The following is a 72,089-nucleotide window of genomic DNA, read 5'->3' on the forward strand; positions in this document are numbered from 1 at the left end:
AATATGTTTACATTGAAAGAACGCAAGTGTCTGGGAAATATGATTGAAGTGTTTAAAATTTTCAACGGGAGGGAGAGGATGGATCATGAGCTTTTAATACACCGACATTCGACTGCTTCAAGAAGGGGACATACTATCGTTTAGTAAGGGACAACTCTAGGTTGTGGTGTCGCAGGGAGTTTTGTTAATAGGGTTGTTAATAAAATGGAATAGCTACCGTAATAAGAACCGTAAATATATGGATTCCATCAAAACCATTTCATGTAAAATATGTGCCGTAGTCTCGAGATTCTTCACCCGTGAAAAGTTGTGATATCTGATGCATAACCATTCTAATACTGTTATTAACCCATTTGCATCATTCGAAAAAGTGGAAAATTGGCCCATATCACCAAAATTTTTTCATTGTATAAAGTTAGAAATATTTCAAAATGAAAAAAAGCGAAAAACAAAATGGCGTACACAAAGAATTTATAATGTTACTTAGTTCAATGAAGATATACATTGAAAACAATTTGAAAAATTTAATTTAATAGTTTTGTACAGCATGATAGTACTCTAGTGTTTTGTTCTTATGCGCGTATATATGCGCTTTGGTGATAATGGCCAGGAAAATTCCGCGCATATATGCGCTTACGATGCAAATGGGTTAACTGTGACACTTTGATTCACAAATCAACGCAAGGCTAAACGCCTTTAGTTGAAGAACATTTTGGGAGTTGGCATATTTACGCAGCACGAGAATATGTTGGCAGTTGGCTAAGTTTTATTATTCATGTTCATAGTAAGGTCTAATATGAATTGTCAAGTCCAAAAATGTTCTTTATTTAAAGGTGTGTAGCCTGGAAGAGAAGTGGGGGGGGGGCGTAATTTGTGAATCAAGGTGTCACACTTGATAACAGCATTAGATTATTTGATCATTTTTGTCGCACCACGGTCATTTTCTACACAATCTACACTTTCTGTCCCGTAGGCACGGGACCTACAATTTATTGCCGATTTCGAACGGCATCCTTTTTTTATACTCACCGAGAGTTTGGTGAGCTAACCCCTCGATGTGGGACTCCCCGCGGTTGCAATCTTTTATCTGTGGTCATGTCGCCATTTCGGCTGTACCCGTCTCAGGAAAGTTTCTGATAAGGAAGACCACACACACACACACAAAACCAAATTAGAAAGTTGTTGCCCTGTCTCTCCTGATGCGAACAAAAAATTACGTGTTTCTAAGTGCAATATTCACTGGGATATTCGAATTCAAAATCCGGGGGAAATTTGGGGAAAAAATAGTGTTATATGCGAGTAAAACAGGTTTCCCGCGTTTAGAACTGGTTTTTTCCCAACTTTCCTCCGTTTTTCGAATATCTCAGTGAATATTGAAATCACTTAGAAACATGGATTTTTTTTGTTGGCATCAGGAGAGACAGAGCAACAACTTTCTAATTGGGTTTTGGGGCACACACGAGAACAGTATAAAAAGTTAATTTCTTTTATATTAATAACTATACAACCCCTTGAAACATGAATGACATATCTGAGTACTTCACGTTATTTGGAAACGTTTTGTAATTAAAAGTATATCTCTAGGATCAACGGTCCGCCATTAAAATGTTTCATATATGTTTGCTATGCACCTGCATATAAAAATCCTTTTTTTCCTTCCTCAGCCAATTTTGAGCAATATCAACAATAATTGGTAATTTCGGCATTGTTTTTGGCGACAAGTTCTAACATCCGGAACTTTTCCGTATTTCCGATCCTGAAAGGAATTTTCCTTACTTTGTCTCCCAAACACTACCTTCATATCAAATTTCATGTTTCTAGCGCTGCTAGAAGTGCCTAGGATTTTTGGTGATCGGTGAGCGAGTCTGTGCCAAAGAACGAAAAACTTCGAATTTCTCACGAACTACAGATGATAGAAATGTGAAATTCAGTATTTTATTTTAATTTGTTGAATTCTCTGAACGTGCCGAGTTTCAGATACCTGAACAGCTCCAGTACGGAGATATGGGGGTCTCAAATGTACCTCAAGTTGCTTTCAGAAAAGGATGTTACGGCCGTGCTTGTTTAGCTCGACTTGGAGTGGGCAGATCATTTGCAAACATTAATAAATGTTAATATTTGACTCCGATATTTTTCATGTTCACCTTTGTTTTATGAAATAAATTTCAATTCTCACCGCAGATTTCGTGTTTAGTACGTTTACATTTAAAATTCAAATTAATGTAATGAAACACAAACACATTTTGATTTTTATTATTTTTATTCTTTCAATCAGCAATCAATAATACCGGGTGTTTCACGAAGGACCCCTAACTTTGAAAGTAAACAACTCGGAAACAGTGATAGATAGAAACATGAAACCAGTGGTATGTTTATTAAAAATAGAGCTGTTGCTGAAAGACAAAATCATGTAATTAAAATCATTTAGGCCTGCTGGAAGGACTTCATAGTCCCTCGGGGATACATAGTGTATGTATTATACTATATGTGTGTGTGTTTTGTGTCGTGTAACATATGTTTGTATTTGTATATTGTATTACATATTTGTATATTGTAATTTGCTGTTTGTTCGTTTTAGTTTAAAAACACACACACACAGTAAGAATCTGATACAGCAACCTCAAAATTTTAGTTACAAATTGCGTTGAAAGATGGCGCTGAAGGCATTACCATAATTAGGCTGTACATACCATACAAGCAGCCCTCGTTGCATTCACATCAAAAGCGATTCAAAATGTGCACCTTTCACACAACATTCATGTCGCAAACGAAGAATGAAATTGTCAGTGACTCTAGTGTGTCACCGGAAATCGACACATAAGCTTGACAAATAGTGTCTCCTCCAGCTTGTCGAATGGTGAAGGATTGTTGCGGTAAACAATGTCCTTCAGTATGTCCTACAGAAAGTAGTTGCAGTGGGGTGAGGTCGGGTAAATACGGAAGCCAGTCCATGTCTTTTCCCTTAACTTGCGTATAGTTCAACGCAATAACTCTGTCATCGAAGTATTCGTCCAGAAAGTGAAAAACGACTTCGTGTACAGTGCGGGCGAGCCCCATCTTGCATGAACCACGCCGTGCCACGCTGTGCCGTCCAACGCTTGTAGAGTGGCAACAAATTGTTTCAAAAGCACAATATACCGGTCAGTCGTCACCGTTTCTCGCAAGAAAAAGGGCCCAATGATGCATTTGCAAGAGATTGCAGCCCAAACGGTAAATTTTGGGGAATTTAGTGGTCGTGCAGAGACAAATGTGGGTTTTCGGTACCCCAAAATCGCCAATTGTGTCTATTAGTGCTGTAGTAGTGGGTTGGTAAGATACGGAGTTAGATATGGGTTCAAATCCACCCACCCACAGAAAATTACACTTTTTGACACCAGTATCGATTGGTAAGGGACAATGCAAGGTTATGGTGTCGCAGGGGGAATTTTTCTCTAATACGGTTGTTACTAAATGGAATAGCTTACCCTCGGAGGTAGTAAATTGTAACACAATTGACACGTTTAAAAAGAAATACGATAAACATGTTGGGGTAAATCGAGAAGCTATCCATACTTAGATTAAGACAACCATAATTATTCTTTATGGGCATTGTATAATATTTTATCATGTGTATATATTGTTTATAATTTGTGTTAATTGCATTTTGAATTGGATGGCTGTATTTTTGAAATATATGACATCCATATTTTTATGGGCATCTTTTTCTCAGCCACCTCGTTGGGCATTTTGCCTGTTGTGGCGTTGTATTTGTATATTAACGACACCATCCATGTGAAAATGTGCCTTGTCAGTAAACCATATTCGGGCGACATCGAAACCAGAACGATCAATCATGTCCCGTTAGCGAAATCCTTTCGTTGTCGTTCAGCTCGAACTGGTATGGCGTGCCGGCAATGAATCTTGTACGGAAACATGTGTAATGTCTTCCGCAGGATTCTGTACGTGCTGGATGGCGTGATTCCGGATTCAGCTGCAAGTCTGCGGACAGATTTATTCGCTCAATATGCTGGATGACGCTCAATATGCTCAATAACTGCAGTAAGTGTCGTTGCGTTTTCAGGTGTAACGACGGAGTGGGTGGGACCCACATTTCCGACTAACGCATCGGCCACGTTGCATTTGTGTTGAAATTTTTTGAATAGCTCACGAATTGTTTTCCTATCTGGACCTTTTGCGACTTGAAATCGCGTTTGAAAACTTATCCTTGTGGCTGTAGGGCTGTGATTTAATCAGCGTTACTCCAACACAATAAACACGTTCCTACATGGAATACATCACTTCCGGAATTTCTTTCACTATACGCTAATAGCGGTCACGTTTCAACGGCGAAATCTTCGACGACTGATCGTTCTCGGTGTCTGAGCTCTCTTTATAGGGATCTGTAATGTCGGCTGCTGCGCGCCATCTATCGGCGGAATATGTAACTAAAATTCTGAGGTTTCTGTATCAGATTCTTCCGGGTTTTTAATAAACATACCACTGGTTTCATGCTTCTATCTATCACCGTCCTTCCCACTAGGGTCCTTCGTGAAACACTGTATATTATTACTATTCCTTGAAAGTTTATTTTCAAGAAATTTCTCTTGCGTATCGTGATTGATCACTGACAAAAAATTCAATCAGTGACTAAAAACAAACTAAGCAAGTTACAGTAGTCATGTAATTAACTATGTGATTTATACAGGGTGACCCTGTAAATGCTAATGCGACCTTATCAACCACATTTGTCGTATATGTATAGTTCCAATTTAAAAAATGCTCAAAGAGCGTTCAAAAATTAGCCTCTACCAGAGTTGAGAGTGAAAATACTGCGTGTAACAAAATACAAAAATTGAAATTTTGTGTACGGTCGCCCCTGTCTTCTAACGTCCAATTAGAGAGTTTTTGCCTTGTCTCTCCTCTGCAGTGGGATGGTCACTAGAGAAAGTCAATTTCTTTACGTGTCATGGACCATTCCCCAGCTACTTCGAGAGGTTTAAAATTCTCCACATATGCATTTTTTTCGTTGTTGGATAAGTCTGCACAACACTCCACTATGCCACCAGCTTCCCTTACACAAAAGACTTCCATCTAATCCAAGGCAAGAGCTGGTGAAGGAGTGGTTTAGGAGGATGAGCCGGCTCGAGGATGAATCAAGAACACTGGAGAATCTCACGCGCTACCTTGAAAAAAGAGAGCATCGGGGAAACTGCACAGGAGAAGGATAGATATAGGCCAGCCTACGAGAAGATCCAGCAGACTGGCAGCACAGGCGGCAACACGGCACATAGAAAAACAGCGGAAGCGAGCACGTCACGGCCCCAGAGACCCCGGGACTAACTGTGACCTGGACTTTGAATGATGTGCACAAAAAACAGTCGGTTTACATAGCTGCATCGTATCTTATGTATATCATGGACATATTTTTTTTTGTAAATATTTATCATAGGCAATAAAAAACCCGCATTACCTCCCCCCCCCCCCGAAAGGGATTCGGCAGTAAATTGTTCCTACACGATTTGCCGAGGCTATTGTCGGCGAATTGATTGAATTGTCTCTCCTCTGAGACCAACAAAAAATTCCAACTCTCAAATTGCAATATTTACTGAGATATTCAAAAATCGGAGAAAAGTTGGGAAACAACAGCGTAAAAATGAAGGAGGGAAAATGGGGGATTTCATTAGTCATTGATGCTCTTTCATACCTTTTGTCCGATTTTTCAATTCAAATATCTTGGTGAATTTTGCATTTACTAACGAAATTTTTCTGTTAGCTCAGAAGATACCGGGCAACAACTTTCTAAGCTAAGGGGACCGTATAAAAATGTAAGTTTTTTATGTTGTGGCACACCGTATTTTCACTCTCAAAACTGGTACAGGGAAATTTAACGCCATTTGAACATTTTTTAAATTGAAATTATACCCTCTACGATGGATGGTTAATAACATAAAGGCCGCATTAGCACTCACAGGACAACTTGTATATGTGATTTAAAAAGAAGTTTTTCAGAATCTAAATTGTGTTTATATTTATACAGTATTCAAATGGAGTACTTATGTATTGTAAGAAAAAAAAATTAATAGCTCACAGAGGCTAGCAATAAAAATGCTTCTTAAAAATATTCGTGTTACAAAGTGTGTTTATAATTTAAGGAGAGTGGATGTTTGGATATCTCTCATACCAAGTACTACAAATTGAAATCAATATACCTCAGTGTTCTTATTTTGCGTGATAACCTAAAAAGAACAGTGTTTGGTGTTTTCCCAGTTGACTTGATATAGTACTTATAGGAGTAACAAAAATTTAGAATAAAAACGTATATTGTTGACACGAAGAGTGAAAAAGCACTTAACTTTGTCACGCTATTTCACAAACGCCTTCACTTTTTCTTTCGATAAAATGGCCATTTCTCACCTACAAAGAAAGGAATCGGAGTCTCATCTTCTTTTTATTTAGGATATTAAGTGTTTTCTTTGTCACGTTTCCTTTTTTCTATTGTTATAAATGCTGATGAAGGCTTAACAATATTATTATAAACTCTTCTAAACATGATACTTTTGATAATACTTCAAAATTAACACTTGAGATGGAACACACGCACTCATGTTCTCTTCATTCCCTGTTTCTCATGAATTCATCATAATACTTTTGATAGGGCAAACTGTAGCAGTATACTTACTTTATTGCTTCGGCCTTGCATGAACTCAATTTAGTTTCCCTGCTTCGGCAACAAACATTTATTTAGCTTGGGATTTGGTTGCACCATGATATACTGCAAAGTGGTTTGGATGACGTAAAATTTTTTTCGATCCCTTCTTACATCTACGTTAGAATGTAATCTCTCTGCTTTGACCCTCGGGCCATTTTGAAAGCGTCACAAATTACGTAATCTCTAAGGTTAATTTATTTGCTAGGTGCAATATTATCCTTTAATGTATTCCTAAGTCGATCAAATATAAGAACATAGGTACACATGGTGTCAAACGCTTTGAGCTTTGTGTGAATGCTCCTTCTTCGCTTGGTCGATTCATATCACTTTGAAAGGTGAGAATCTGTCACTTTGTTGCCTGGCAGCAAAGTTGTTAACGGAGGAACTTCCGGTTCCATAAACTTGGATTAGTATCCGGTCTTTGTGCAGCCATTTGGAATAGACATCAAACTATACGTCTTTGTCTAAATAATATCCATCTGAGTTCAAAGTAAACACGGTATTTCAAAAGATGAATATTTTGCCTTCAAATATACAGTTAAGATTTCGGGGCACCTGATAATGTTTACAATGATTTTTTACGCGAATACGTCTAATAAATCGGCATGGGTTTTTGTGCGTCACGAAAAAAGATCAGACTTTAAACCCAAATAACTTTCATACAGCACATGTGATGACATTGTTCAATATTTCGTTAGAAAGATGAAGATTCAAAGTTTTCAGTGATAAGAATTTCATCTAAGTATGACAAAATCGAATAACAAAAATAGTGTTGCAAGCATAAAGAACGAAAGTTGCCGTATTACACAGGGTTGCCACTGTGGTGGTCGAGTGGTCATAGTGACGGACTCGCATCACGAGGTACCCGGGTTCGAACCCCACCGGCGTCTCAGTGGTGGTCCGCTGAAGTTGGTTTTCTGTGGTTTCCAACTTCAAGGCACGAACGCGAGCCGATCTCCTCGTTAAAAAGTCTCGCCACAGAAAGCAACAGGCCAACATTGTAACAAATATTCAATCATTACACTTCACTCATAATTTGAAGTATAGATGGCAGCACTGAAATATCAAGCCCAACACTAGCTACACACTCAGACTTTTAGGTGCACTCACTTTGTTGCAGACTCTGCCACGAAGCTGGGCTGGTAGAGATCTCGGCAACGGGATAGGTCCGGTGGCAGAGCCCCTGGCGTTCATTCATTCGTACTACACAGGGTGGATACTATCGACCACTCAATAATTACACACCTGGATTCCTTGTGAAAAACTAATGCAGAAAAAAAGTTTTCCGTTTCACGATCAGACGAATATTAAGGTAGTTATAACGTTTTGAAACTTTGTGACGTGTTAGTTTTGCAAAGATCAGTTGCGTTCCATACACCTGACGAAAACAGATCCCCCCCACCCATGCAGCGGGTTGATCTTAATTGAAAATTACCTGAAATATTCAACCACGTTAGAAGTCAAGTCCAGTTATTTCATTTCACGATTGGCGCTCTTTCCTCTTCGTGCAGAGCATAGTTTCAAAGTTTTCCATCGCCCCTTCTGCAAAAATGTTTTCTTCTCATCTCCCCAACTCAAACCAACACATTGGCACCTTTCCATTTCTTCCAGGGGGGCGATATTTCCCACTTTGGGAAACACTATTGTAGAGTGATGTTAACCTTGTTATTACGCATTACCTTCATCCCACTGTATTGGAAAATTTATCACCAGATTGGTAAAGCGTTAACCAAACGAGATGTATTGGAAATTTTTTTTCCGCAATCAAGAGTTTTCCAAATTGTGGTAATTTATTTTCCTTCACTGTTCAGTGGAATTTTTTGAGAGAAAGGGCAAGGAAAAAATACTGGTTTGTACTGCTTTAGCTTTCTTGATTACGCTCAGGGTTATGGAATTGCTATCATCTAACAACGTCAATCTGTACGTTTGGTGTGCATTCGGTGAAATTGGCAGGATTAGAAAGTGACGTCATCGATTTTTAATGCGTTATAACTCCATAATTATTTGCCAAGTCAAAAAACTGAAAACAGTTTCCCATATCGGTTTTCCACAAGGAATCACGTGTGTAATTACTGGGCGGTCGATAGTATCCGCCCTGTATATCGAAAGTTGATATAGCTTGGGACCCCGGCCTGCTCTCGAGGTGTCGTTGGATTTGTCTTAGCAAGTTCTGCAAGATTGTAGTAAAATAAAAACCAATAAGCGCATTGGAAAAAAAAAATATGCTCCGAAAATTGCGAAATATTTCAATTTTTCTCAAAATAACACGAGATATGATTAATAAATTGTTTTTGAAACATCGAAAAGGATTTCAGAGGATAGAACAACTTTAGTGTAAGGATTCAAAAAAACGCAAAGTCGCTAATGCTTTACCAATCTACGCATTCACGTTAAAAATATGCTTGACAGAGCCTACTCTAATTTTTTCAAGCGAAACATGCATCAGGTTCATGCATAGTGAAAAGGATACTCTAATGTGAGAGTGTCTTCCCTTACTAAAAGTTTTTTTAAAATTTGATTTTAGAAGTGTTTTGAGTCTCTCTTAGTTTGAATGAAATCTATTCGTTAGTACTAAAGTAGATTTAAGAGGTCATTTCGACAAAAAATAAAAATGCTAAAACTTTCAGTCATACCATGACTTGTACCGAACAGAATAATGACACTTCCATTTAAACCATTTAAATTATATACATAATCTGGATTTACTGAATTATTATTTTTTTTTTTGCATTTTTATCTTAGGGGTAACCAGACCTTTTCTATTTGAATAGAGGTGGATCATGTCTAGATCATTTTTATGATAAACATAATGAGAAACATAAATCACATTGAATCTATTGAATGAATTAAATTTCTCACTTATATATCGGATAATTTTGTCACTGGTGCCCGAGTGATATTTTAACCTCCCACTCTAAATATGAGTTCTGTGTGAAGCTTGGGCATTTCGGAACTTTCTATGAGTCGACGTATATTTTAAATGCGTTTTTAGTCATTTGTAACTCATTTAGCGACACGTCATGACATTTTGCGGACGAAAGAAGATTTTTGAAATTCTTCACATCATGATTTTGTTAGCCACAGTATTTTTACTTACTCTTATGCAGTCACACTATTTTTATTATTTCTATTTGCTTCATGTATGGAGCTATCGATAATGCTGCACGGAAAGTTATCACAATATACTTGTATACTTGGATATAAAATGCCTTTGACAGTGTCGATCATGATATATATATATATATATATATATATATATATATATATATATATGATCGACACTGTCAAAGGTATATATATATATATATATATATATATATATATATATAAAATTCAGCAGATAAAAAGAAGTATCGTAGGAACCCCTTATACCGCATTAAATGAAGTTCAGGAGATTAACCGTTCAAAGAAAATATTCAAAGATCAATTGGCTATCAAAACAAAGGTATTGAGAGATTATTTACGGAATCGTTTTAAGACTATTATTTTCCAAAAATGTGTATTAATGACTTGGAAATTTAAATATAGGTGGCAATATGAATCGTTTGTTTCCGGTAAAGGTGGAAGGAACATGAGTGAAATGATTAAAGCAATTAATATTACAATTTATCCACTCTTAATTGGGTTGATACTCAAGATACCATTGACAATAAATACAAATACAAGGCCGCAACAATAATTTGAGACTAAAATCTTATCTGAAAATAATATCTGAAATATTTGGAACCCCAATGTTAAGATTTACTGTTTAAATAATATCATCTCAGACATAATGTGAGTATAACATTTATTCGAAGTCTTTATTTTTACTGGATACGGCCATGCGTGTTCTATGTTATTTGTGTATGAGATGGAAATTATCCGATTAATATTGGTTTTTATTGACTCTGCAACGATATCGTAAACCCCATGTATACTTTGTTTCCCCATGATAGAATATTGACGATCAGACAACCATATATGCTCAAAGTAATCATGATACTGTGCAAGTAACGACATCATTTATCAATCTCCAGGTATATTAGTGAAAGACCAAAACTAAAAAGGCAGCGTATAATAACACGTGCAGAGAAAGATATTTGAGAATCTTTAAATTTTATATAAAAATTGTTTCAAAATTCTAGAATTTAATTTACGAATTATACAAACCCAAATGTTCAAAAATTCGATCTTAAATAATGTTGACAAATTTTATTTTGAATAATTACATTTTGCATTAAAAAAACATGTATATCGAGCTTCCCTTTTCAAGTCATATAAGTGTTTACTAAAAATAAATTTTTGTATCAGAAGGATATTAAAGAAAACTAGGAAATTTTTTATCAAGCAATAAGTTTTATAGAGAATAATATTTTTAAAAACAGAAAGGTGAAATATCTGTTTGATTCGGGCAGTTGGTAATTAAAAAACTTCGCGTATTTGAAAAGTTATTTTCAAAGCAAATATTATGTTGAAGGAATTATTTCTGTTATAAATAAAATATCTTTATAAAGTAATAACCCAATTGAAATAGAATCTTATTATTTCCCTAAAAATATTTTATTGATGATTTATTTGACTGAAAATTTCTACGTGTAATACTTTCTTCTTGTGCTGAAGAACTTGCATCTCTGAAGGATTATTTAGATATCGTATAAAAATAAGCAAATGGCTCGAAATTTGTTTGGTTCTTTCTTGATTGCGAAACCAATTTCATCTTCTTGTAGAAACATTTAATTGAAGTTACACTTTAAATGCACATAAAAACCGTTGAAAAAATAGTAAAATGCTCGGAAAGCAGCATTCATTTTGTTGTTACGATGAAAAAGAAATGAAACAACCGCGAAAGCAAAAACATTAATTTCAAGAAAAAAAAATCACCGTGAAGCAAAAATACTTCTTTTGTCAAAAATATAGGATATTAATTTCAGTTTTTACTTTCATGAGAAGTCTGACGAAAAATTGTTAACAAAGACATTTCTAGAATTTTTCGTATGACTGTATTGGAATAATTTTCTATTCTTGCTGTACGTGTTTACATGAATTTTTTCACAACTAATAATGAAATAATAAGATGGTTTTTCATTGAAGAATTCTCTCAAAGAAGCTTTATTATCCATAAAATATAATTGAGACATGATGAAAAAGTAAAAAATTAAATTTCTAGGGTGGTTGAGCGATCGATGTAAAACATGAAGTTAAAAATAAGTACCAAATACAGTAGTTGCAATATGCTTGAAATTATAGCCTATTTTCTAAGCATTTCCTTTGTGTTGAAGAAAAAGATAATAATATAGCGATACACAAGTGTAATGTAGAATCCCAAGAGAGTAATTATAGTATATAATCAGGAAAATATAAATGCTTCATGTAATAATGAAGCATTTATATGAAGCATGTTTAATGAAGCTGCAAGTCTAAATCCATGTTTAGTCATCGGAAAAGTTCCTTTTTTGGTCATCATACCATTCGGAAAAGAGATAAGAAATGTTTCGGTGTTTTTTCTAATACATAGCCGAACAATGCATTTCCTAGAAAGTCCTTCTCACTAAAATATCATAAGAGAAACTTAACTTTATCGAAAAAAGTAAGTTTTTCTCGAATGGTGATCCGTAGGGACCTTAAGAAAACGACGGTTCATTGAACAGTAAAATGAAAAAGAAAATTGAATAATATTTATATTTATATCTCTACTCTGAAACTTACTCTTAAATGAAAATATTATCCATTGCTGGGTATTTTTGACTAAACTGTTGACTTAAACATCATTTCATAGTTGTTGAAATTTTTTGTAGATTATAGACACATTTTTTCTTTTGTTGGCTTATATTTGAAGTACGTACTTGAATTATCATGAGAAATTATATTTAATACGTTATAGTTATTAAATCGCCTGCTTTATAAATGGGGTAAACAAGGAAATATTTCAATTCTGTGTAGAAAAATACATTTAATGCTGTTGAGTTAATCAGATTTTTTATTGTATCCGAATGGTAATAGGAGATAATTTTTTTAGCATGATTTGTTTGAATTTAGTTACCCCGCAGTGACAACTTTTCTACTCATTTCCAAATTTCTAGTTATAAAATCATCATCGAATCTCTACCAATTCATCGTATGTTTATGCGTGCTGTTACCTATGCACATTGTAAACACACTGCACATATGAAAGAGATCCAGACTTGCCTATTACTTTATCATTGCATGTTTTGCATTGTGGTTTATCCATTACTGAGATTTATTTTCACAGATTTTTCGAAAGAAACGTAAAATCAAACAAACGTCCACATATTTTAGTTCTTAGTTTGTTTTTTTCCCACAGATGGCAACACTGACTTATCATTTCATCGAATCGTTTAGGGTTACTAGGACGCTTGCGCGCACCCTTACTAACGTCACTTTTCCCAATTTTGACAACAGATGGCGCCACTATACCGACCAATAATTAAAACAATAACAACAACAACAACCGGCCTCATAATAATAATTTTCCCAACAAAAACGAAACTGCTAAAAAGCAAAAAGAGAAAAAATTCTGGGAATTTCGATGGCTATCGGTCAATGCGTGTGGAAAAAAGAAAGACTCGTATCAATGAAATAGATGTTTCAGTAGAAGACAAAATTTTCTTCAGGAAAAAAAAAGGCAAATAATTCCGAAAACCGGAAAAGAAGGACCAAATTGTAGGAGGACGCTTGAAACGACATCAAAAAGGAGGGCGTCTTGCTAACCTACACTCTTTTCACTATTTTTTCTGTTTCTGATGATGACCCCCAGCCAAAATTGGCTGGCCACTCACGAATCGTCCACTCATCGGGCTTTAGGAGCACACACACACAACATATATAATACATTAAATATTAGGTATATATTCTATGTTTATCAATCTCGTCAAATAATATCATGACAAAGTAATTAGGTACCCTTGAATTTTTACAAATTAAATTTTTATAAAAAACAAACTAAATTATTGCAATTGAAACGTCTACTGTGTGATTGAGCAATGCTCGATGTTTATAGTGATTATAGAATATTCGATCAGTCTAGGGCAGCGTTTCTCAACCTATGGTCGACGACGATGGCATAGGTGGTCAGCAAGCAGACTTGATAAAATTATTCACCCGTTGTAACTGATATTGGTAATATCCATATGGGTTCAAATAAAATTACGCGTTTATACTTAGGTTCACTTTACATCATCGAAGAGAACGAAGGAAATTGCTATCCTAAACACGGGATATCACTAAATTTTGCCAAAAATTGTAATTTATTACTTTAAATGCAATTAACAAATTACTACTAAAATTGCTGAAGGTTGTGGAAACAAAGGCTGCTGCAAATCGCAACAAATAAAAATGTATATCACAAAAAATTATTGGATCTGATTACCATATTTCATAGAGCAAAATAAAATTTGGTAAATTTGGATCTTAAATAATAATCCATAAAATACGGGCCATCATCAATTATCATCAAAAGCGTTGTGATAAGAAAGCACAATCACCGATCGCAATTAAAATTCAAAAAAATAATTCAGGACAAAACATTAAATGTGTCAAATACGTGAGATGAATATTTATAATTTTTGTGCCATAATTGTAATGTAATTTATTATTATAATCATATTTATTTATTTAATCATATTATAATTTATATTATGAAAACGCTGTGTGTGTGTATGTATTTACGATTTTACTAAATATTACAAATTCATATAAGTATCGCTAAAAAAACGATACAAATGTATAAAAAAATCGGAACAATGAAAATTACAGGAATGTCCCGTAATACGGGACACAAATGGTCCTTTAAATTGTTTTAGACATTTTACTGGTCCTTGTTTTCAGAAAAGTTCAGGTACACTGGTCTGGTTCTTCCGTAGATTTCTATGAGATGACGACGTATGAGAACGTTCCAGACGTGGTATTCATGCTACTTCTACGTAACCACGTAGGCGCTACATGTAAGTGAAGTCGGGTATAAAAGGAATGTGGAATTTGTTCAGTTGGTGCATTTCTTAAAACCGAGAGGTAACAGCAGCACGTCTGTTGGCTTGAAATTTCTCTTGAATTCAATGGTAAGTTTCCACAACAATAAACATACATTCACTTTTCTAATTATTTTGTGTGAGGTAGACTTAATTTCCGTTTTTTTTCCCCTTGATTCATATACAATAAATTTGATCATGGCTTTCATCCCTCACTTTTCAGATAATAGTGAGATTTTAATAAGTTCTATAGTCCACCGATCACGAGAAGAACACTGGCTACGTCACGTTACGTCACGTCGGACGATTCTATTATTTACTTTTAGGTAAAGCAACTGCCCATCGAGAATAGCGCATTAGCAACGGCGCTTTCCCGTTTGGCGTCTTTAGCGCTATTTTGGCCTCCTAGAAATTTCACTAAAAGCGCCACGACAGTGCTCTCGATAACGTCGTCATCGCAGTGTTTTTCTTGCGTAAACACCGGCTGTTTGACAGTGTCGTCTTAAGGTATTGTCGCATTAGATTCACAAAAATAAGATCTGGTTGAAATTTTCCAGAATTTACGTGGTAGGGCCTCAGAACAATCACTTGGCCCGGGAAAGTTCGTGATGCTCTTAAGGCGGCCCGGCTGCTCGAGCACTTACGGCACATTATTTTAATACAAAAAATATATTTTTTATTCCGCAGAAGAGATCGAAAACTCCAGCCTTTATTTAATAATCAGTTCCATGCATCAAGCTGAAGCCGAACACTGCTCGTATAAAACATTTTCGACCATGGCCAACACCCACTAGAAAACAAATTCTCTAGTAGGTGTTGCCATGGCCCCCAGAATTATGGTTACTCCGCACACCAACTCCGGTCATATATCGCCATACGGTAATTTCCAACCAGTGGAGTTGGGTGGGAAATGAAGGCTCCATCCATCGGTGGTCGCCCTAGGCTCGGTAGGTGAAGAACTTGCTTCAAATGTTCTATGCCCGAGTGCGAACCCATGGACCTTGATGGTAACCTTCGTAGTGGCAGACGAGCTGAAGACGAAGGATGGGCTGACAAAGTCCAGCCTATAGAAGAATTCTTAAAATTTTCTCTTTTTTTTCCACACTGTAAATTCAGAATGGACGTCCGGTGAGAGATCCCAGCCAGGATCCCTGCTGCAGCATGAGAGGACCATTCTTCCGATGCCCTTAAGCATGGCTCCCACATCTTGCAGCCGGGCTCTCAGATTGGAATCTTCGACGGGTCACTCTAAAATGAATTTATAGTTGTAAAAAATGATTAGAATCATCCAGGGCTGGATCCCTGTCAACCCTGCCGTTGGGGGGGGGGGCATGCCCTTAAGGTGGCTATAGACGTAACTGCAAACTTGACAAGCAGGCATGGTCAATCTTTTTATTTGTCACCTAGGGGCCGTTCAAGTATTACGTAAGCACATTTTTAGCCATTTTTGACCCCCTCCCTCCCCCTTGTCAGCAAAAGTCAGCAAAACGCTGATCCCCCCCCCCCCTGTCAGCAAAATTTCGTCATCAGCTTTGCCCCTCTGAATCCTAACTCATATTTTCATAAAGGGTGGTTGATGACGTAAGCATTATCCAAACCCCCCCCCCCGTCATCAAAAGTCAGCAAATCGGAACCCCCCCCATCGATGATGACGTAATACTTGAACGGCCCCCTATTTAAAAAGCCCATACGAGTAGCTTCTGTCGAGAAAGTAAAAAAAGGAAAAAAGACGATGATATGGCTATAAGAGAAGGTAAACAGAAGAAGAATGGCTAATTGCTAGCAGGTAGCATTCTCTTACTGCGGTATAGAAATTAAACCGAAGAAAATGCCATATAATTTACAGTAGTAATAAATTATTATTGTATTAATAATACTCCTTTTGTATTAAATTATTAATTTAAAGTAATTTTACTCCCTTTATTACTAAATGATCACTATTCCCTTCGAATTTTTTTCTGTATCAAATATATTAGTTCAAAATATTAAAATTAATAAAAATTCAAATTTTTCAAATTAAAAAATTTAATTTACTTCCAAAACTTATAACAATTTTCGAGTACATCTTTTAACAAACGCCAACACAAAAAGCGCAGAAGACTGACGGAGTTCACTGAAGCTTAAAGAATACCCGCATACAGAGATTTGCGCCAAGACGGCCTTTACTGGCAACCCGGGATAATTTTTATCCTTTCCCCGCGCCGAAATGGACCCTCTCCTGAGAGGGGGGTTCGCGTAACTCTTCTCGTGATCTGAGGACTATATAGTTTCTCCCTCGTGTTACCTTATCATTTATGGGGTTTCTCAAATAACTTTTCATTAATTTCTAACATTGGTTTTCTGAATTTACAACAGCTTTATGATACAATCATTTTTGTTTCTTTTGTTATTGTTTCATACCTTGAAGTATTTTAATGTTGAAAATGATGAAAATAGTAGGACATTGATGTTGTCATACAGGGTGTCGTGTAAGTCCCAATCCGGCCTTTATATCATCAACCGTTCGTCGTGGAGGTATGGTTCTAGTTTAAAAAAAATGCTCAAAATGTGTTCCGTTTCAAGAGTGAAAACACAGTGTGTCGTAAAATAAACAAAATCTTAATTTTTATACGGTCCCCTTGTCCACTAACTTTTATTTAGAAAGTTGTTGTCCTGTCTCTCCTCGGGGCAACAAAAATACCCCATGTTTCCAATTCCATATTAGCTGAGGTAATTTAGATCAAAAATCGGAGACAAGTTGGGAAAGAACATCATAAATGATGGAAAGAAACGTTGTCCGTTAGTTTATGCTGTTGGCCTCACGCGAGACAGCGCAACAAGTTTTTAATTGAAAGTTGGACTATAAAAATGAAAAAGTGAAGATTTAGAGACTGTAGTTTATTTTATTACACACTGCATTTTCACTCTTGAAACTGGTACAGGATGATTTTAGCATACGAAGATGATTTTCAGAAAATTCTGAATTAGAACCATACCTCTACGACGAACGTTTGGTGAGATAAAGGCCGAATTATAGGATTTACAGAACACCCTGTACATCCCAACTTTAATATAATGAAGGATTGAACCCAACAAGATTCAAACGAGTTTAAACAGTCAAAAAATTTAAATTAATCAATTAATTAAAATGTGTACATTATGGATAAGCTCTTACCTAAACATAATCGGAAACGTTATTGAAGTTTCCGATGAAATTGAAAATAAGTTTTACGACAAACAATTCAAGAATTTTCTAAATTAAGTGTTCAATCACTCTTTTTACAATAATTAATATTTTAGCGCTATGTTTGTATAAATCGCCGATTCGGCTCGACTTGAAAAAAAAATATTGAAATTTTACTTTGAAATATTGCAATTTTTATAAAAAAAAGTTTACATCTTAACACTTAATTCAGATATATACTGAACAGATTTTTCATTTATTGAGTAATATTTTCCGTATTTATTTGAAGTATTTCCATGGAATATGATTGCATTAAGGAATTTAAATTTTGGAGTTTTTCATGCATATTTTATAAATTTGATTCAATTTCCTGAAATGATTTCATTTCATTACGAATTATATGCAATCAAGAAGTTTTTTTTGTTTTTTACCTTTTAACTTGCACACATTTTTTGAATTTTAAAACATTAAATTTTAGTTTTTATTCGTAATTTATCACACTGATTCGTATTTTAATAAAAAATTTTATAAAAATATATTTTTTTATTTGATGTTTAATAAAAAATGGTAAATTAAAACGGATTTCATGTAGATAATTCAGTATTTGCATTAAATCAATTTAAAATTTCTCTTCAGTATACAACCATATGAGAATTAATAATTATGAGGAATGACATATTGCGTTAGGATGAAATTTACGAAGGTTTTTTCACAGCTGGCTGAAGCGGAGATATAATTAGGAAAGCGAGAAAATTCAACTGCCCTTGCGAAGAATCGAACCCACGTCCTTTAGCTTGCCGAGTGAGTGCCCTAGACCCCTAGACTTCAAAGGCAACGAATATCTCAATCTTTCCTCAGAGCTCGTGTGCACTGAATGCGGTCCGACCGTCCGTTGCCACTGTGGTGGTGGAGTGGTTATAGTGACAGACTCGCGATGCGAGGATCCGGGTTCGAACCCCAGAGTGGAGGTCGGCTGAAGTTGGTTTTCTGTGGTTCCCAACTTCAAGGCGCAAATGCGAGCCGATCTCCCCGTTAAAAAGTCTCGCCACAGAGAGCAACAGTCCTACAACGATAAATCATTCAATCATAACACTTCACTCATAGTTAGAAAAACTGGTGGCAGATGGCAGCACTACACATAACAAGCATTACAGAGAAACAAAAAAAACTTCACGTCAGGTTTCACTACACGTACACGCACATTCCCGCAAGTACCGATTCGTTGGGGGTTCCGCGGGGGGGGGGTGTGGGCGGGGTACACGTGTGGTGTAGCAGTAGTAGATCGGGCCTCCAAAAAATGGCTCGGGGATCCATGATGTTCTTAAGTCAGCCACCTCGTTGGGCAGTTTGCCTGTTGTGGCGTTGTATTTGTATTTGTATATGCGGGGCCAAAACTCACAATTGCTGACACTGCCACCAGATGGTGACTTATCCGAAAATGATGTTACTCTCCGCTATCCATATGAAGGGTTTTTAACAGCTAGCCGATGCGAAGGTATTTTTAGGACAGAGAAAATTCAAACGCCCTTGAGGGGAATCGAACCCACGTCCTGGGGCGCGGTAGCCCACGTCGATAAAATACTCGCGTGAAGTACCAAAGGATGTTTAGAGGTGTCGCGAGTTCGATACCCAGTTCGTCCTTGTCAGAAAACTTTCCTGACACAGGGGTACAGCAAAAAAAAAACGGCGACATAACCACAGAAAAAACTGTTACCGCAGGGAATCCCACATCGAGGGGTTAGCGCACTAAGCCTCTCGATGAGTATAAAAACGAAGCCTGCCGTTTGGAATCGGAAATAAATTTTCTAATTAGCTCTCGTGTGCAGAAAATGACCGTGGTGCGACAAAAATGATCAAATGAACCCACGTCCCCGGATAAGACGCCACCTGGTGTGGTGGCAGTGTCAGCAATTATGAGCTCCAGCGTGAATTAAGTCCGTCTTCCGTGCACGGTCCCGTTCAGTGCAGACGAGCTCTAAGGAAACACTGTGATATTCGTTGCCTTTGTTCTAGTGCACTCACCCAGGCAAGTGAGAGGACGTGGGTTCGATTCCCTGCAAGTGCAGTTGAATTTTATCTGTTTTCTAAATATATATCTTCGCATCCGCCATCTCTTAAAAACCTTCGTATGGATAGCGGAGAGTGACATCATCCTCGGATAAGATGAAATTGGCATTTCTTTCTTATTTTCAGTTTTTGATTTACTTATTCATTGGAAAAGTGTTTAAAAGAAATGGATTTTAAATGTTTTAAATATTATGCGGTCAATAAACTTTTCCATTTTCCATGATTCCAAGAAAAGGTGAATATTTAGTTTTGCGTATTTCTAAAAATTGTGGTCCGTTATTAGTGGTTTTTAATGATGGCCAAGGTGTTAATTCTCACGAGAAATTTTCAGCATTTTCAACTATACTGTTCTGGTACAAATATTAAGAAAAAAAGTAAAAGAAAAAGGACATTAGTAAAAAAAATGTAGAAAATTAAATTATGCAGAATAATAATATAATTAAGAAATTGCTCTAAAAAAATTACGATTTTGAAAAACTTACTGCCACAATGATTCTTTCCAGGATGATAAATACGATAATTTCAAATTTATAAACGCATATATTGTCAAATTGTTCGATATTATATGAAAATTTATAATATGCTTTTGAAAATGTGTACAGAGTGATTACTTAATTCCCTCTTGCAGCATTTTACTGGCGAACCGTTGATTCTAGAGGCATACTTCTAATAACAAGGGGTATCTAAATAACGTGTAGAACTCCGATACGTCCTTCATGTTCCAAAGAGTTGTATATAGTTATCAAAATAAAAAAATAAACTTTTCATACGGACACCCTATCCTTAAGCATCCACTAAGAAAATTCTAACAATAAAAATTCCGCATTTGTAAGTGTAATATTCACTGAGATGTTTGAATCGAAAAATGGAGAAAAATTGGGTAAGAACAGCAAAAACTAACGGAAAACGCTTTTTTCCTCTTATTTCATCATCATCAACAACAACCATTTTCAATCCACTGCTGGATGAAGGTCTCTTCTAAATTTTTCTGTTTTGCTCTATCTGATGCGTTAGCTATCCAGTTGACTCCAGCCACTTTTCTGATCTCGTCGATCTATCTTGCGCGCGGACGCCTTCTCGGACGTTTAACACTACGGTGTACCGATCTAGAATACTTGTGGTCCATCTGTTGTCCTGTCTTCTTGCAATATCTCCAGCCCATTTCCATTTTAGACGTTTAATTCTTTCCATGATATCATACACAGTATACCTTTGTGTGGTTCTTTATCCAAGTGATTCGTTTTCTGTCTCTCCTTGTGATGCCTAGCATACATCTTTCCATGCTCCTTTGTGTTGTCTATAACCTTTGTATCGTCTTGCTTGTGAGTGTCCATGTTTCAGCTCCATAAGTCAGTGCTGGTAGCATACACTGGTTAAAAACTTTTCTTTTCAGACGTAATGGTATGTGGCTCTTCAAATTACACAGTTTTTGCCAAAAGTGCTCCATCCAATCCTGATCCTTCTGTTTATTTCATTAATGATTCCGTTTTTCATGGTAATTTCGTGACCCAGTTATACATAGCTTTCTACTTCTTCTATCCTATCTCTGTGCTGCTGAGCAAGATTGTCCTCTTCAAATAAATAAAAAAAATACAAAATACAAATACAACGCCACAACAGGCAAAATGCCCAACGAGGTGGCTGAGAAAAAGATGGCCATAAAAAAAGTGACCTAGAAAATAAGGAACTAGGTCAGTGTATGGCCAGAGTAATTACCTAGAGCGTGTACAAGCATGTCAGCGAGTAAAACAGTGTGCAGGTATGTGAATGACCTTTCTTTTGGTCAAACCGAGCTCATCTCAGGTCTATCGCCATGGGCAGTTTGCAACCTAGTGAGTTGTGCCGGAAGTGCAAGTGCATATCTAGTGTTGCGTCTGATTTTTCAGGACTGTCATCTATATTTCAGAAATGAAGTGCAATGATTGAACATTTGTATCATTTTTAGGCATGTTGCTCTATGCGGCGAGACTTTTTAATGGGGAGATTGGCTTGCATTCAGGCCTCGAAGTTGGGAAGCACAGAAAACCAATGTGAATGACCCAGAGAGCAAAGAGCCATGTAAATGAGTGACCAAAAGGGCAGCCAAGTGAGAGACAGACGAAAAAAGTAACACAGTGGGTGCGTAGTCATGTGAGCATCCAAGAGTGACATCGAAAACTTTTAAGCTAGGTAAGTTCTAGACCAGTGATTCCCGTGGGCATTAATGCCCCCTTGGGGGTGATGGAAAGTTCCAGGGGGCAGTAGAAGCTACGGGTATAACATAGAATCCTATGGGTTAGATTGCGTTGGGGGGGGGGGGTGATGGGAGAAGAAGTTTCTGAAGAAGGGGGCGACAGAACAAAAAAGGTTCTCAGCGCAAAGGGGTTGAACATAACTTTAGTCTTTTACAGATTTATTTTCAAGCCCACCTGAATACTTGCCTTTGCTAGTTCTTGTATCATTTCTTTTAGTTCGTCTGGATTACAGCTGGCTGATAACAACACTGTCGTTTGCAAAACGCAAATTCTCCATTTATTTTAATTCCTTTCTCATCCCAATCCAGTTTTCTGAATACTTCTTCTAATACAGTGGTAAAGAGTTTTGGGTGAGATAGTATCACCATGTCTGACTCCTTTTCCGAGTTTAATCTTTGCTTTTCCTTTATCCAAACGAATCGTTGCAGTTGCTTTGTTATATATTTTCTTGATGATATTGATGTGTCTTCTCTACCCCAATTACATCTATAGCTTTAACAACATCAGGTATGAAGATAGAGCCAAACGCTTTCTCAAAATCAATGAAGGTCATACACAATGGTAATTTGTATTCCATGTGTCTCTCTATGAGTTCCCTGATTGTCTGGAGGTGATCCCTTATTTATGCTGTTCTTTTTCGATTTTCCTCAGATTTTTGTATTCAGATATCTCCGTGAATATTTCATTTAGAGAGTTTGAATTTTTTCGAAAGACAAGCCAACCACTTTATAATTGGGTTTTTGAGGTGGAAGAGGGGGGAGGCGTCGCAGAAAAAGTTAATTTTTAAAATATATTTTGATAACTATACAGCCCCTTCCAACTTGAATACTTTTTCTAATTGCAAATATGCCTCAACGGTTCGCCAGTAAAATACGGAAAGAGAAATTAAGTAATCATTCTGTATATAAAATATTTGCACGTAATTTGCATTAAAATACTTTGTGCTAACTGTAACGGGTATGACATGTTTAAAATTGTTCATATTTCACATCAGGATATCTATCCAGAAACGTTGGAAGGTATCTCAAACGTGTTGAACGATCGCAGCGCATTCATGAAGAAACATGGAAATATGATATAAGATAATATCTATCCATGAAATGGAAAAATTGTCTGAAAGTGTACAGACAGAAGAAAAACATAGTTTGAATTCTTGCAATACTGATTAAAAAGAATATCAAGGCATTGGTGTAAATGATAAATGCAACGAAGGGTTCTAAAGTAACATTTCTTTCTCTCTCTCACGCCAGAATATTCGACCGAAAGCGATGGAAGATACCTCAGACATGGCAGACTATCATAGCGTTTGTAGTTTTAACAATTTTCAAGGAATCATGAATAAAAACGGTGATAATGGCACTAGCATTTATTTCGATCAAATGGAAAATCCGTCCACAAATGAACAAGCAAACGACAAACACGATTTTGTTACTTTTTCCGAAGAGTTTCGGTACAATTTGGCGAAAGAAAAATGCAAAAAATGGTTAGATTTGAACTTCGTTGAATGTCCAGAATGTAACATACATCTTCCAAGATTCGAAGCCTTCAATAGAAATGGAAAAGTTGAACAACATTTGATACAATGTTGTGAAAAGTCGGGGTATAATGCCGAGGCAAAGTTAGATTCATATATGACGTTCATTAATATGATATCATACGAAGAAAAAAACGTGAGTTCCACATTATTTGTCTGGCCAACATTATCCTCATTACTCACACCAATTATAACAAACCAGAATCCTTTCGATACAAACCAAGACCAAAATCACGGTCGTGAATCATCACCAAGCTCATCACCGTCGTCACCTTTTTCATCGCGTCGTCGTATTCCCTCTACTTGTCCTATTCCGGACGAACTTTTTTTGTCGTTCCTGTCAAACTTGGTTATCTTTCTTCTCTTTTGGGTCCTTAATATCTTTTTTATTGTTAACTTCTATTTTTTCTTTAATTTTTTATTTTGAAGATGGTAATGGTACCCTATTGTTATCATCCTCAGGATAGGTAGATTTATTTGCACATCATCACACTACATAACACCAGAAATTCTTAACACTTTACATTCATGTACAATATTCATTCATTACAATATTGACAAAAATTACACTGCTCAATAAATTTTTTTTTTTTTCACACACATGTATGTGTCACTGAATAAATCACTACTACTAAACCACACATGTACCTCGTCCATATTCCTTTGCGGAACCTCTAACGAATTGGTACATGCGGGAATGTGTGTGTACGTGTAGTGAAACCTGACGTAAAGTTTGTTTCTGTGTAATGCTTGTTATGTGTGACTGCCATCTGTCACCAGTTTTTCTAACTATGAGTGAAGTGTAATGATTGAATAATTAATCGTTGTAAGCCTGTTGCTCTCTGTGGCGAGACTGTTTAATGGGGAGATCGGCTCGCATTTGCGCCTCGAAGTTGGGAACCACAGGAAACCAACTTCAGCCGACCACCACCATGGCGACGGTGGGGTTCGAACCCGGATCCTCGCGATGCGAGTCCGTTATTATGACCACTCGACCACCACAGCGGCTGAATAAATCACTGAAATATCTTTCAGAACAAAATCCAGTGTTGAGCAATGTTATGTAAAAGCATAAACAAAGAAATCGAATTCATAGAGGCGAGTGGGCAATTCGACCAATGTTAATGAAAAAAAGAAACTTGATTCAGATTTTTATGATAGGAGTATCGTGTTGAGCTGGCAGTGGGAAAAAAGGTTAATTATATGCCACGACTAGGCGCACGAGTGGCGCCGTGGTAAGATGCTCTGACTGGTAATACCACCAATATGCCATGACTGGTCTCCTAATGCCATGTTTGGTGACAATGAACTCCGGGATAAAAAAAGATTGAAATGCTACATTTAATTGTGAAAAAGAGAAAGACAAGACTTTTTTCGTATTTTTAAGAAAATACTTAATTAAATACTTAAATACTTAACTCTTAAATTTCTTATGCTTTTTTTAAAAGAAAAAGCATAAGAAATGTTAAGAGATCCAAACAGAGATCTTTGGTTTCTTCTTATTAAACTTTTCATTTTTACTTATTTTCCTCTCTCTCATATCATCTTAGGGAGCAATCATCAAATGATTATAATACGTTTTTATTATACTTTTCATGATTTTCCTAAGCATCATCGACGTTACAAACATTAACGATAACTTGTGAAGCTCAAGATGATAAAAAAAACTCGAACTGTTTAATTCATAGATACAAATAACAATAAATTGGTTGAGATCTCGGGCATCGTTTATATCAAATTGCGTGAAATCTCGAAGCAAATATCTTAATATAATTACCCTTTCCTTCTTCTCATCATCTCGCTATTTTCTTTCTAGCTCATCATTATCTCTCTTTGCTATCATGGTCTTGTTCCTAAGTTTGATTAAAATTACGACGACACATCCTAAAGCATCGTAAAAATGGGCGACTTGGGGACAGATTTAGAACATTTTTTTGTATAATCTGCCGTATAAATTAACATCTTTTACTAAAAATTGCACCATCAGAGTGAGAATGAAAGAAGATTTTCTTCTCTGTTTTTATGCAAGGGAAGCTCCTGTTTTGGTGTTCATCTTTAAATGTGGTGTTAATATCTAAAATTGATTAAAAAGTTAATATGATCTTCCGTGTAATTTCTATGGGGCCTCCGGAGCCTAAAATTTTTTTATATGTTCCTGGTATCTGTGTGTGTGTGTAACTGCGTGTGACTGTAACTAATAGAAAATACTGTCCTCAAGTCACCCCGCAGTTCTTAAACATTTCATTAATCATACAACCATTAATTAACAACTTGATTTAATTAAATTAATTATCATCAGTCGAAACAATAAGTATATATACCAAAGCAAACTTCTGTCAAGACTGTAAGATGTACCACAAAACTGTGTAAGTAAAGTTTTGCAATGGTTTCAAACCTCATAACACAGCTTATGATGATGATGATAATAATAATAATAATTTAAAAAAAACACAACAACAACAACACGTTAAAATTTTCTTGAAAAAACTTTTTCATAAAAACTTGCAGTTTTTTTTTGTTGAGCAGTGTAATAGACGAAAAGATTAGAAAATTTCACGACGCAATAATGTTGGATCATTGTCGAACAATTGACGAAAATTGAAATAATTGACTAGAGATGTTTTTCTACTGAGGAAACAGAACTTTATAAAATCAGTTCTTTCTTTATACACAGGAATTTACCCATGCCCTATTATCTTCACAAGCATCATCACCTGTTATTTTCATCATATTTCTTAACATCACCAGCATTATTCCCTTCTTCACTGTACGATGATGCTCTTTCTCCTCGCCATCAGCACACCATCTAAGTAAATCAACTTTCTTTATCATCGGCAACTAATCAAGGTGACAAAAAGCACCTCTGTAAGTATGATCATGACAATTATAGAATATCTATAAAGACGCATAAGAACAGACATGTTAGGTGAATTCCAGTTAACGACGATATCACATCGGATGAAATACTAAGAATATAGACGTAAAGCGCTAACATTTGAATAACATGGATTTTCTACGTTACGATGATAACTCTGTCGGTGTAATGTATTTTTACATGGGCGTTAAGACACGAAACATACTGGATATATAATTTTTAATTGAATCATAAAGTGTGTTGAATGTTCTGCCACACTAACAATGACAATCACAAATATGGTGAATACGATTATTAATTCTATGTGAAAAGTATTTCATTGTGTATTCAACAAAATATTAACAAACAACAGAAATTGAACTGTATTTTAACGGATTGGTATCATTGCCTCTTGCAATTCAGTTTATGATAAGTTTCGTTTGAAACATTATGAAATTTTTCTGATGAGAGATAGTAATATTAATAACAGTAATGACAATATATTCATTGAATTTACAAATGTTTGCGTGCTAGATACGTGCTATGTAAAATGAAATTTTTCGTTTGTGTTACCATTTAGAATGGTATATTCATGTATCATGTACAATGATACATAATTATTTTTAATTAATAATAAGTTTGTATATTTAGGAAGTGTTAGATTATTTTACGTACAGCTATTGAATGATGTGTATTTTGCTTTATTATGATAATAAATAATAGGATACGTATCTGAAAATTTTGGAAGAATATATCCTTTCTATTTTTCAACGAAGAAGGAAAGTATACAAAAACAGATTTTGTACAATTATTACAATTTGTAACAAGTAAATGCATCATAATTCATATTGTGTACATTTTAAGATTTTTATATTGTGTATTATTACCTTCAGTCTAATGACGATCAACCGGTGATCGACTCTCAGAGCTTATGCATCAAACTTAATGCAAAAAGAGCTTTTCTAAATAACCTACTCATCTATAATGTCTCGAAGTTGAACTGTTCTTAAGTCAAGACTTTTAGCATTCACTGTATTTGAATGTATTTTATGTACAAAAGGGTGAATTCATCATTAAATTTCATGTTTTACGGTGGTGGTAAAAACATTAAATTCAAAAGCACGATATATCATGGTGTTGACAATTGTTCTTTGTTAAATGAAAGTGATTATATAAATTATTTAACGATGAAAAAAATGGTAGGATTTATTTTAGTTATTGGTTGTCCCCCGAGCGATGATCAATGACCGTATTTCTCGTACCTGAATAGCATTTACATTTATTTAAATTTTTATGTTCAACGTTATGGAGTTATTCGTTGATACAGTGATAAACTTTGTTTATTTCAAATATTGAAACAGTTTATCTTGTGATTTTTGATACGCTCTGTATTGTATATCAATTCATAAATATTTCGTGTTTTTTTAGCTGTTTATCTAATCTGCTGCCTATAATCTGCAGATTATACTTTGAAAAATTCTTAATTATTTAGTGCGGATTGTAGACCGCTGCGTACTATCTATAGAATTTTTTTCTGATAAAAAAATGATGTGAGAAAAAAATGGATATTTTTTAAAAATACTTCAGAAATTTATTTTTCATAGATAACAGATGACGTTTACATGTGGTTTTTTTTGTAAAAAACGTGACCAAAAAAAACATAAAATATATTACAAAACTTCATTATTGGTGATAGAAGTAGTAACCAGAAGTTTAATATGTGGAATATATATGTATATGCCACTGCGTGTTATTCGAAAGAATTACGGTATTCACAATTATGTATATAATTACTAATGAAGAATGGGGAATACTTTCTGCATAATATGTAAAATATACATTCGTACATTGCGTTTACAATTTTTCTGTTCAACATTTTAAGAATTTAAATTCAATTATTTCTATACGATTTTTATGATTGCAATTTTTTCCCATGAAATATCGGTATGATCGGTTTGTGCTGAAATTTATAACCGGAGTATCAATGTTCACAAGAAACCATGATGTTTATGCCTAAACAACATTATCACATCGGTGTGAAATGTCACTTTTTATGTATTCCATGTTATTGTCTCTATGTAATATTTTGACAATTAAAGTTTTTCCTGATTCAATATGCGTTTCGGTCTCAATTTGCATTCAATAAGCGTTTGCTGAAGACACATTCGGGATAATTATTCATGAAATACTTAGCAATCACTTTAAAGTTTAAATTAACATAGGAAACATTTCTTAAGAAAACATCATGAATGACTAATTATAGAGGATAGAACTGAAAGAGAGAGATATATAAATTGTGTGAAGAATTAAACCCTAATGAAATAGTAAGTGATTACTAAGTGATAGTAAGTCATTCAGTACATCTTTAAGATGATTACATTCTTATTGAATCAACTTTATGTTTTCTAGACTTTGGAACTAGGAAGATTCCCTAGGAAAATGTAGTTCTTTCAGTCAGACAGTTTGATGAGATTTTGCAGCAGACGGACAAGATTTTACTCTGCTCATTCTCATGAATCACTAAATTAATCTCAAATGATAAACTATCCCGATATCCGGAATTTTTGCTTTAGCAACAAATGGCTTGCAACATCCTGCCATCTTGCTACTACCATGCAACACTCATTCCCTCAAAAGAGGAAGAATGAACCAAATTAGCAGAGGATCTGAAAGACTTTTCTCTGACAATGACGGCGACACTGAGGAGGAGGAGGAACAAAGAAAAATAACCTGGCTGAACATCACGATCCACGTCTTCCTGGGTGGACTCTCCCGTAATGACAAGACAATACCGGAAATTCCAGAAACCTCCAAAGTTTCCAAAAATGATAACACATTCAGGAAAATCTTCCAAGAGCTCCAGACTATGCCGAGAGGTGACATACATCAGAAAGCGGTGATAATGACGTCTTTGAGAAATTATTTCATCTCGTAGACTCTGACAGCTTCAACGCGTGTGATATCACCAAACGACGTAAACAGAGAAGAAACCAAAAGCCAGGTCGCATATTTCGCAAGTGTACCAATATTCCGCGATTACACGATTTTTTTCGTAATATTTTGAACACGGTCAATCACGTTGGTTCAGCTTCTACGATAGTTCACGTATCTGCGATGTTTTCAGTTTCGCATCTCTAAGCCGAACAGCGGTGCAAACAAGGTAAATATTTCCGCCGCTATTCCGCGAGATATTTCGCAAGCAATCGCGCTATTTTCCAATGCAGTATAAACGACTTTATTTTTTAAGCAAACAAATTTATACACTGAAAGCAAATTGAAATATTCAAACAACTATAGCAGTATCACGATTTCAAATTTCAGAAAATGTGATAGAAAATCTGTACAAATTTTAGCGAAAAATTCTTCCAATTTATCCATGCATTTTTGGATAAAAAATGGTCTAGAAATAAACAGATACATTTTATTACAGTATGAAAAAACATATCGTGCATGTTGATAATCGTAAACAGCTGTAAAATATTTGTAAATATCTATGCAAATATCAGAACCTCGAAAGGAAAAAGATCCTAAAAGGAATTACATTTTTTAGAACATTATTATTGGTCTTAATCATTTTTTCTACATGTTTTTGTTATAATACAGGGTGGACAAAAAGTCAATAGAAAATTTAAAAATTCATAAAAACCGGAAAAATAACTAATATAAAAAACGGGGATTTTTTCAGACAGGAAAAAAATAGCTCAAAATACAGCCGATATATAGCTCTGGTACGAGCGAATTCGGTGGAAATATGCTCCTAATCCACAACAAGATCACCGTTATAAACGGTGTATGTGAACAAGGATGCTGAGTATGAAGGATAAAGCTTTGTTGGTGAAGTTGTTTTACGCGAACCAGGAATCAGCTACCATTGCCTTGCGTAAATTCTGAGTTCACCGATTTGTGTCGTAGAAAATGTATGTGTGTGAGATGTTCTCCTCAGTTCCAGTTAAAAAATTGCCAAATCTGTGAGCCTGTTCGAGATATAGAGAAAGAGAAATACGTCCTCTCCACTTGTTAATACAAGATTCCACAAAAGACTGGTTATATTTGGAGATAATGACTTTAGGAAGAAATATCTCTTCGAGATACCTTAGCTGTTTACTTTTTTTTCTATTGGAATATGGAACTTTTTCACGTTTATTTTTCAACATTATTTAATTGTACATTTTATAAATCTTGGGTTTTCTTTTTCTGTATAAAGTTAAACCTCGATACAACGATACTCTGCGAACCAAGAAAAATATCGTTGTAGAGGAGTTATCGTTACACCGAGAAGCAATATTATCATTATGTGCTACCAAAATTTTTCTTTTTGTTGACATCATCTGTTGAGTCAGCATTGTTAGTATATACCACCAGAAAATAACCTTTAGGTATTTAACCACTGCGAAAAATTGTAATTTATTCGATGATTAATGAAATTCAGTTGCGTGTGTGTGTGTGGATGCCTTGTCCCTGTGAAGCTGTTTACCGCACTGCACTTTCGTGTTGTACACAAAAAGCAGCAATATCAACAAAATGGAATATAAAAATATCGCTGTAGAGGGATTTATATTAGTAAAAGATCGTTGTGTCGAGACGAGAAGAACGTTACACTATAGGCAATTCCAAACAAGATTTGAAAAATATCGATGTAAATGGATTTATGGTTATATCGAGTATCGTTATAGCTAAGTTTCATTGTATGTTTCTTAAGAATGCGTAAATACATTAAGACACAAGATTAGTTGGTGAATGAGAGTCTGATGAAAATGACTATAATTATTTTATATCACTCTATCGATGAAAAACATTGATATTGACAAATCCAGTATATACTACTTTTTGACGTGAATACGTCTTTTAAATCATCTGAAGATACTGAGTGCATTCACAAAAAAGTTGCGTATTGAAACAGCGCCCATAAATCATGAAGTATTCAGAATATATCAATGTTTTGTGGTCTACAGGTAGATCTTGTTAAGACCAATCCAATGCTACCACTCTGGTTCTAATAGCTCTTCCGGTCTGGGCATCAGGCACGTGAACCACATTCGTAACAAAATTTTTTTACGCTACATATCGAGAAGTTCGTAATGCAAATATTGGCATCGTCTGTTAGCTATGGCAAAGACAAATCCGATGGTACCTATCACGCAAAGTTAGGCACAAAGAACGTATTTACGTCAACGCGTACGTCCGTGTCCATGACACAGCCTACCCCAATTTTTTTCAACTCCGTATATGTTAAATACACATCTAAATTTGATCTCCATTTCCCACTTTTCACATATTAATATATATACATACTATTTCAATATAGTATATAGTAAGTATTGGAACTACATACAAGTGAATGTGAATCATTCAGAATCCAAATTGTCAACTAGAAAGACGTTTACAATTCTGTTGAAACAAAATAAACAATTTATTATCGTAAATTAACAAACAAAAAGTATATCACGTAAATTGACAAATAATATGTTCGGTTTAGTTTCCCTCCTATGTACCCGTTTTAGTGAAGAATTTCTTAGAAATGTCTTAATTTTTATCCCTTGCTCCGGAATGAAACATGAACAACAAGTTTTGGCTGAGTTTTCTGGATAAATATCCAAAGAATTATGATCGATGGAGCAAAAGTGTAAAATTAATGATCCGGGATAACGACGATCGAATGGCTTTTACCTCCCGCGTTTTCGGCATCTGTGCAAGTCGAGAGTTCCTTGAAATCTTTTCACTTTGGATGAAATCCGTAAATCTTAGATGCCTAAAAGAAAAATTATGGGCCCTTCAACGGCGAGTGATTCTAAGCACTTTTTCTTCACGTGAAATGAAAACATCAACAGCCAAAGTTAACTTTATTTTGTTATCCACACTCTATTTACAAATACGAAGTTGATTAGCTTGAAGCTAAAAACTGTGGAAGATTTTTATGTAGTGGATATCAAATTAATTGAACCTTAAAAGAATTCATTACGACACAGCAATCAGAATGAAAATTGACTCTTATTGCCTTCGATACCAATTCGATTGATTTGTGGCGGTCGCCAATAACATGCATAAATAGTGCATTCTGGTTTCGAAGTCTCGGTTGGCATGAAATTCGGTTTACGAACATGCCGGAAAAAATTTGAACAATTACACTGAATTAGACTGAACAATTAGAAAATTAGACAAAACTGAAGGAACAATAGAGAAATTGAGAAGTCTACGGACACATGACGATTATTTTTCATTTCTCGAAATACGACTCTTCTTATCCAGTTTATAGATCGGTATGTCATTTCAGACTTTTGCATTCAAAGATTTGCATCAAAGATATTTTTCAGAGATGTTTTCCATATTCTCTGACACAGAATCAATACTCACTGACTTTTTGAAACATCATTTTATAATATCCTACATTGTTCAAAGAGCTTATTGATAAAGCTTGGTAGTAAGTGACTTACAGAACCATGAATTTGGTTTGGAGGTCATTGTGGCCAGATTGCTTTACAGGCAGAAGTTTCGAGGGCTTTGACACTGAGATTAATAGATGAAAGTAATGAGCCTAGACATGAGTCCGAGTCTGCCCTGAAATAGGACATAAGCCCGTTATCTCGTAATGTGTGTTGGGATAGTTTTTCTCCAGGTAAAAGTGTTTTCAGTGTCAGTATGGTATGTGATCATCTAAGGGGCCATTCAAGTATTACGTAAGCAAATTTTTAGCCATTTTTGACAATCTCCCCCCCACCCGTCAGCAAAAGTCATCAAAACGCTGACCCCCTTCCCCCTCTTGTCAGCAAAATTTCGTCATCAGCTCTGCCCCTCTGAATCCTAACTCATATTTTCATAAAGGGTGGTCGATGACGTAAGCATTATCCAACCCCCCCCCCTCCCTTGTCATCAAAAGTAGGCAAATCGGAAATTAATCTACTTTACATTGATTTATATGGGAAAAATTATTTCGGTTTGCAAAAAGTTTGGTTTACGAACACACTTCAGGAACGAATTAAGTTCGTAAACCAAGGGTTGACTGTATGTAAAAGGTCATCTCTGTCAGTATATTATCTATGAACGATTCATATATTTCATTGTGATCAATACCCGTTATTATTCAATCATTAAAAATAGTTTGAAGCCAACAGAGATTTAGAGGTGCAGCGAGTTCGATATCCGGATCGTCCTTGTCAGAAACTTTCCGGACACAGGGGTGCAACAGAAATGGCGACATGACCACAGAAAAAGATTGCTACCGCAGGGAGTCCTGCAAGGGGTTAGCGCACCAACCTCTCGGTGAGTATAAAGAAAAGAAGGCTGCCGTTTTGTGGAATCAGCAATAAATTGTAGGTCCCAGTCCAATTAGCCCTCGTTTGCAGAAAATGACCGTGGTGCGACAAAAAATGTTCCTTTCTACTTGTTAATACAAGATTCCTCGAAAGACTGGAAGACTGGTTATATTTTTGGATATGATGATTACAAGGAGGAAAATTCATCTCACCCCCCCCCCAAAGGACTCGAACTGCGGTCTCGCGTTTGCCGGACGAGTGCTCTACAAACTAGGCAAACTAAGCGGTGGAAGCAAATAGAATGTCCCTCCCTACTAGTAAATGACACAGGCCACCAGATGGCGACTTGCATGTAGAATGTAACTAGAAATCACTTAATATACTCCTCGCCAGACTGATTATATTTTTGGAGATGATGATTACAAGGAAGAAATTTCTTCCTGTTTCCACAGCTTAGTTGTTAGAGCACTCGCCCGGCAAATGAGAGACCGGGGTTCGAGTCCCCGTGGGGGCAGAGATGAATTCTCTTTTCCTAGTAATCGTCATCTACAAAATACAACCAGTCTTTCGAGGAATCCTGTACGAACCAACATGCCCATGCGAAATCACCATCCTGGACAATAGTTATGTTCAGTTAATCAAGTAATTGATTGGCGGATTATCATATTTACTAATAAGAGATTGGGGTTATACATAATCACTACTGAATATAATAAATTCTCGATTAATGAACAGAAATGAATAAATTAGAGTTTAAAAAAAATAGAGTTTGTGTCTGACTTTACTGTCCGATAACTGGAAGTGCAATACATTAAAGCCCTATTCCACGGCACCGGGAATCAGAAAAGTGTCCGCTAATAGGAGGAGTCCGTTACGGGTGGTTCCACTGTATTCATTCGACGCATCTCATCCCTTTAGAGATAAAACGGTAGTAAATAAGTCTAGAGTTTGAGCTGTGCCCAAAGTAAAAGAACTGCCAAGTGATATTAGAAATGATAAAAAATTCAGTCACTAAAAATACACTAAAAACTCTTTCTATTTCACCCGAAACGCGCTATTTTTTTTTAAATTTCGATTTCACTAATATAAATTTTTTTTCATACATATACAGATCACATGAGGCATGCATTAGTTAATTTAGTGTTTTTTAGTTTTTTAATTTCTCGTATATCATTTCTGATGTTCTGCAAAAAAAAGGATTGAGAAACTAAATAAAGTAACTTTTGTTAGATGAAATGGCTTAGACATTATTTTAATTAACGTATCAGTTTATTTTCGCTGGTACTTTATTCGTTTTTTGTCGGTAGAACTTTATTAAGTTAAGTTTAAGTTTTCTTAATATAATAAATTGGTGATTCTGAATTTTAATCAATTATGAATTTTTATCAATTCTATAATTATTTCTCTTATGAATTCTAAATTTTCATCGGTGCTGAAATTATTTTTCTTTCAATTATTTTTAATTTATTAATTCTAAAATTTCCATTAGTTGCAAGTTATGTTCAGTGATGAATTTTCATCAATTTCTGTGTTAATTTATATTTAATTATGTGTTTACAATTTTTGGTACGGATATCTCTCAGCATTCCTGTGTAATAGATGCCGATCCCCTCCCCCACGGGACAAAATAAATAAAGTCAGGGTGAAGTGGGTCCTAAACATTTTTGGTTCCCCAAAATTGTTGAGACGCACCTGGCCACGCATTATTTTCGCATCGGGCCCGCGTTTGGTAAGTGCGGCAATGCATATTTTCACCTGAAAAATCCTTCTAATAGCAATCTCTGTTTTTTTTTCGAAATCAACGATTGACTTTGTCTCTTTGTTTTTTCGGGAGAATTTTTTAAAAGGAAAGCAAGTTTGAAAAACATAGAACACTAATTTTAGTTATACGTACTAACTGAATATCAATCAATCAATCAATCAATCAATCAATCAATCAATCAAATCTTTATTTGTTTGGGTGCATGAACCCATGACAACAAAAATATGATGGCAATTACAACTGAATATGTCCGATTAGTGTTTCCTAGAAAAGCTTGTTATATCAGTAAATTAGTAATAAAATATGAGAAAATATTTTTCTCTCTCTCTCTCTCGTCTTTGCTAAATACTTTTTTTTATGGTTAATTAGCTAGAACATCCATTCAAACACACATCACAGAGAATAAATGATAAATTTTAATCTTCTTGAAGAAGACATGCGGTTTCTTACACAGATCATTTGCTTAGATTTACGTGTCACCCAAGTAAGAGATTTTACAGAGAAATAAAAGTGAATCTTTCTCCTTCAAAAATGTAAAATAATTTCAAAATATTTATGTAAAATGTTACATAGAAGTGTGATCGTTCATCTCTTTTTTGCCAGTGGTTCCTTCCTCCTCATCAGAACTTGAATCTTTCAGATACCTTTCAAAGTCTCAGTCTGTAAGGAAAACTTCATCACTGCCATCGCTGTATTTAGACGTGAAAGTGTGATCTTTCATCTCTTTTTTGTCGCTGTTTCGTTTCTCCTCATCAGAACTTGAACCTTTTAGATACTTTTCAAAGTCTGAGTCTGATAGGAAAATTTCATCACTCTCATCACTGCATTGATCATTTTTGATTTCTGAATCTGAATTGTATGAAGTAGAAGCGCCTTGGTCTTGTTCATTAAAAGCATCACCTTCGCAATGCGTTTGAATTCCTTCACTTGCTTCATCATCTTTCTTCAGATTTTCCGAACGTTTCTCAAAGTAAGGTACGTTGGGTGTTTTGGAGACGTTTGGATTTTCCTTTTTCTTTTCTTCGTCCGGGAAACGCTAAAAAGATAATTTGAATTGATATTTTTTTTTTGAATTCATTCAAAATGAAATTCATATAAATTATATAAATTTCACGTTCGAATGTAATGCATGACTTTCTCTTATTATGAGTGTTCTTAATTTTATAAAAAAAAACTAAATTTGTACTCATTTGGAATTTAATTTACTCTTAAACACTGTATTTTTAATCAACATAGTTTCTCGTATGGTCTAAATTACTGAAAATTTTTCGAAAAAACACTTTTTTCAGATAAATTTTCATAATTATTAAAAAAAAATTAAATATGTAGCATATGGTTGTAACATGATTTTATTGAGAAAATATTAGAAAGAGCTGAAAATCAATAAATTATTCGATAAATAAAAGTAAAATTTCAAAAAAAAAATTATTTATGAAAACTTTTGCCAGTTTCATGTCATTAAAAATATATAATCAATTATGCAAGTGTATTTCACCTGCATAAGACGGCTAAGGGTTATTGATGCCATTTCTTCAATCCTATGATCCATTGCTTGATGGTTGTCTTCGGTTTCCTCAATCGCCCTCGATGAAGAGGCTGTAGCATTTTTCTTTTGAACAAAGGCTAGACATTTGGGAAAATTTCTCCGAATACCTGATGAGATATTTGGAATGAAAGATTGTTTTATTTTGTATAGTTCCATTTGAACGCTTTCTTGTGGGATCGTACCATGGCAATCTAAGCTGCGATTTTGTTTGGAATGACCACTTGCTGCAACATTTTCTTTTTGACCAGACATTTTTCCTTTATCACCTTCATCAGTTTTCTTCATTTCCTCTCGAGTTGTCGTAGAGTTGGATGCTATCTTGTGTTCTGAAGATTCTCTAAATTTCTTTTGATCGGGATCCTTAATAAAGAAATACAGAAATTCAAATAAATAATACGAATATTTTTTTAATAAAAAAACCAATGACTGTAATCGTGAAACTGAAATTGTTTTAATCCTGAAGATTTTCACTAAAATTTTCTAATTGATTAATTTAGAAAACCAATTTCATGATATATCTCCGAGATTCAGACTGGTTCTGACCAATTACACTTTTTTCAAGTCCCTCTCTGACAATAACGTAGGACTCTTCAAGTATGAAACTTTGACCTTTTCTGAAAAAAAAATGGCGGATACCATTCAAGAATTAACAATCAAAATTATTGCAAATTTATTTAATTATCACAATTTCTGATAGTCCGCACATCATCTTTTAGATACGATCGATACATACGTACAGTGTGAATATGCAAATGTCATAACGGGCAATTTTCCTAACAAAGTGGTTGAAAATTAATTTATTTCAAAAGTTATCCCTCACATATAAGGATGTCATTGATATCTTAACATAGTAACTTATAATTAGTTCAGGTATCCCCAACCCTTTTCGTGTCATTAGCACCATCTATTTCTTTAATTAGGTTGTTAATAAATGGAATAGCTTACCCCCAGGAGTAGTAAATTCTAACATAATTGACACGTTTAAAAAGAAATTCGATAAACATGTAGGGTTAAATCGAAAAGTTATCCATACTTAAATAAGACAACCATAAATATTTTCTATGGGCACTGTATTATATTTTATCTATTTTATCATGTATATATAGTTTTTAGTTTTTATAATTGCATTTTTAATTGGGTTTTTGTATTTTAGAAATGTATAACATCCATATTTGTTATGGGAATCATTTTCGCAGCCACTTCGTTGGACATTTTGCCTGTGTTGTGGCTTTATATTTGTATATTTCTATTTATATATCAATCATCAGAAGAAGAGCACCCACGTGGACACTCTGACACGCACTTAAATCACCACAAAGGTCAACCTTGAATGCAACTTGAATAGGGTGTTCGATTGAGAGGTAAAAAAAAAGGGCAAATGTTGGTGTAAAACTTTTCACATTCAGCAAACCTCAGATCTGCAAATATCTGCAGATAATACAACCAGTAGTGTTGAGGATAAAGTCACGCTGGCGATGACCGCAAAACCTGATCAAGGACTGCAATTTCAGCTGACTGCCAATCCCAGAATTCGTAGCTTTATTTGCTATATAAAACGTAAATGTGAATATTTGTATACGGGACGCACAAATAGTATCCGAAGGAACAAAATTCTACAAAAACTCTAGAATTAAAATCCAAATTATTGAAAATAAATGATCTGAAAAACAATTGTGATGGATGGCAATTGAAGAAACATGAAAATCATATTTCTTATACCACCCACGATAAAAAGAAAATGTTAATTAGAAAGATCTGCGTCTCTTTTTCTGTCCCGAAAGAAATTTACCTCGTAACATGCGATTGAAAATCCGCAGAAATATTGGTGACTAAAATTAATGATTTTTTTTTATAACTTTTATCATAATCTTTGGATTCCATGAATGATTTAGCTATTTTATCGCTTAAAAAGGGCAAAAACCGTACTTTTCGATTACCGATTTCTCTAGACATTTTCAACTCCAAATGCTACGGAATAAATTCTTTTTAGTTTTATAGAGCGACACAAATTTTATTGATTGACATTTTCTGAATTGGAGCGCGTTGCCGGTTAGAATTTTTTGTATTTCGTTCTGTTTTTTATGGGTGTGAAATCAGTTTTCGTACATCACTTCAATTCTGGAACCAACCGTAGAATTTTCATTCTTTCCAGACGATGAAATATTTATAATTTTTCCTTGATATAAATTTTCGTTGTTTGAAATGAATAACATAAGGTCATGCAGTATAAATGTTCATTTTAAACATTACGTTACATGCAACAAAACAATATAGACATGCACCTAACAATTGCGAATTTTGTTGAAAAGAACTTGCTGTGCGCGAGCAAATCGACTAAAACTGACCGTTCTGGTCACTAAATATTTTTTCGTTCCCCCAAAATTTAATTTCTATATGACAATCACAATATCATTTTTAAGTAGTTGCTACACATATGTGCGTGTTGCTACTACCAACGCCAAAATAGTGTTGTAAAAGAATTAATTAATCAAATTCATTCTTTTACAATTCGAAGACGTCGGAATATAGGGTGATTCTAAATTCATGGGACAAACTTTAAGAGGTGATATAAGACAAAAATTTTTTGGTTATAGAATGTACGGTCGAATCGCAATAGCAAAGGTAGTAAGAGGATGTTTTTAGAGAGTGCACAACAGCACTTCACACCAAGAACAAATAATATCATACTTTTCTGACGGATTTCTGCGATTTGTGCTATCAACCATTCAAGGATGCATGTACAACTTCGGATTGGAATGAAGTTTGTTTTTTATTGATGCAAGGACCATCAAGAGAGAGGTTATGCTGCACCAAACAATGACCAAGCGGTAGAATTTGCGTTACACAGGTTGCACCATGAGGAGGCCTACCATATTGCAATACCCTGCTGCCTCGAAGGGTTGATTGCACTTATTGCGCCAAATACGTCATAAAAATATTATATTTGATTTTTGTTAAGTGCTGTTTTGCACTCTTTAAACACCCTCTACCGATTTTGCTATTGCACATTCGACCGCATATTCGATGACCAAAAATGCTTTAGGAGTCTTCTATCAAATTAGTCTTAGCCTATCACGTTAGGTTTTAGTCCTATCACATCATATGTCTTATCACGTTAGTCTTATATCACCTCTTGAAGTTTGTCCCGTGAATTTAAAATCACCCTGTATAACTAAATCCCAAGTTTCACAGATATCATGGCAATCACCTTCAACAATCAAAAATAAAATAAAAATATTATTTCACTATCAAAAATAATACAAAGACCTGGTCAATCAGTACCAGAACTAGAGGGGAGCAAGGTGAGCAATAGGGGCAACTACCCCGAGTGGTAAACTTTAGGGGGGCGGTGAATTTTGGGAAATAAATTGCCATAATTCTATTTAATTCAGCATCAGATATGAAATTTATTTGAAAGCATTATATGATAATTGTATTTGAATACAATTAAGTATTTGTAATTGTACATTATTACATATGTGTGTATATTTATAATTATTATTTATATACCGTTTTATATATAGATGTATGTTTCTTTAACACAATTTAGCATCTACTCATTCCTTTTACTTATAGTTTGATCATAAAAAATTGTCTACGTTCAACTGCACAGGCCCCGGCCTCTTGACAACTAACAACATATTATACATTGTAATTTATGGCGTATCTTGAACTGAAATAAAACTGAACTGGAAAAAAAGATCGAATACAGTTATATATATATATATATATATATATATATATATATATATATATATATATATATATATATATATATATATATATATATATATATATATAAAATAATTGAATTTTGATTGGCGAGAGGGATAATTTTGCCACTTTCACAAAAAGTGGCAAAATGGTGATGCGTATATCACCATTAAAACATGTCCTCTTTTGAGAAAATAAAACGTATTTGATTTTATTAGAAATATAATTTATTAGTGAATTAGCATCATTTTTAATTTAAAAATTATAAATAGATAAAGAATTAGAAATTGGTTAGCTTTTTTGTTTTTTGCGGGAAACATTTACATCTATAGTTAAAAAATAAGCAGCCTACCATTTCAGCGCTGTAGGTAGAACTTCTTCTCACAAAGCGGGAGCGTGTACTAATGCAATCCAACGCTGCGATATCCCCATGCGTATGATGACTAAACATGTGATGCAATAGCATGAAGTAAGAGCAATACATGTCTCTGGTTAGCTATTCATGTCTATGCTACGGTAAATGTGATAAGTCGGTGAATATGCTTAATTACCGGTTGTTATGTATAATTACTAATCACCTCGGTAAGTTTGATAAATTTCCCTACATTTATCACTTATACCGGTGATTATGCTTAATTCCCGATTGAAGTTGGTATGATAGATATGGAAGAAATCATACGGAAATATCACTACCCATATTTTGTCATGAAAATTAAATTAAATGAAAATATGTGTTATAAAGATAAAACGTATAAATTATTATGTCTTTTAATGTTCGCTTTTTCTTCACATTTATCAACATTTTCATACATAATCAACATCCCTGATCGAATTCATCATTCCAGACTGAAGTTGGAGCAGCATTTCCAGTAAATTTAAATTATTAATTCACGATTTATCATATTTATAGGCTGGCTAATCATAGGCTGGGTATATAACCACTGATAAATTCGATAAATTCGCAAAATTTATCAAACTTACCAAAATGGTCAGTAATTATGCATAATAACCGGATTTATCACGTTTACCGTGTAATATCTATACACGTCACAACATGAAATGTAGTAGCCGACAACGTGCGTTTTGATGATAATCAATAAAATTTTGTTTTAATTAAATTTTTAAGTCACGGCAAGATGTGGAAAACAAAATATGTATTTTTAAATTTAATTTCTGTTTATGGTTAATTAAGAGTTTCCTAAAAATGATGGTCAATTATTCTGATACAATAGCAGAGTTGAATCACCCTATAGTGAGCGATAGATTAATAATTTACGCGATGAAAAAAAAACGCGTGTGCCACTTAAGATAATTTTGGAGCTTTCTATAGTCCAAATAATTTAGGAAGTTGATAACATTAAAATTTGGGCACATTTCTTGAATTTTCAATGTGAATGGAGTATTTTCATCATTTATTTATACGTTAATATAATAATAATTACACTCATGTTAAAAAACGCTGAAATATGCACTAAAAACTGAAATACGTGCTAGAAATAACAACCTGCATTTAGAAATGCCGAGATCTGCCATTAAATCAAAATATGTGTGAAAAATGAAAACAATCCATCTAATAATGCCAAAGTATGGCACTGGAAACGGAAAAAAACAACATGCATTTGGAAGTGCTCAAAAGTGAAAAAAAAAAAATCTTCAAACTGAAAATATATTCACAATTGCCAAAAAATGGGGAAAATGAAAAAATAAATGTAAAAATATGCGTATGCCGAAAAATGAAAAAAAAGTCGGAAATATGCATTTAAAATGTCAAAATATGCATACAATAAAAAATATGCCTTAAAATTTTTTCATCATGCCCTAAAGAAATACATAGGAAAATTGAAAAATATACGTAAAATGAAAAAAATATGAATCACTGAAAGAAGGAAGGAAGGCTCCAATTAATATTAACACGATAAAAAAATGAAAAAAAGTGCAATTAAAAATACAGAAATATTAACTAAAAATATGACCTAAGAAGAACAAAATACGCATATATGCATATCAAAAGAACTGATATGACCTAAGGGAAAAGAAAAATGTGCATTCAAACTAAAAAATAGGCATAAAAATGAAGAAAACGTGCATTTAGAAGTGCTAAAAATATGCACTTATATATAAATGTCCTAGAATGAAGAATGTTCAATGGTGAAATATTTCCTGGATAAAATTAAAGAAATCTGATTAAATTTTAAGAATATGAAGATAATAATATTGAAAACATTAGTACAATGCGATTAAAAGAAATAGAAAAAAATGCTAAAAATATGCACTTATTCTAAAATTTCGGAATAAAGAGAGAAAACATTGACATTGTGCGTTATTTGTTTCAAGAGAACCACAACAAAGTATTTGAATTTTATTTGGTAGTATAAATAGAAATATCTGTTGAGAAAGGTTTGTTTTTCAGTATACAGCGAACCACCATTTCCTTCAAAGTCCCTATGGATTCATTTCTAAAAGGAACGTCTTTTATTAAATGAAGTCAAGTTTTCACTTGATGTCTGAAAGTGAATTTTGCAAACGTTATATCTGATGGTGTTCAGAATGTTTACCGAATACATGCCGTGCCTTAAACATTTGTTATTCCCTTCAAATGAATGAATTAAAAGAAGTGCAGCAAACATAGACTTAAGAGAGTAAACATTGCGAAAAGAGTGTAAATCTCAAATTTAGCTCGTTTCTGAGGAAAACAGTCTGTGTATACTTTTTTGATTATGTTTCGATTGTAAATTAAAATGTTGAAATTTCTCTCGCAAAATGTTTGTCATATAATGTGTCACATCGGAGAAAAATTAGTTCTTACATTTACGGTCATTAAATTGATAAAATCGTTCAATATATTGTATTTCGAAAACGAATGTGTTTAAGAAGACGCGGGACGCGTTAAATTTTTTTTTTCTTTAATATTTTCAGCTAATGTGTTTTAAAATAGCCTAAATGCATTTTCGTGTATTTAATCAAATAATTTGACAAAGTTTCATGTTTGATGAATAATTTATTGAGAAAAACAACCACGAAACTGATATTTAGCGATCAGATATTTCTCCTTTAACCAAATACATTCATGTTATTTATTTTGCTTCCGCGGACACGTGCAAACATTTATAAGCACGCGTTTCAAGATATGTCCAACGATATGCGAGAAAAAGAAATAAAAGCTGAAAAATGATGGTAAACAACAATTTCTATGGCTTTTTTTAACAATTAAATCACTTTCTTATGTAGTAAATATTGAGAGATTTACAAATGGATGCTTTTTTAGATGTGTGAGTAAATATTGTATACTGTATAGAGTAAATTGAATAAAATTTTGTGCGCAAGGGACATTTTGAACATCGGTTTTGTGATACAAAACAAACAAACATGGAGAAAACCTGATTTGAAGATCACCTAGACAACAATGATTTTTTAATAATAAATAAAAATAGAAATAAAAAAAAATAATGGATTTTTTAATGCAGTTTGTTTTAAAATATTTGACGTAAACTTTTCTATTTTTTAATGTTAAAAAATCGCGTTATTTTCATGATTTGAACGTACCGTATCCTTATATAATAGGGTAAACCTACCATTAATTGAAGAAGAACGTCGAGCCGATGAACGTGCGTCTGTGTGTGTTACCTGTTCATTATATGGTGAACAGCTGGATAAATGTTACCATCACCATTTGAATAGTTAACCATAGAACCATTGTTTCAGCTACAAAAAGTATTCAAATTTTGTATGTGAACTTTAACCCCTTTTAATCGACAATCATTGGAGTTTATCTAGAGGAGAAACATTTTTCTGGGTTATATTTATTTATTTATTTATTTAATACCACGCTACAGAAAACGATCCAATTACAGCAAGGTATGATCTAAACATTGTAAATATAATAACATCAAACAGAATAGAATGCAATACACAGATATAAAATACATAAAATAGAAACAAACACAAGTCAATACCAAATAAGTAAAATAAAGGCCTGTATAAAATCACTAGATCAATTAAAAATGAAAATAAATAAAAACATACGAGACGATTAAAAATAAAATGAAAAATGAATGAACACAAAGAAAAACGAAATATTTAACAGTCAAATACAAGAAATAACTATTTAAATAATTAAAAAAAAAATCGCTGATCAATCGGAGAGAAGAAGCTCTTTGAATTTACCAATAGGTGTCGCAAATATATCAAATTCATCCGGTAAACTATTATACAAATTATAATACTATTATACAAAACTTATATTAAACAAATGAGGTACTCTGAATGCTATTATATGACAAAAAATATTTTGGGGATGATGTCACTCTCCGCTATCCATACGAAGGTTTTAAACAGCTGGCTGATGCGAAGATATATCTAGGAAAGAGAAAAAAAAGAACTGCCCTTGTGCGGGGAATCGAATCCCGCTCCTCTCACTCAGATAAACCGCCATCTGGTGGCAGTATCAGCAATTATGAGCTTGGATTAGGTCGACCGTCCAAGCACGGTCTCGTTCAGTGCAGACAAGTTCTAAGAGAAAGACTGCGGTACTCGTTGACTTTGTAGTTTAGTGCACTCACCCGGCAAGTGAAAAAAATTAATTTAATAAATACAGCAAAAGTTCTGTCTTTCTAAATGAAGTATTCGTGGAGATTGTTAAATGTGTAAAATTCCCGAATTTCACCATTTTCAGCACACATTATTTCGATGAAAGAATTTCCATTTCAGAGAATTAGCTAAGAGTTAAACACATTTAAATAAAGATGCGTATTTTTGAGATGTAAACACATTTTAAATCTTGAAACAAATGAAGCTCGTTGTCTTTACACATCCACGAGAGAGTCGAACGCCTATAGATACAGTACGGCAGTGTTTCTCAACCTGGGATCATATGTCCCCCTTGCGGTCTCGAGGTACTCCAAGGACCTCCAAAATCAAGTTGAAGGGGGGTTGCCATTACAGGTTTTCATGGTTGTTAGTCATGTCATTGTGTTAGAGGGAGGTAAGCTCTCTATTCCATTTATCCACAACCGTAGACGCTCTGTTAAACTATGTTCTAAGCCCTGTACTTAGCAGCTGGAAGCAATTGCTTACGTATTTCCATACTCTTGCGAATCATAGTACCAGATCTCATCAGGTAGGTACCCCTATTTTCAGGCTCACGGCTATGCCTGGATGGGTCCATGAGTTTTGGTTATTTATTTCAGTTATATTTGGCATCCATATTTATTATGGACATCTTTTCTCAGCCACTTTGTTGGGCAATTCGCTTGTTGTGGCCTTTGTGTGTGTACTTGTACTTGGATCAGGGGTCAACTTAATCCTGAAACTTTTGTTAATTAGCAATATTTCCAAAAAAAAGCAATTAAAATTATTTCAAAATCACTCCTCATTTGGACAGGTGATTGAATAAGACCGGGGGGCACAAGAAAACAATTTGGTTCAAAGAAGGGCACGAAAGAAAAAAGCATTAAGAAACACTGCAGTACGGGATCAGATCGCCTTTTGGTTTATACAATGTATAATGTTGGCTATATACTGTAGAATGGTCTTTTCTCTCTAGTGCATTATCCAAAAAAAAATATGGTTTTGACAATTTAATAGATGATATTTATATATTATTCATCAATGCAGCAGCTTCTTTAATAATTTATTATCGATTTTGTTCCTTTATCCAAGATCTTCGATCATTTTTTAGTAATGGTCTTAATTTTTTGCGATATCATGGCAGGGATTTTTCCTTCGAGAGAAATAAATCATTCGATGAAGTAAATGTTTCAGTTCCTTCAACTTATTTTGAAGGAATCCCAATTAACGAAGTGTGAACGGCAAATACTTAATCCCGTAAAGAATCCATTCAAAAATTCCAGGAATTCCAGAGAAATTCCGCAGATAACGTTCTCAAACCTTTCCATGGATAAAAATTTCAAGTAAATATCTCACATTCTACAACTTCGGTACTTTTTTATTTAATCAGTTACTTCTCGCTGAAATCAATTCTGTTATAGATTTCCGTTTAGCATTTTCCCCCCTTATCAGAGACTAAAAGTAGAAAAAATTTCATTTCATTTAAAAAAATTTTTCACTGGAATTTAAAATTTTGTTTTTAGAGTAAAAGAAGAGTAGTTTAATACAATTCTAAGAAGATGGGATTGGTTTGCTCGAAATTTATTCGCATTAACGTTTTCCCCTTTTCACCAGATAAATTGTTTCTACAGATATGGTTTGTTGTACTGCTCAATTGGAAAATTCAGCTATTCTTGCATCCTGATTTACTCTATAAATTACCTAAACTACGGCTAATGTGTAAGAATGAATACAAATACAAACACAAAGGACACAACAGAAAAAATGCCCAACGAAGTGGCTGAAAAAAGATGCCCATAAAAACATGAATGCTAAATATATAACAAATATAGCAACCCAATAAAAGTATATACGAAAGAAAAACTACTAATTAAACTATACAATACACTGCCCATAAAAAGAGATTATGTTTGTTGTTATTTATCTTCGTCAGCCAATTACTGACGAAGCAGTTGATTGACATTGTATTAATGACTCATGGTCCATCCTATCCATCACTTTGAAATTTTTGAACACTTTGATCATATCCCCCCGACACCTGCGTTACTCCCATTTAAGCATATTCAAGAAATCGTCTTTCTTCATAACTCAAGCTCCGTGTGCCAACAAGGAAACACGTAGCTCTTCTCTGCAACCCCTCAACCAAGTCTGTCTCTCTGTAAGGTCTCCAAAACCTTACGGTATAGTCTAGTGCAGGACGAACTAAGGCTAGGAAAAGCGAAAGAATGACTTTAGGAGAACGCGAAGAGACCTATTCATTTTTTTTTGGCCACTGCTGAACAATTTTCAGAAAACCTAAGCCGCTCGTTGATGAGAATTCCCAAATCGATGACCCTAGTTGAATCCGGGATAGTAATACCATTCAACTCGTAAGTGAAACGTGAGTTATTCGAACCGAAATGAGTGACCATGCACTTGTCTACGCTAAACGTCATGCTCCATTTATTTGCCCCTGCTGCAATCCTGTTTAAGTTGGTCTGGAGCCTCTCCCCTATCGCTCTGATTCCTGACTGTTACCATTAGTTTCAAGTCATCTGCGGACTTACTAACAATTCCATTGATACCATGATCGAGTTCATCGATAAAAAGTTAAAAAACGATGGACAAAAGGACACTTCCTTGAGGGACTCAACTTTTCACACCTGTCCAATCAGAGAATTCCCTGTTCACCACACACAACGCCTTAAAGAGAGAGTTAATAAGATCCATTTTACATTCCTTCAAATCCAATTTTTTTTCAAATGACATGCGATTACTTGAAATGCAATAAATATTAAGAGGAGTTGTATACGTTAAAAAACCTTGGTATTTCCATGCAGACCCTGTGTCACAATTAGTGAAAATTATACCCGAAGTTAATGGAATGAAAATTTTCTTTTAAAAAGTCATTTACAATATTTTTTAAATTTCAATCGAGATATTATTGAGATGCAAAATCGCTATATTTTCGGGACTTATGGTGTCGTTAGCAAGTCTGTATCGGCAAAATAACTCCATGTTTAAAGACTAGTGAATGAAATTGACTTATATTAATTTATATTCTATTATTGGACTATATTAAGTCATTGATTTATTATCCAGATGATTTTAATTTTTTCGTTATCATTATACTTTATTGCTTGATTATTTAAATACATTATTATTTATATGTTTATAAATTTTTTTTACTATTACTAATTTATTATTATTTATATACTTATGCATTTTTTTAATTTTATCAAAGCTATGAGGCTCTGATAAGATATTTGAAAGTTTAAATAATAGTTTTATCGATAAAATGGTATTTTTAGTTAAGTTTCCTATCTCATTTTATTCTCACTTTAAGATGATTATTTCATTAATTTAAATTCAGTTTATTAATTATTTTATTGGATAATTATTCAACGAAGTTATTTTAATTTTATTCACATTATATATGAAAATTACATTTTTTCTGCAAACAGTATTTTTAGTCGACCATCAACTATGTACATGGAAGTTAACACGTGGAGCATATATCAGTTTTTGCAGTTTGAATGCAGAGTTGTAGTGTATTGCAAGTGTATTGCACAGGAAACCATCAAATTTAAATCTTTATAGATTATTGTTGAAGATTTTGCCCCGGTGTGTGTATAAAGTTGACATATTCGAAAAATCGAAAGATCGGGCTCATATGAACGTGCTGTACGTTAATTAGACTTAGATTTCAATATATCGAAGTTATACACTGTGCAGTTAAGTTTCAACCCCATAAAATCATACTACCCAAAACTATTTTTTTGTACGGATATAAATTAGTGCTGCTAGTGTAATTTCAATTTGAACAATAAATCCACACATGGATTTTTTAATTAATAACAGTTCCCAATTAATTGTAAAATATACGGGGTTTGCTTTTATTTTAGTGTTATACTGGGTGATTATGAATTAATGGGACAAACTTTAAGAGTTGATAGAAGACTCTTAAAAAAGCATTTTTGGTCACAGAATGTACGGTCGAATCGCAATATAGCAAAGGTGGTAGAGGGCGTATTTAGAGAGTGCACAACAGCACTTCACCAAAAACAAATACCATACTTTTCCTGCGAAAGATTTGCTTCGATATGTGCTATCAATCATTTCAGGGTGCATATACCCCTTCGGATTGAATAAGAGTTTATTTTTTATTGGTGCGAGGACCATCAAAGTTATGCTGCGCCAAACAATGATTAAGCGGTGCAATGACTTGTAGTAGAGTTTGCCTTACCCAGGTTCCACCATGAGGAGCCCTACCACATTACAATAGTCTGCACCCTCGAACAGTTGATTGCACTTATTGCAGCAAATCAGTCTGAAAAATATTATATTTGCTTTTGGTGAAGTGCTGTTGAGCCCTCTCCAAAAACACCCTGTACAGTCTTTGCTATTGCGATTCGACCGTACATTCTACGATAGAAAATGCTTATTTAGGTGTCCCGTAACACCTTTTAAAGTCTGTCCCATTAATTTGGAATCAATCTGTATATGAACCGATAAAATCTTGCTTGGTACAGTTGAAAATAGTTGCTACCTTGAATATTATTTCCTATTCCTTCTATTCGGTATGCTTTTATAAATCTCTGAACACGTAAAATTTCAGCAGCTCCCACAAAATGACGCCGACAAGGAATGAAATCTTTCTAGATAAAAAATATTGTACTTTTTTTTTATATATATAGCCATATTTTTTACTTAAATGGCACGACACCAAAAAAAACAAAAAACAAAAAACCCCACGGAAATTATTCTAACGAGTTTTTTTTACCATATATTTACCTCGTATATTGAAATATACACTTGACCATAAAGGGTTAAGAAAAACGGCTGCTCGAAGGCCACCTAGCTCTAGACGATTAGTGAATCGAGATTTTCTGGAAACCGAACATTTCTGAAATAACAATACCAATGGCTGGAAAATATTTTAGCAAACAATTCTTGCCGAATCAGTGACAAATTTACTCATTCAAAACATTTTTTTCTGGTTTCCCTATTCCACACAGAAAAAAGCCTCTCTAATGGCCCCTACGAATCTTTTTCTCTTATTTTTCACTTTCAACAATCCTCAACATGAACTTACTTCTTATTCTCGATGTTTTTTTCTCTACAGGGAATGGTTTCGCGTAGAATTTTTGTTTCGAAATAGAAACAAAGGAATCGATTCGAAATTTTACTTATTTTTTTGCATCTTCAAATAGAAAGTTTTTACGGTATACGTGAAAAAATATTTTTTTTCGTGACACGAATATGCAGTACTTTTTTCCTTTACCAAAGGGGGAATGATGGATGCCCTTTAAACATTCCTAACTGAGAGAGAAGTACCGAGTTCGATTCTATCGATCGAAAGTGAAGAGGAGGGAAAATGTAAAACTCAACAGGAAAACATAACTTTCGCGAACATAACTCTTTACGAAACCGTAACTTGAACGGTGAGAGTTGCACAAGTCATTCTTAATCACAATAATCGACTATGTTCTTGTTTGATCCTTCGGTATATGATTAATGACCGTTGACATTCCCCGAATATATTTTGTACCAAGTGCATTTTTATTCTGTTGATGAGAGAACTTTGGTTATTTCCTAAGCTCTGATCTAAAAGAAATCGCTAGAATATGATGAAGTATGAAAGAAAACAACTTTGTGGCTCGTTAAAGATCTTGTAACGAAGAATGTCTTTAGCACAAATTATCCCGACAACCAGACAATGAGGATTACCTTCATTGTCATCGTCATTGTTCTTTACAAAAACTTAGGCTCGTGTAATTTTCATTAAATATGAGGATTTTCAAAAAGCAATAATGACATATTATCCCTCAGATTAAGACCGACTTATAATGATGCTCGAAACGTAGAATATTTGAACCTCTATAATACGATTATCAAATTAATCATGTTCTCGACTTAATTTTGGTCGACTTTAAATTAAAAATTATTTAGAAACAAGTTTAGTAATTGAAGTTGAGATTTTTCAGATTTTGATGTTTTATCTGATGTTCATTAGTTTTACTTGTTGTGTTCCTTAACAGTTACGCACAAAACTGGGTCCAGACAAATAATGAATCATGATTACAAATACAAACAAAAAGACCACAACAGGCAAATCGCCCAACCGGGGGCAAAAAAAAAAAAAAAAACACACAACAACAATGTTTTAGATCCATATTGTTGAATCTTTGTAATTTTTCGTAATCGGTTTTATAGAATCTTGAGAAAAGTTACGTCTTACTAATACAGGTAATTATAAATAAACTGACACTACTCAGACGAATGTATCACTCATTGTGATGGAGGTGCTTTGATGAAACTGGGCATACATGGACAATAGGAAAAATAAAATTTACACAATTTACACAAAGAAAATCTACACAAAAGAAAAATTACACAAAAATACACATTTTGAAAATTAATAAAAAAAAACAGTCAACAGTCATAAGAAGGTGTGGAGATTGCACTAAAATACTTATCATGGCCTCGAGTTTTATTGATACTATTAAGAAAATAGTAACCATTTTTTATTAGCAATCAATAAGTTACTTTTAAAGTTACTTTTTAAAAACAGTTCAAAATTCGTACTCATAGTGCTCTATCACGAAAAACTCGACATAACACATAAAATGCCACTTAAACAGTGCATGCTTAATGTTCAATACGATTTGCGTTACATAAAACTACCACATTTCAAAATGAGCGACTTTTTTTGGCTCGGGCTGAATCTAACAGGGGGGTGTTTATATTAAAATGATTTTTAGGAGATTTCAATCGCGCGCGAGGTATATTATTCCCAAATATTTTTTTAAATCAGAAGGTATTTTTATTTTGCATAACTGTCACTTAGTTTGACTGGGCTTGATAAAATATGAACTGGACTGCTTAAAAAATTAACATGGCTGACGTGAGAAATTTCACGGCAGTTAAAAAGAAGTGAAAGTGATGAACTATAAGAAAGTGATATTTCAAACTAAAACCGTCAGTAACTAAAGTAGGCATCTTCAACCCGTTACTCGCGAGCACCACGGCGCTCCCTGAAGCACCCAGAGTGCTCGATACTCGTGTCCGATTTCGTGCTTGCGAGTAATTGATCAACGTCCCAAGTAAACACCTGTACAAATTGCATTGAAGGATTGAAATCATTCTGATTTCGTAAATGGGTATGTCAAACTTGCCGTAAGGGTGCTCTTCTTTCGATGATGGGTACAGGCAGTGCTCGTGACTAGAAAAAGGTTGAAGACCTCTTAACTAGAGGGTTAAAGAAAAATATGATGCATATATGTAAACCGTCTCGATAGAGTTATACCATACGTTGTAGTTTTTTTATTTGTAACGGTTCACACGGCCCGTTCTCCGCCAACCTAAGAAGGTTTAAATCAAAACCCCAAAAACCGTTGCATCTGTAGAGAAATTGGAACCAAGCTACATTACGCCACCTCTTGCCAGCATACAAAGGCATTTCAGTACACAGAGCCCCATTAGAAACTTTAGAGAAGGAATGGATGACGAACATGCTAAAGCGACTGGACTCCATCAATCAACTTATGGTGAAAGACTGGTGAAATTTCTGGAAAATAATCTGGAATAAAATTGATAACTGCCAAAGCGTTCCTTTTAATATGGTACCCCTCCCAACCTCCCTTCCCAAATATTTTGTACACTATTTTTTTTATTAGTCGACTCTCTGCACATGTCACAAAATAAAGTGTTCCGGACTCTGCCAGGACGGTGGACCGGAAGAGATCTCGGCAACGGGATAAGTCCAGTGGAAAAGTTTTGGTGTTCATTCATTTATTGCACACGTCACGATGATTCGTATCATTTTACATAGGTTCTTGATTTTGTGTATCTTATATGTGTATATTTATACTATTTGTAATTTGAGAGAATAAATAAAATTTTCCCGACACGGGCCACGCCCTCCGGGGAAATGTGCTTAAATTGCGTAAGCAGTAGAGCAGCACCTCCTAGGGATAGAAGGCCTCTGCTCTGTTTGCCATAAACGTCATTCAGACTACCTAGCAAGTTTGCCACATTTCGAAACCCAGCATCCTATCTCGTTTCTTCTTATTTTGGCGGAGAATCTTCCTGATTGGCTCACAAATACCGCGTAGTGATTGGATGTGGGACATAGAAATCGCCAATTCTTTGCCCGATCATTTCTTTTCCTCACAACGATGATACTAGCACGAGCAGGGAATTTTTTCCCCCTGAATATTCTGAGGGAAAATGGACTACTTACTTTCGTCACAAGCAGACTGCGGAGGACCTCTATCTCTAGGAGGTGCTTGGTAAAGCCTGGCCGTGTTCGGCAAGTAAGTTGACAAGCAGATATTAGAAACATGAAATTTTTTGAAATAAGCAAAGCATAAAAACTGGTTTTGGATACGTTCTATTGTTGGTACATTGAATGCACAATAAGGATTTCAAACAACATTAATGAAAAAATACCTTAACATGCTTTTTTCTTATAGGGTACGAATTCAAATTATTGATCTAAAATCAATTCGAAACACATACTTAGGATACTATGGTCAGAGCATTAAGTTGATTATCGAAGAAAGATTCCAGTCTAACATAAAGTAAATACGCATAATAATATTGATCATGAAACGGCACTGAAACTCCCAAAAGTATGACTTTATCGGAAAGTTCTTGCGATGATCTTTCTAGTCATTCTCATGATAGTATAGATCAACGATATCCGATATTTAGAATGCTATTTTAAAAGCAAAATTATTGCTTTCTTTTAAGTTTCATAAAACTTTTATGGTCAAAGTTTGTTTTATAAAGAAAACTTCGATCACGATTTCCATTTTTCTGTTTTTGTCTGGATTTCAGGTATTTCATTCACTTACTTTTGTAAGGATTTTATTTCATTTCTAGCAGGAGAAAAGTCAAAACAGTACCTGTATTTTTAAAAAAAAAACGTTACTTTAGTGTGGGGTATGAATATAGTTTATTCGTAGTGTTATAGAGTATACATAGTTTGCGAGGTAATACTGTCTGTTATCAGATCAAGTACGTTTTTTTCCTTTGTTTAAGCGCTAAATCTTGACTATTAGAGTTTTTTATACTGAATAAATACTAAATTTTATCGGTTGTTTAGCTTATTTCTTGGTTCATTAAAAATTATAGTCAAATAAAATATATATTTGAAGATGCCTCATAATTCGCAAAATCATTGTGCCATAAACTGTGGTTATTTGGACAAAACAGTTAACATTTGTGTTCATTTCTTACCGAATGATAGTTTTAAAAACATTAATTATGCTGATAACCTAATTTTTACTACTTTTATGATATTTTCTAAGATTCCAGGCTTTTTTCAAACGAAAATTTTAATTTTATAGATACTGTATAAATTATTGAAATTTGGGTTCAAGTAACCCTCGGGTTTGGGTAACTTGGTCCCAATCTACATTACTCATGAAATATTTTCAAATAGGTGATGGGCTAAAGTAGGACTTAGGATCTAGAAATAAAATACTTAGAGGCATTTTAGTTAAAAAATATGTTTACGTAATTTGATATTAAATTTGAAAATACGTGATGTTGAATGAGTTATTTTTTTAAAAAGCACCCCTTTTTATATCTTTCTAACTAGTCCTAAGGATAATGATGCACGAAAAGCATTGCCGCCTGGCAGTCCAGTGGTTAGGGAGCTAGCTTCTGACTGTGCAGGTCTGGGTTCGAATCCCGGGTCGGGCATGGATGTCTACTAACACTAACGAATTTCCTGGACATATCGGAACGATCTCTTGGGAATACGTGCTGATCACGTTATTATTATTAAAAAAAAAAAAAGCTGCTTTACATTGTAACTGAAAACAACATTTTTTTTATTAGTTGTTTTATACTGATTTTCTCTTTCAGATCGCACTTTTTCCTTACTGGTAAAAATTATAGTTTATAATATAATAAAATATAATAATAACATTTTTTTATAGTAGACCTACTTATTTAAAGTGGGCTGGTGCGCGTTTTTCTGAGACATTTCTCCTGATCTTACAGCATTTGAACATTCTCTTAATTTTTCAGCTATATAAAACCTTTGTACTTTCTGCTACCAGGAGACCTCTTGTTATTTCGGGGCATTTTTGGTTTCAAATCTGCTAATAAATACACGTGAACAATAGCTAAACCAATTAATGAAAGGAAATTGACATAAAGTGAAGATTTCAATTATTTTTAAGATGAAATTTGAAAATGTATAATTGAACATATACATTTATATATACGGGGTGATTATAAAAAAACTATCCCGACATATGGACCCCTAACTATCATACCATTCACAGAAACTGAATGAAATTTTGGCATAAGGTATTTTGAGGTATGCGCTCAAGAATGATATGGAAAACAACAGTGTCACTCTAACAGTTACGGTTACAGTGAGAAAATTTCGAAAATATCAAATGGCAACACCAAGTTTTTTGTATTGGAATGCGATCTCCATACTGAAAAACACTAAATAGCGTTGGAATGGCACCTGTAGCACAAAAACCCCCGGAGCTAGGCAAGGAAAAAGTAAAAAGGACTTTGCCGTGCACCAGAGCATTAATGTTCGTTTCATTCGTCACACCGTTTGAGATCCCAGCCTGATTAGTCCTCCACAAGGTCATGTGGAAAATTTGTGAAACACAATAAAATGCTTTATTTTATGCTGCTTCTCTGTCCTTATTGGTTGTCCTCACTTTTAGCCTATCTACCGCCGGTGATTTTCATGATACAGTTGCCGTTCGAACGCTATTTAGGGTTTTTCACAATGGAGATCACATTCCAATACAAAAAACTTGGTGTTGCCATTTGATATTTTCTCACTGTAACCGTAACTGTTAGAGTGACACTGTTGTTTTCCATATCATTCTTGAGCGCATACATCAAAATACCTTATGCCAAAATTTCATTCAGTTTCTGTGAATGGTATGATAGTTAGGGGCCCATATGTCGGGATAGTTTTTTTATAATCACCCTGTATATATCTAAGGGTTACTTGGAATCATTTTCTGACTTGGTCCAAGTAACCCCCACATTTTCAGTTTCTTAACCCACTGTTCATTACTTTAGTAAGTTAGTGGATTAATGATAGTATGTTATAATTTTAGTATGTTAAGTGGTTCTCTATCTAGCTAAAACTATTGTAATTTTCTTAAGGAATATATATGAAATGTAGATTTCTCTTTACCTTGCGTATAACTGCAGTGTGTTAAAAAAGTGAAGATAAAAGTTATCAGGTCACAAAAACTAGTGTTTTTATCACAAAGCAACATAACTTGAACTAAGAAGAGGCGGGAAAAGCAGAAACGTAGTTTAATTAACGCCTCAGGCACTAGCTGGTGATGCTACCTGTTGGAGAGATGTGGAATAGTTTCTATATTTGCGTAACAGCAGATCCAGGAGTGATTTAAAGCATTTTTTTTTTGTCTTGGGTTCAAGTAACCCCTCAGGGTCGAAGTAACCCCAGTTCACGGCACGTGAAAATATAATGTAATAGTACCACATGTACAAAATCTTCCAATTACCAGGGATTCAAAAAAATATTTACATATTTTTAACCTATCCACATAAGATTGCCATCATCATATTGGCGTTTGTTTCAAAGGAGAATAAATAAATTGTTTTTAAAAACTTTTATTGTATTATACAGAATATCGATCCTATTCACCAAAATTTTTTTACTGAAAAATAACCTTTAACGATCCTTGTGATTTATTTCTGTTACAATGGCAATCCGTCAGATCCAAAAAGAACGGCGGAGTTATTTTTAAAAACAAACGTCTTGTAAGGAAGATTAATTTTCTCACTATAAATCTGTAATTTTGCTTTCATACCAGTTTGTTTTTCTCGATGGTGTTTCCAACAACGCAAAAAACGAGCAAAAATATATTCTGTGAATAAAACATGATCGCAATGTGGCAGATATCTAATTAACAATTTTGTGTATGAACAAAAACATCTTTTTCTTGATCATTTTTCACATAAAACTGCATCACTGACGATGTTGATATTTTATGAACGGTTAAAAAAACAGTGAGAATGATTCTTAGAAACCATTTGCATTAGGGCATCACCGGAAATTTTCTTTTCGGACATTTTCAGCAGAATGTCATCTCGTAGAAAGAATTTAATTATACTTGAGATTGTGTTTCAAACTCAAAGAAGCTTGTGAGAGATCTATTAGCCATAGTTATTTTCTTTTATGTATTTTTGTATTTTCATGTATTTTTTGGTCATGTCAAATGTTTTATAAAATCTCCTTTGTTTTCCATTTTCGAACAAAAGTCATTTTTGACGTTTTATTCTTCATTAAAATCGAAGATGAAGATTACTTTCTTAAAACTACTGACCAAATTTAATATTTGTAGGTTCGCTGTTTCGGCTCAGCTTGATTTCTCTATGTAAACCTTTGAATCTTTATGACAACATAAGGGGGTTCATAAAGCAACAATATCTGTGACAACACCATGAACGAAAGATCACTCACTTAAATAATAAATAAGCAACTAAAATGTAAAAAAAGAGCACGTTGCGTTTACTGCTCTCGTCTGCTAAAAAAAAGTGCTTGATCAGTGACGTCACGCAGTAGCTCCGAGACCAGACCCACCTTGCCAACGCGGCAAGTGCGACTTCAAAAGGATGAAACACAGCGATGAAGGGCCGGGATCGGCAATTTATTGCCGATTCCAAACGGCAGCTTCTGACATTTTTTTCTTTAGTGTACTCTACGAGAGACTGGTGCGCTAACCCCTGGGTGCGGGACTAACTACGGTAGCAATATTTTTCTGCGGTCATGTTGCCGCTGTATCTATTCTACGCCCCCCCCCCCGCGTCAGGAAGTTTTCTGACAAGGACGAATAGGGTATCGAACTCGCGACACCTCTAAACATGCTTTGGTTTTTTTAGGTGAGAATCCTATCGACCTGGGCTTCCGTACCCCTATGTTAATTAATAAAATTCAGTTAGATGATTCGCTCCTGTAAAAGTGTTTGCTGCGTTATACAAAAGTGTGATGCAGTAAAACACTGCACCCCACAAAGTGTTCCCTAACAAAATGTACACTCGTGTGCAAAAATTAAGGACGATATGGTTTTCCAATATAACGTCATGCAAAAGTGCTCCAAATAAAACCATAAGATCCCCAAGACGTATGTATGAACATGGAGAAAAGTAAATAAAACTTTCAAAAAAAAAAAAACTCCAGAGGATAAAAAGCAACTTTATTGAAAAATTAGCTTCGGGCAACAATCTCACGAGAGTTCAGCACGATTCCTACACGTTTCAGTTACTAATTAGTATCTAGAACTGGGCTTTTCACGTCGAACTGAGCTTGATTCAAAAAGAAGATAGCTCCCAGCTTTAACCTGGTACAAATATAAATTTTTGAAACACTCTGTCTTAGGAAAATGATTTTTTTATATTTCGATCTTTTCGCGGAGCACCAAGAAATCTTTGGCGGAGCACAGTTTTGTAACCCTGGACATAGAGAATCAAAATAGTACATTAAGAATACAAATTACATTGAATACATCGATATGTATGTTACCACAGACAAAATAAAAAGACTTTACCTTTGTAATCGTCTTGGAACTGTTGTGTGCAAAAAGCACGAGAACTCAGCAAAATAAGAAAAGCCATATACGTTGAGTGGCTTGTTCGGATTTATATAGGCTTTTTCTTGTGAAATTCACTTCTTGGAAATTTCGTTTAGACAATGGGAGAATCGTTGCGAAAATTCAAAGACAGGTGAGACATCAACAATTGTTGCTTTTGAAATGTTTATTCAAAATTCTACACGTGTCATTATTAATGTACGGTTGTTTCGATGGAAGCGTCTCATTAAGCATTGTCCATTGTTTATTGTTTTCATAGATACACGTAAGCATAACCGCCAAAAAATGTACACTGCATTTCAAAACGATATGATACTACTATTTTTTATGAGTTTTAATTCAGTAATTAAGTTTGCATAAAATTTTTATAATATAAAAAGACAAACGATAATAAAAACTAAATAATGATACGAATATTGGATATTTTTGCGTAAAATTTAACGTGTTTCACTTATGTGGGGAATGATCCCTCGAACACGTTCAACGAGACACTAAAACAGTTTATTCGATTGATCTTGGTTAAAAATATGAAACAAGATAATAAAACAAAAGCGTCAGTGCGGGAGGCCACGTCTTGTCTCGCCCACGTAATGTCGACGTCTGCGTCTCTCAGCTCCGTACACATCGCCAGAGTGCACTCTCATCTTACCGAGAGAGAGATAGGACGTCTTCTTTCCTACACATAATATGCTCAATGTCCAGCGAAATTAATTTATAATTACAAGTGACAATGCCACGTATCTCGTTCAAAAAGTTTTTTATTAAATAGCGTTTATATAAACCATTGTCTTTTTTTTCACATATTATTTTTGCGTGCCTAACGTGATGGGTCGACAAAATGCATTAATGGAACACGAGAATTGAATTGATGCTAAATTGACCACAATCTTTCTAAAGCATAGGTGGTTGATTTTCATGACGGGATGTTTCATTATACATATCAAGATAAGAAACTTATTTGCGGCCGTATTCACCGACAGGAGTATAACCTGCGATTGCAGTTGTGAATTTTCTCGGTGAATACGGCCGTTAGCTGGAAAAGATCTCCAGACGGACATCACAAACACACTCTGAAAAAGAAATTAACTATTAAATAACATCTCTCAAGAAAAAGGCTCGAAAACTTGCTGAAATATACGAGATTCACATAGTTCCACAAGCGCTACTTGCCGTATTCCAGGGCCGTGACTAAGCTTGAGCAACCGGGCATCGAGCTGAATGGGACCTCCCAGAAAAATATACTTATTTTGAATAATAATAATCCCTTCAGTGGGCCTCCAGTCTGCCCCCGGGGCTCCGAGAAGGCATGCTACGGCGCTGCTGTATACACAACTAGTGTATAAACAACCCGTATATAAGCGGACCTTCCCATTATATACTGGTGTGCAAAAATTATGGACGAGACGGTTTTTCTAATGTAACGTCGTGCAAAAGTATTTCAAATCGGCATAAATAATACCATAAGATCCCCAAGACGTAAGAACATGGGAAAAGTAAACCAAACTTTCCAAAAAAGAAATCCGTAGGATAAAAAAAAAAGGAACTTTATTGAAAAAATAGCTTCGAGCACAATTGGACAGAAGACCAAAACGTCCATGTGACTGGCAAGGAAAATCCAGTCTTTAGTAGGAGATATGATCACCCTCTGACTGCTATGCAGGATTTACATTGTCTTGTCATGCCGAGTACAAGCTTGTCAACGAGCTGTTGAGGCATTACTGTTGTAGTGCCAATCGCAGCTCCGGAATCGTTGCTGGCGGCTGGTGACGTGATGCCAAGCGTCTCACTAGACCTAGAGCGTCCCACGCGTGTTCGATTGGATTTAGATACGGGGACCTCGCCAGATAAAATAGATGCGTTGAATATCTTCACTCTCCAACTGCTCTGCGACAGCCACTATATGATGAGGTGAAGCGTTGTCGTCCATAAAGAGGAACTGAGGACCCGTAGCACCTCTAAAAGCACGCACATGAGGAAGGAGAACCTCGGTACAATAGCGGGCACCGGTGACTGAACCACCTCGGATCATTTGACCATTTTTGTCGCACCACGGTCATTTTATGTACACGAGGGCTAATTAGACAATTTATTGCCGATTCCGAACGGTAGCCTTTTTTTTTATACTCACCAAGAGGTTGGTGTGCTAACCTCTCGATGTGGGACTCCCTGTAGTAGCAATCTATTTTTGTGGTCATATCGCCGTTTCTGTCGCACCCCTTTGTCAGGATAGTTTCTGATAAGGGCGAACCCCGGGTATCGAACTCACGACACCTCTAAACATCCTTTGGTACATTAGGTGAGTATCTTATCGACCTGGGCTACCGCACCCGAACCACCTTGGAAGATGTACGGGTACCAAGCATGATACTTTCCCAAACGAGAACACCAACACCTCCAAACCGGTCCCTTTCGATGATGTTAGAGCTGTTATTTCGTGGTCCCCGCTCTCTCCAGATGCGTATGCGTCCAGAATCGCTAGTCAGACTAAATTTGCTTTCATCCGTAAAAAGTACTCGACCTCAATTTTTCAGCTTCGTTCTTAATTTTTGCACACCAGTGCATAAAGAGAATCATGGTTTTCTTTGGTAGTAAAATAAATATTGATGCAAATTTAACAAATTTGAATTCGTATTTTTTTTATTTTTACTGTACGCGTATAGTGCTGACGGTACTTCAAAGTATCAGGATAATTAATTTGTTGTGAACTAAATAATTTTTTTAATTTTTTTTTTAATGTTTAGGCTTTAATTGTAACTAAAATGACCTACTAAAAATTTTACATGATACTTATTTTATTTTTTCATAATGTGGTAGGTAAAGGGTTAAAGGAGATAAATTTACTAAGGAATAAATTTTTCTCTATGGGATTTATATGCATCAGTTGCATGCTAAAAATTAGTTGTTGAAAAACAGACATGCAAAGGCAACCATTAAAAAAAAAAAAAAAGGATTTTTTCATATACAACCAATTTATTCATTTAAAATGATACGTTTTCGTGGTTTTAATGGTTTTAATGTTTTCGTGGTCTGTCATGAAATTCAGTCTGTCTGGAGAAAAACATTCGTTAAACAACTGTTATTTAAAATTTTTCAAACAGTTACGTCCAAATGCCATCTAGTAACAAATGAATTACAATAATTTCTCTATGTGCTTCCTTTGATATATTGGGCGCTAGTACTTGCTACTTTTAGCTGTAAAGTTAATGAAAACATAAAATTATAAACTTTAAACCATTTTTTTCCAATTTTGAACTATCAAAAAAGTACTAAAACACACTTTAAACTTTTAATTACTTTAGCATTCTTCAGAATTTCACTCCCATGAGATAATGATAATAATGCATGTATATGTATCGTTAACTTATTTAAATGCAGTTATATAAAGTGATTTTCTATTCAATTAGGTAATAAATTCGTAGCTATTTTAACCAGACATTCCCATAAATATTCAAAATATATTTCTATTCATGATTTGAAATTCATTATTCATATATTTGAAACTTTTTCCATCGACAGTTTTCAAAGGAATTAATTTTGACTAATTTTGAGAAACTAAACAAAAATTAATGAGATTCATATTCACCAATCTTCACGTAAAACAAATTGAAATAAAATGTCTCTGATGGAAAAGAAACGCAATTTGACTAATATAGATATTTTCCATAAACTCATTATTTATTTTGCATTCAGAATGTTTTTAAACGTATTTTAGAGCTTGAGATCATGTTAAGTGTTTAATTTTTTGATCTAGAAAAATATTTTCCTTATTACTCAGTGATTTCTAAGATGTATTTTGTTATAATGGTTTTTATGTTTCTCGTAAAGCTAATGAAAATCACGTGTATATATAACTTTCATTTCTTATAACATATCCCGAATACGTATTGCATTTTCAGGCTTGATAAACAGTTTAGCAGGTAACAAATTGCCTATAGGGAATATATACTGTATAATTAACAGAGGAGCTGGATTGGCTTAACGCAGAACGTTAGGTGGTGTCAGTACCACCCCCATAGATAGGAAAACCACGGGTTGTATCTTATCTTCTTGTTATCTATACGGAGGTGGAAAAACCCATTTTTTTATCTGTGGGTGTGTTGGTTGAGCAGGTAGGGCACGACCTCAGGCTTTGACATCCTTGTTATCACTCTTGAGAAAAGTACTTTTTCCTCCCTCTCTTTTTTTCTTGGAATCTTCCAAAAGTAGACATTGGGCAAACAGGTCTTAATCATTTTCTCTGTCTTAATGTTATTGGATGATTTTATATTGCAACGAATACTCCAGTTGCAGAAACTGCTGCATTCCACAAAGAGCAAAATTTTTCTATACAATCAACATTGCGTATGCACAAGTAGTTAACTCTAGATGCATATTTCAGCAAAGGTAGTTCAAAATAAAAGAAAAAAGGAAGGCAAATTTATCTACTTTCAATCCCTCTTACAATATTTTTCAAAAAACAGTCATGGAAATTGTAGTAACCGGGAAAACGCTTCAATCGGGAAATCGCCATGAGTATTAGTAAGAATTGGGAGACGCCACGAAAATAAGTCGTACCAAGTGGGAACGTTATAAATAGGATCCACTGTAGTTTGTTTTTTCTCGATATATATGTTTCTACAGTGCAAAAAAAAACCTAAAATTTCTTTATAATGAGAAATCCGTTATAACGACAATTTTCCCTCTGATTGTTAGCTGTCGTTATAACGGACTTTTCCTGTATTTTTTCCTTTACCAAACAATTCCTTCTTCGTGAGAACAACTTTCTCATAAGCCGCATTCGAATATACCCATTCCTTCAATTTTTATAAATTTTTAAACTATTAACGAATTTATGGGACACCCTGTACAGCTGCGGCTTGTACATATTATGCTCGAAGAAACATGTAATTAATTAAACGGTGATTCTGATACAATCTTTAGTGGTTGTCGGGGTTCTCGTTTCAGACGGAATAAACTAGAACATTTTCCTTTCATGAGCGCCCATAGTCATGATTGTGAGCTGTTTAATAAGACGTGAATGCCCATGTATACCATTAAACACACTGGCAGCTTTCATCGGATTAAAACTGAAGCGTGAATTAATATCTTGAAATATTTCAGTGCAGCGTTCGATCGGATAAACGGCTGATATGTATCGGTAGGCTTTCATAACTAACGAGGCAAGTTAATTTACTGACAACGTCGCATTTTCCTCGAGCATGACAGATAATATGTAGCTTTTGTATGAAGCCATGCAGAAAGATTTGAGATATCTGGAAACGCTGTATATAATGATGGTCTCGAAGATTAGCTCTACCGTGTTTCCACGAAAATGAGACCTACCCCGAAAATAAGCCTTATGATTTTTTTCGGGATGCTCCTAATATAAGCCCTACTCCGAAAATATAAGCCCTAGCTAAAATCGTCAATGAGACGTCAGCATTTACTGTAGTATGTCGCTGCAGCACGGTACGGAACACCCGAGCAGTCCTCCTTGGACGAGAGGTGAACGCCTACGTAAATTTGAGACTGACTTTTATCAAAGAAAACGAAGAAAATTGCTGTTCACACGTTTTTGATGTTAAATTAAAAAAAACAACATGGCCGGTATTACACTACGAAAGTTTTAGAAAAGTTCTTCTATAAAACTTGAAAAATGCAACCAGTAAGAGTATTGATTACATACGAGCAAATGTGTATGTGTGTGTAACCGAATGGACTTATTGGTTGTTTTCAAGTTTTATAAAAGAACTTTTCAAAAACATTTATAATGCAATCAATCCTAGCCTATGACATATTCCGGCTACCCAATGAATGCCGTTATCATAGGCCGGGATTACACTATAGAAGTTTTGTAAAAGCTCTTTGATAAAACTTGAAAAATATAACCAATAAGCGTATCGGTTACATTCGAGCGAATGTAATCCAATACGCTTATTGTTTGTTTTTTTGCAAGTTTTTTAAAATATCTTTTATTAAACCATTACAGTGTAATCCCGGCCATGAATAAACAACCGATACAGTTCGACACTGAGGACCGAATGAAGCGATGAGAGTACTTCTGGCGGACAGGGACACATTGCCTCATTTGGTCCCGAAAATCTAAACAGAATTTCCAGTTTACTTTAAACGACGGGAACCAAAAGAAATTTTTCATGAAATTTCAATTTTTTGTCGATTTTTGTGTAACTATTATTTAAAAATGTCTTCAAAAAGATAGAGTAATTCTACCAAAAATACGTATAAGAACGCGTGATTTTTTCTGGATGCTCTTAATATATAAATCCTACCCCGAAAATAAGCCCTAATGCATTTTTTGAAGCAAAAATTAGTATAATACCCGGTCTTATTTTCGGGGAAACAAGGTAGTTTGCGTTGTGGCATACAAAATATATGGACTAGTCAGGTAATATGAATATACTAGGTTTTCTCTGGCTTCAGTAATAGCCCTCAAGTGGAACGTTAGTAAACAACTCCAAAATACCTCCGTGTGATCATACATGCTCATAAACCGCCTTTGAATATACCAATTTCTTCAATTTTTATGAATTTTTAAACTATTAACGAATTTATGGGACACCCTGTATAGCTACTGTTTGTACATGTTATGCTCGAAGAAACATGCTAGTTAATTCAATGTTGATGCTGATATAATCTTTGGTGGTTGACGGTGCATTTTCCTATTACTGACGCTTACATAAGGTTTTCATTGTGATGTTGACATAGGTGGATAAAGAACATGCTTGGTATACATGCTCAAGCTATGGCTCGCGGACCAAATGTGGCCCTTGGAATCATATGATGTGGCACGTGACCTTGAACCTAATTTTGTAAAAATAAACTGAGCGGCACATTTCCAGATCATTTAAATGACTCGCCGTGCAGTTCCACATCTCCTAAGTGCCCCTTCGCTCATCACCAGCACACTTAAGTGACCTACGGCACATTTACAGATCACTTAATTGATCTATGGCGTGGTTCCACATCACTTAAGTGGCCCGTGATACATTTCCAAATCACTTTATCGACCCGTGGCAAATTCCCATGTCACTTAAATAACCTGCGGTGCATTTGAAGTACGCCTAAGTGACCTGGGACACATTGTCATTTTAATTAAGTGTCCGCTTCACATTCCCAGATCACTTAAGTGACCCGCGGCTCTGTAAAAGATTTCTTCAGTGACCCGTGGCACATTAAAAGATCCCTTAAGTGACCTAAGGCGCATTTTCATTTCAGTTAAGTGGTCGGGGCCGCAGTTCCAGATCACTTAAACAGCTCGCGGTACATTTACAGATCACTTAAGTGGCCCACAACACGTTTTCAAATCAATGAAGTGGACCGCACTCTCCGAAAGGTTGGGCACCGTTGCTATAGAGTCAGTGTCGCTCGGTTGTCACCATCATCACGGCTACGATATGAGAATATTTGCTTTTCCATTTCCAGAAATTTACTTCTGCTAGTTATCAAAAGTGTTTATTTATTATTGGAAATGTACCCAATAATTTAAAACTAAGCACTGTGTGCATCACAAGCACTGTATTTTATTATGTTGTGTTCATTTTTAGCTGAAGTTTCTGACCGGTTAGATGAAACGCTACTTTTTCACAGATGGTGTATCGGGTAATATGGAATACTAGAAGTATTATCTGAGTTCTCTGTATCGCTTGTTCTCTGTGGGCCCACCTTGACGGTTTTAGAGCAGAATAGGAAGATTACATTTGTGACTCTTATGGACTGTGGCACCACCGCATCATCAACTACAAGAAACAACAATGAAATTTTCATTTTTTATTCTCATTTCGTCTCTGTCTAACTTCATCTCCGCATTCCCTTGTATAGACCTCGGCCAACCAATATTGATTAAATAAACAATAAATAAATAAATACCAATTAAATATTGTTTTTGATCGATTCGAATTGTTTTTTCCGTCATTTAAAACCCCCTATTCCACATTACCTGACTGAAAAGATTTTTTAATGACTTTTTTTCTCAGCTATAATATTTATTTTTAAATACGGTACACATGCCAATGCAAAAACAAGAAACCAAATTTTATATAAACATAGGTTTCAGGTTTCTACCATGTTTCAAATTGGAATAACCAAAAAATAAGAATAAAATTGGTATTCCATATTACCCGTACGTATCATATATGTTTGTGATCCGTGAAATTTTCATTTACTCATTAAATATTACAGGATTCATCGAAAGACTGGTTATTTGTGGAGATGAAGATTACAAGAAAGAAAACTCATGACTGCCCCCCACGGGGATTCGAACTCCGGTCTCTCGCTTGCCGGACGAGTGCTCTACCATCTAAGCTATGGAAGCAGACAGAGTATTTCCACCTTGGAGCGTATATATATGTTGAAAGGCACCGTACATAGACGGCGTCAACAATCAACTAATAGCTCGTGAATGACAAAGGCCAACCAGATGGCCATACGCATATAGAAATGTCCTCTCCACTTGTCAATACAAGATTAATCGAAAGACTGGTTATTTGTGGAGATGAAGATTGTTGATTGATTTCTTTTTTTTCAATTTGAAGCCCTTATTCCATATAACCCGTCGAGAATAATTCCTTAATGCATTTTTCTCTCATACACGTAATATTTATTTTTAAATACCATACACTTCTATAGAAATTCCAATTTTATAGAAATGGAGTTTCAGGTTTCTATCGTGTTTTAACTTGGAATAATCGGCAAAATAAAAGTGGTATTCCATATCACCCGAACTTTCTATAAGTCGTGGTTACGTACATTCAATTGTTTATAGTCGAAATAAAAAGAAAAAAAAACACATTGAATTGTAGAAGATTTTCTATTATTTGATGACACACAAGAGTTACGACACATTCAGTAACTTGAAACGCAAACCAGTTTCTTGATGCAAAAATATTCAAAGTAAAATTCCTTTTTTTCTCTAAATTTATCCAATCTTTCCGACGGTTTGTAAAACCATTTTACTTTTGTTGACTCAAATGGGTCGAAACGAACGGGGGGAAAAAAACCATCTGAAAAGAAAGTGAAATTTTTATTAAATTTCCGAAACTTTATTTTGTTTGCATATGTCAAGCGAAGAATTGTTCCTACTATCACTGAATCAACTTAAAACATTATGGAAACACTATAATTGGTAAACGCCGGCAAAAGACATTAAATTTTATCGACATATCCAATAACCGATCCAATTTACATTCGTAACTTCCATTTCTTTCAATCCTGGGAATTAAATGCAAAAGAAATAATTAGGTTTTCTTAACTCGAATGTTAATTAGTAATTGCGCCTTAAACAAGTAATCTTTATCCGAGGTTGATGTCACTCTCCACAAGAAGAACAGCTGGCTGATGCGAAGATATATTTAGGAAGAAGAGAAAATCCGACGGCTCTTGCGGGGAATCGAACCCACGTCCTTTCACTTTCCGCGTGAGCGCACTGGACTACAAAGACAACGAATATCTCAATCTTTCCTTGGAGCTCGTGTGCAGTAAACGGGACCACACATGGACGGTCGGACTTAACTTGGGCCATCAGCCAGCTGTTAAAAACCTTCGTATGGATAGCGGAGAGTGACATCATCCTCGGATAAGTTGCCATCTGGTGGCAGTGTCAGCAATTGTGAGTTTTGGTCCAAGTTAGGTCCGACCGTCCATGTACGGTCCCATTCGGTGCACACGAGCTATGAGGAAAGATAGAGATATTCGTTGCCTTTGAAGTCTAGGGGTCTAGGGCGCTCACCCGGAAAGTGAAAGGACGTGGGTTCGATTCCCCGCAAGGACAGTTGAATTTTCTCTCTTTCCTAAATATACCCACACATCACCCAGCTGTTAAAGACCTTCGTAAGTAATCCGTTGCTTGCAGATGAAATTAACCCATCCAACGTTTCTGACGTAATATTACGTCGGGAGTGAAATGGAAGAAATAGAAATACCATTCCTTCGCTGCTATTTTTATACCGGGTGTGTGCGCCCAACAAAGCAACCCTAAAATCTTACATCTGAGTCTATAAAGACGTTTTTTTCACTCAATCATCTTGTCTCCCCACTCGTCTTTGTCTGAGGGGATGTATTTGGAATTGAATTTGAAATTTATTACACATACGCACATATACAACATAACATAAATATTACACACGAAAACAAAATGAAAATTAATAGTTATCATAATTAATAATTATCAAATAAATTAATAATTACCAAATAAATTAATTAATCACCATGAAGTTATCAATTCTTGACGCTAATTAAGCTAGTTTACTCCAAACAGTATGAACTTTAAATCAGTTAGCGTCAGGAACTGAGGACTAGCGTCGAGACTAATAATTCATGGTTGTTTATTATAATTCGCTTGTAATGATTAATTAATCATAATCATTAAAAAATTATGATTTTTAATTACTTAATCAGCGGCAGGAACTAATACGTTCATGATGGTTGATTCATTGAAAACGGGTTTTCACTTGGTAAAATTCCGAAATGAAAAGGTTAACAAGCATTTTTTACCAACTCGTCTTGCCGGTAAAATCTAAGTTACACTAGTCTCCAGGCTTTTACCGTAACATTTTTCTTGATGAGATGAATATCTGGAATTGTCATTCATAATTTTTCTCCTTGGAATGTATCAAACAGCTATTCGACGAGGGTATGTAACCGTATCCAGCAATAATTCATAAATGTTTACAGCCATTATTTATTCTTCTATACTTTTATTGTATACTAAGCTATTTCATTTTTTTCATTAAAATTCTATACGGATGATTTATAGAATTGATATTAATAATCTTCTTTTCTGTCATACGACTTGAAAAACATTCAAGCATTATTTTTGACTTTTAATCAAAACGCAAATATTTCGGATTCTGATTTATAAAAGAGATTGACGTTGGTGAAATTATCCTTCTGGATACCTTTTTTGCTAGGTTTTATTTACAACATGAGAAATTACGACAGCTTCTCTCCCTTTGCAATCAGAAACCTAAAATGAATTTCCCAGAAATATGAATAGCAAGTGAAACTGTAACCGAGTTTTGAATTTCTCTAGCTTTATATTGATGTGTAGAAATGTTTGTACTTTAGCGAAAAAATAAGCCTATACTGTACAATACCGTATTTTAATGTGTATAAGGAACCCCTTGATTTTGCAGGCTTAAAAAATCTGGACAAAAGTTTTCATCAAATATATTTTTTACTTTAAAATGAAAAAAAAACTAACGGACAACGCTTCTTTCCCTTATTTCTTTTGGTTTTTTTTCCTCCCAATTATTTGTTTACAATTTTTGAATTCAAATATCTCAGTAAATATTGCGCTTGGAAACGTAGAATAATTTTTTTTGTTGGCCTCAGAGGACGCAGGGTAACAACTTTTCAATTGGGTTTTTGAGGACAAGGGTGTCCGCATAATAAGTTAAGTTTTATATTTTAATAACCATACAATTAATTCCCTTGCAACATAAAGTTGCAATAATGAATCTGAGTTCTACGCGTTATTTGGATGCTTTTTCTAATTGGAAGTGTGCCTCTAGGATCAACGGTTCGCCAGTAATTTGCAGCAAGGGAATCACTCTGTATACTATACAGGGTGATTCCGTAGAAAATTAATTGGTATTTTATACCAGTTAATTTTCGTTTTCAGATTGGCCTCCAACTATTATGACTTTTGAAATAATCTTCATGGAACTTAATTATTTCTTTAACCTCTTTACGATCACGGGTGTAGTATTACGTCCAAGTCCCTAGGAGAATAAATTGGAACAAGTTCTTTGTGTTTTCTTTTTTTTCTCTCCGTCATCGCGAAGCTTTATAGCAACCCTATTACCACGATTGTGTATTACCTAAGGAAGTTGCTTTTGTTTCCCTCTTTTCTTTATAAAATATCTTTCTACCATACACATGTAAGAGTGAAAAAGAACACGTAGGCTGAGGGTGAAAAGAGGACTCTCTAAAAAACTCTCTCCCTTATATCTATATTACCTATTATACTTTTTCCTTTTATATTTTTTTCCTTCCCCACCCGTTCTTTTTCGAACGTGCGGTTTGGTTAAGACAAGGGGACGAGGTTACCATACTTATCGCGGATTCGTTAAATAGAGATAATCCAAATTTCTTGCCAAAAACCTTGTTCGTGAAGTGGTTAATTACCTTGTTTACTTCATACTACCACCATCCGAAAATTTAAACCAGATGTAGCCTTAATGATATTATTTTCATAGGAATCTCAAAATGTCTAAAAAAATCCATTCACGCATAGACACGTGAAAGAAAAAGTACAGGACACACGTCTTGTAAACCGCAGTTTAGTTGCCCTGAAGATATATTTAAATATTTGAAATACAAAAAAAATTTTAGCTTTTTACTTTCATTCTAGTTTGACATTTTTATTTGTTTTCTTTGTTTGAAGTATAAAATTGTTTAGTTAAACGACATTTGTAACTTTCTTTAGCTTGATTTGCGAAACTTTTTAAGATATATTCGAATTGAAAGATAAATTTCTTAACCCTTTCATGACCATAAGTCCTTAAGAAGTGAAATGAATGTTATTAGGTATTATGTTGTTATCTATTTAACATAAAACTCCATAAATTGCAAAAAAAAAAATTCTTGCATTTCATGGTGTGCAAATTGTTATGAATTTTGCAATTTTTTTTTTTTGATAGGTGAAGCTGATATATGGTTTTCAGTAACGAAACGATCAAATATATACACCATATTACATATTTGATACAAAATAACAAAAAAATCACCTTCGTTCATATGTTTAATCAATATTTGATATTGGGACACACGTGTCCCTTGGTCCTGGAAGAGTTAAACAAAATCAGTAGGTAAAAACTTGCAATGGTGTATAACCATTTTTGAATGCGTTCCACAAGATTTATTCTGAAGGTTCATATGTATGGAATCGTTTCATCTGAAGAGAATTTCACTTTGCTCCTTGTTGAAAACAGGTGGCCATCAAACAAAAGAATTGACGGACATAAGGAACCGAAAATAAAGTTGGTTTTTCTTGCTTTTCCTCCAAAAAAAAAGTGTTCGGATCTATATATTTTTTTTTATTTTCTTAGGCTGGATATTGACAAAGAATATCAAATATTCAAAAGCTGCGACAAAATGCCAGGAAAAGACATAATCTTCGAGAAAGAAAAATTTGGTGGAAAAAAATATTTTTCT

The 72,089-nt window shown here is 34.7% G+C and overlaps 1 protein-coding gene across 1 annotated transcript; it reads right to left on the reverse strand.

Moving 5' to 3' along the window:
• Nucleotides 1-35,763: 35,763 nt before the first annotated feature.
• On the reverse strand, nucleotides 35,764-58,938 carry LOC149065442 (uncharacterized). Its single transcript, XM_089253902.1, has 3 exons — nucleotides 58,896-58,938; nucleotides 37,012-37,422; nucleotides 35,764-36,552 (listed from the first exon to the last, which is right to left on the reverse strand). Exons 2-3 carry the CDS (start codon nucleotides 37,345-37,347, stop codon nucleotides 36,172-36,174), a joined length of 717 nt encoding a protein of 238 aa, XP_089110028.1. The 5' UTR covers nucleotides 37,348-37,422; nucleotides 58,896-58,938; the 3' UTR covers nucleotides 35,764-36,171.
• Between the last annotated feature and the right edge of the window lie 13,151 nt (nucleotides 58,939-72,089).

This window comes from Pholcus phalangioides, unplaced genomic scaffold (genome assembly GCF_987345545.1).
Source record: "Pholcus phalangioides strain wild (caught in Gottingen) unplaced genomic scaffold, Ppha-v1.0 ptg000039l_1, whole genome shotgun sequence".
NCBI lineage: Eukaryota > Metazoa > Arthropoda > Arachnida > Araneae > Pholcidae > Pholcus > Pholcus phalangioides.

Excerpts from the sequence above, each read along its gene's own strand:
- LOC149065442 (XM_089253902.1), bottom strand. The coding sequence starts at position 37,347 with ATGAAGAAAACTGATGAAGGTGATAAAGGAAAAATGTCTGGTCAAAAA. Across the intron at positions 36,553-37,011 it reads CCCTTAGCCGTCTTATGCAG|CGTTTCCCGGACGAAGAAAA; the intron begins GTGAAATACACT and ends TTATCTTTTTAG.